The 72089-nt window shown below is 36.7% G+C and overlaps 1 protein-coding gene and 1 non-coding gene across 2 annotated transcripts; both read right to left on the minus strand.

The window, feature by feature from the left end:
* Positions 1–27216: 27216 nt before the first annotated feature.
* On the minus strand, positions 27217–27885 carry LOC143583043 (uncharacterized). The gene is made up of 2 exons (XM_077065470.1): positions 27663–27885; positions 27217–27392 (listed from the first exon to the last, which is right to left on the minus strand). Exons 1-2 carry the CDS (start codon positions 27883–27885, stop codon positions 27217–27219), a joined length of 399 nt encoding a protein of 132 aa, XP_076921585.1.
* Positions 27886–44369: 16484 nt separating this feature from the next.
* TRNAY-GUA (transfer RNA tyrosine (anticodon GUA)) lies at positions 44370–44453 on the minus strand. The gene has a single exon. It is a non-coding gene; the product is annotated as a tRNA-Tyr (tRNA).
* Positions 44454–72089: the final 27636 nt, after the last annotated feature.

Raw genomic sequence — 72089 nt, forward strand, 5'->3', positions numbered from 1 at the left:
TCACAATAGAAGCTGTATGCGCATTTTATCACATTTCTTTGATGTTTTGTTTAGTTAAACAATTGATATTTCATGTTTGATATATGGTTACGCTACCCCATAAAACCCACCCCATCCTTATGATATTTAATCGTATTTCACGCAATCATATCCTAAAGTGCTTATAACATCAAGTTTGTTTCACATATGAGACTCATCGTACGATGTTATTGTCAATTGTATCATTATTTATCGCGACCTCAAGTTTTCACTTATTGGATTTCTCATGTTCACTTGCCGGAGTTTTCATTATCAAAATTTCACTTATCGATTTTTATAGCAATTTAGAGTCTCGACTTACCACCATTGATTGTTATTTTTATTTTAACTTGACGACTTTCGACTTCAAGTCCCATTCCATATTGCTTACCCTATAACTTTATATATTCCACCATCTATATTTTTTTTACCGAATTGTTATTTTAACCCCGGGTCATATCATGCGACTGATTAAATTTTTAGTTGTTTAAATTATTTAACTCATGTTTTTTCTTCTTCTTTTTTTCCTACTTATTTAAAAGTCAACCTCAAAATTTTCAACCGCTAGTATTGGTTTGTCAATATTGGTAAAATTCAACAGATTTTAGTTACGTTTCTAACATTTAAGATCTCAAAATAAATATGTCTTTCAACCACACAATGGAACGAACCATGTGGACCATACGCCGATCTAAATAGTTATGGGTGCACACTTAATTATCGAAATTCTTGAATGGAAACCATAGTAAGTGCGGTTGTGTGCGATAACTCGGACCCGAGAATGATAGAAAAAAACGGTAGAAATGCAAGATGATAAGGCCATGGTGGGTACGTCGCTGCTACATCATATATATAAGTGCCCTTATTATGTTTCTCATTTGTGGCGTTTTTGGAGTCATGCAATGATTTGACGTTATTCTTCTTACTTAAAATTTTTCTTCTTACTATTTATTTACTAAAAAAGACATCCGTTAGTAATTGTCTATTTTTTTAAAGTTTATTTAATTTCGGGAAGAAATTTCCCAAAGTAGGGAAGACTGTGACATTCGTCATTTTCGATATAAAGTCATATTTGTTTTTGTATGGTAAACCCAACCCGTTTTATCTTTAGGATTCTTTGATATTAATAAAAATAGTGGTTTTTATGTTACAAATTTGTTTCACACTTGTTGGATCGCGAAACATCCTTTTCGGTGTTTATCTCTTTTATGGCTATAAACGACCTAAAACGAACATCAGGGTCCTAACTCGCTAAATAACTAAAGTTGAAGACCAACCCACCCTTCCCGAGCGCCACACCACACGACCATGAAGGGCAAGGTTGTCGCGGGTGGCAGCCACCCACCTGCAGATGCATCAGCTCGTTTTTGTTTGTATTACACCTTCTTTGACCCCCTAAATCAATCAAAATGCATGCAAATCCCTTGATAGTGACATTATGGATAACCTTACTTTTTTCCCTTTAAAATCAACGCCAATACACCCATTTTAAGTTGCTCTTTTACATCAAACACTCCCCATCTATGTTCTAAGATTCATCTTTCAGACTCTTGATAGTTTGACTTCTTAAGGTCAAACTAAAGCTAATCTTTGATTCTAACTAATTCTTGGTAAATAAAGCTTATTATAATTTGTTTAAAACATATTCCCCTTGTATCCCTGGCTTTCCCTTCTCCGACCATGGTCGGTTTAGGTGTTATTGCTATTATAAGGCAAAGCTACATGGAGGGCTATTATAGTCCTTGTTAACACTTTAATTTGTTTAAGCTTATTAATATTGTTTAGTTTCTAATTATTTTAGTTTCCAAATAATTTTAATAGTTCAATGGTATTTGGGTATGTGGTAACCATCCTCGGTTCCATTCCGAGTCAAGGACCGAATCAAAACCGAACTTTTGTTTAAATGCTTTATTATTAACATGTTGTATTTAAGACTTGGGTATTATCATTTATAAGTTTATTTTAATAGGTAAATGGTATTGGGTATGTGGTAATCATCCTCGGTCTCATACCGAGTTAAGGACCGAACCGAAACCGAACTCTCGTTTAACTCTTTATTTAATTGTTTTAAAACAAGTTGTATGTAAGATTTAAGTGTTTAAGTTCTTTTATTTACATTTTTGTATTTGTTATTATAATATGGATTTGTTGGACCCAAACTTGGTCACATACCAAGTCTTGAACCAACCAAATCAAACAAACCGAACTAAAGAAAGTTCACTCGCTTAAAACACACTAGTTGTGTTTCGGGCCACCGAATCTCACATTTTCTTTTTAAGATCTTTTACAAACTAATTATAAATGTTTTCTTAAAGTACTTGGTATGTCAGATCTAACTTGATCTTATAACAAGATTGGACCGATAAAACCGAACACTTGCTTAACAATTGTGTTTGGAGTTTCTCCTTAATAGAACTTCTCACATTAGCTAATTTTTTGTTTTAAATAATTTATCTCATGATATTTATCACTTTGGAATGTCGGATTCGGACTTGAAAATTTATCGAGACCCGAACCGACTAAACTGAACACTCGTTAAAATCATGTTTTGGTATTTATCTAATAAGGGGCCGCGCACTATTGCATTAAACCATTCCTCACATATTTACTTAACAAAGGTTAAGTAAAACTTATGATTAAAAACACCAAGACTCGTTTTCGGGATAACTTCTTTTCAAATTTAATTACTTAAGTTTTACACTTTAAACCCCGAAACTTTGTTTATATACTTTTACTTGTGTTTACTTTGCTTTAAGTTTTCTCAATACATCCTACTAACGATATATTAACCTAGGACTCGTACGTTAACTCTTTAAGCCCGTTTTCCCGAAGCCTTCTCTTGAACAAATTCGTCACCAAAGTCTCATATCCCAAGTGAGTAATCACACTCCACCTTTTTACGCTTTTATACTTTTGGTGGGTGGCATGCGTACCATATTAAAACTTACATGTTCTATGACCTCATTACTAAACCCACAATTCAACATTTCGTATTCATATGAATATTTTCTCGATCTTTGTTTATGCCTGAAATTGATTACGTGCACGAGTGTTTATTTTTATGTTGTTGTTGAGCCTAAATAAGTATGATCATATGCACTCCTAACTACTTTAGCCTTGGGCTAGTAGAATAGGGCCTCATTCTCCGAGTTTTTTGGTTGTTACCAAATAGAAAGGAGCCACATCTATTCACTTTACATTTACAATGGTTGTTGCATTATTCTATTTACACATGTGAATTGTGATTTTTGCCTCATTATATACGTATATAAAAAACTAGTGTATTGCTCACCAACATTCGTATTGATCAATCTATTTTTATGCATGCTACAGGTTTACTTTTAGGTTGTTTGTGAAGACTGAAGACTCATCACTTAGATTATACCTTTAGGATACTTTAATAAATTTATTGTTGATGAAATTGTTTGTATTTTATCTTGAACAAGTTGTATTTGTGATTATTGAATGTAATAAACGAGTTGAGTAAATATTGTCACTTTAATAGTGTCATTGTGTTCTTGAGAAATCCGTTGCACCCGACATGTTCCGTCGCCTTTGGTTGGGGTGTGACACTTTCGTTTTGTCGATTCACGTGACTTGTTGAAATTCGGTGAGAAGGATATCAAAACTCTTAGCCATTTTAGATCATGGCTGAGTTGTTGTACGAGCCAGCTGCTAAGGAGTATACAGGCATGGTTGGATCGATTATTCGTGCAGGTTTGTGGCTGGTGCATACCAGGAAGCAGATGCAAATATACTTGAGCATGATTGATGTTGAAGATACAAACCAAGGGGGAGATTGTTGGGCTACTATTAATATGGTTTGCAATTTGTTTTGGGCTTACATTGTAAACCGAGATCACATGGATCTCGGTGGGATTTTGGGTAATGTTGGGCTTGTATGTTGTCTCTATATAAACCTTGTAACTAAGTTAACTTTGGGGTAGACGAGAGAGAGAGAGAGAGAGAGAGAGAGAGAGAGAGGTGTATTGGCTGTTTTGTAACTTATTGTGCTTAAGCACCAAACGTGAATACACGTGTGTTTTGAAGCAGTTTCATCGTGTTCTTATTGTGCTTACTTGTTTTATATTGAATCTACTCGTGTTAGATTCCGCTTGATCACGAGTTTAGGTGATATCACATCGAAAGATCCGTTCTCGGGACTTACAGGACTACATCGGATTAACGCCGCCCATGGGATGATTTGGATACATGTTTGTAACATCCTACTTTTGATATTAATAAATAAAAAGTATTGTGTTTATTTAAAAGTGTGTTAATATTTAATTAAGTTAAATAAAATAAAAGAGTGCGGACTTGGTTAATAAAAGATGGAATAAGGGATGATGATGGGCCATAGGTCCATGGGCTTCATAAGAGAGTATAGGTACTCCTTAAACCTCCCTAAAACCCTAAAATCTCTCATTCTTATCCACAAACCTCCTTACACACTCAAAACACACACAAACACACTCAAACTTACGGCCGAGATCCAAGAGCCAAACCAAGCTTAGATTTATTTAGATCTTTAGCTAAGAAAGCAAGAACATGTCCATAGCTATACAAGAAGCTAACCCGTAGCTTAACAAACGCCTAGAGGTATGTTTTATGTATAAATATTGTGTTTTAAAGGACGGTTTACCCTAAGACTTGGTACTAAGGAAAATCGGGTATTTTCATACCATAAAAATTTAAACTTGATGTTAAAAGAAGACTTAATGAACTCGTTAGTATGTACGGTTCATGTAAAAACCCTAGATCTAGTTTAAACGAGTTTGAAATCAATAAAGGTTTAAACTTTATTAATGAGTAATCTAAGATAGAAATGAAAGCCTTTAACAGATGATATAATACTGAAAAATGAGAATGAGTGTTAGAATACGTGGTAATAATGATAATAATATGCTACAATAACATTCGAACAGAAAGGTATTCGAATGAAAGGTTTTAGATTGAAAAGTATTTGAGTAAGAAGTATTTGAATAGAAAGTGGGAAGGATGGAAAGCATACGAATCAAGTTCTTAAGGAAACCTCTGATTTAGAAAGTAATCGAATTGAATGTGGAAGAGTGTTCGAATCGAATGACCATTCGATTAGAAAGGAACCATTCGAATAGAAGTCCATTCGAATAGAATCTACCCTTCTAATAGAAGTCCATTTGAATAGAATCTGACCATTCGAATAGACTGAGGATTCGATTAGGATTCATTCGATTAGAATTTTCTGATGAACTTTTTATTAGAGGATAGTTAATAGAAATACAATTTTTCTAAGCTGACCTGGCAACTCAACCCCAGCCATGGGCTCTGCCCCTTGGACCCTGCTAGGGGTTGTTGCCCCTAGACCCCATTGCCAGGGGCGCCCATAGCTAGGGGTTACAATAACTTAGATGTATTATGTAGTTAGAAATGGTTAATTGATACTTGTAATTATTATACAGTTAGCCGTGCACTGCTAATGAAGGGTATTACTATAATATCATAAAGAAACAGGATCTGTGTGAGCTTCTAGCCCCATTTCTTTGTTATGTTTTCGGGGCTGTGTGCATACTGGATATAATTAGTTAATACACTTACGTTAAGTGGTAAGTGTATGCTATGTGAATGTTTATGTATGATGTATGTATGACATACGAATGTATACGAATGATGTATGTATGATGTAGAAAAGATTAAGAGTATGTATGAAAGTATATAATAATGTAAAAGAAAAGGAAGATATGTACGAATTGACGGTAAAAGGGTGGCATACCCTACTAATATCTGTGAAGGAGGGTGACAGACCTTAATAATATATGTGAAGGAGGGTGACAACCCCTAATAATATCTGTGAAGGAGGATAGTAGACCCTAATAATATCCTGTGAAGGAGGATGGTAGACCCTAATAATATCTGCGTGGTTATAGGGCGAAAGACTCTTAAAACGTATAAGTATGTATGTAAAGTAAGTTTAAAATACGAAAGAAAGAAAGAAAGAAGGTATATACTTATGTATGTACGAAAGAAAGACGAACAGGTTAAGTAATTAATATGTGTCTTCGGATACGTATAAATAAGTATGTGAATGTATTGTATGTTGCCTGATTAACTTGAACTCACTCAGCGTAGCTGAGTTTTAGTATGCACGCATGTGAGTAAGATGAAACAGCTGGCTTGAGGAGGGTCACATGGTAGAAGAATAAAGAAGCTAGCATCTGAAGACTTTATTTATGATGGTTAAACTAAAAGACATGTTTGGTATTGTTTTAAATTTTAAGACTTATGTAATGAATGTTAACATATATCTATTACGCGTAAAGTTTTTAATTAACTCTGATATTTAAAACTGTGTTAATGAGTAAATCCAACGTCCAATGTATGACACCGGATCAGGGCCTTATAATATTTATAACTCTCTCTCTCTCTCTACAATTTTATTTTACTTTTCCGTAACAAAATAATAAATACATATGAATACTTATAATTTTCTCTATCAACCATTTTACTTTACAAATTTTATTTGGGTTTTAAATTTAGCTATGGATTTTGTTTAAAAAAATTGTATGTAAATATAAAAGATATAAAAATAATCTTAATATAAACAAAGAAATGAAGTAATTCACATGAATATACATGTTAAACAATAATACTTACGGGAAATTAAATATAAAAGTGAGAGCTGGGTTTTAAACTAATAAAAAAATAAATAAGAAATTTAATGCAGTTAAAAATAAAGAAAAGTGTAGAGCTGGGTTTCAAACTAATAAAAAAATAAGGAAGAAAAAATAAAAAAAAAAGAAAATTTTAATGCAATTAAAATTAAAGAAAAGTGTGTATAGCTAGGTTCGAACCTATTTCATTTAGGTTGAAGAAAGTGAAGCCTACCAACTGAACTTCATGGAATTTTTAACTTTTTTCCGTTTGTTTATTACTTATGTGAGAACATTTTGAATTATTTTTTATGGGCCACTACAGTTTTTGGGCCCTATGCAGTGGCCTAGCCTGCACATACCATGGTCTGACCCTGTCTGTTGAGCAAGACAGATAATCAAAGCACATATTTTCCTTAAGCTTACAAAAGACATCGTGTTAGAAATCATCCTGCTACGTCACTCAAGATAAAGACTTGGATATGTTTCTCTCTAATTGCAATTCTTGCAACTTTGACTTTTAAAAGTCAATTATCCAAGATCAAATCTCTTTCTTTCGATCATTACCCCAGGTATGTGCAAGTAGTTTCCATGCGATATGGCCGTTTAGAACATGATGATGTGTTAAAAACTATTTGACCATGCTGTTAGTTCGTCAAAAACAAACCCGGTTCGCTTATGTGACTAACAAAATTGACATTTTGTCAACTTTGTGTCCAATTAAAACCGAACAACTCGCTTACATTATTTTAGGTCTGTTTCACTTTTCTTAGGACGAGTCAAACCAAAATAATGTGACTAACAAACTGTCGTAACTAAACATTTTAACGAAAACTAAAAACAAATGACTTATCAATATTTCAACCAAAACTAAAACTAGTTAAAAAGAAATATATATTTTCGATAACCTTCTTTAAAACTCCAAATGATAAACCATTTGTTTATTTTTCTTTCTCATTTCATATTTCCTTTGCGCATAGTTTTGAACCTAGAAATTTTTTACATTTTTAGAATCGCTCGTTGAACCGAACTTGTCTGGTTCACTCTCTTAATCACTCATTTTTTGCTTTTACTCGCTTAGCTTAACATTTGAGTTTTCAAAACCCCTGTTGCCATTAGACCTCCAATGTTATACATAACTGATTGTTAGGAAATCAAGAAAACACATGCACGTAAGTTGGAAGTAGCATAGATGAGGATGGTGAGATGGATGTGTGGGCACACTAGGTTAGATCGGATTAGAAACAAGATCTTTAGGGAAATATTAGGGGCAACTAGTATTTCAAATAAAACTAGGGAATGGATGTTGAGGTGGTTTAGGCATGTGAATAGGAGGTAGGAGTCTGCGCTGGTTAGGGTGGTAGAAACCCTTGCTGTAGAGGGGAAGAGGAGTAGAGGTAGACCCAAACTGACTTAGAATGAGCGTATTATGCATGATTTTATAGAATTAAACCTCTCTGAGGACATGGTCTAGGATAGGAGTTCGTGGTGACGTAGAATTAAAGTTAAGGACTTTTAGGAGGGTATTTTGTAGTCTTAGCTTTGTCAAGGGCCCTAGATCTTACTATAGCGTAGGTTACTAAATGCGTTATTGATCATCTCGTTTCATGTATATATGTTACATATGTTTTACTTTACCCTTTCTATTTTTCTTCGATTATTGGTAGCTTCATATATATATATATATATATATATATATATATATAGTTTTGTTTTTTTTTTGCATTGTTTGGAGTTGAATCGGGGGTCTCTCTGAAAGCAGACCGTCTATTATCAAGGATTTAGGTAAGGTTTGCCTACATCCCACCCTCCCAGGCCTACTTGTAGTTTTGCTATGAGTAAGATTTACTGGGTATGTTGTTGTATTTTGGGGTGTAGCACGTTACAATGTGTCAAGTTACTTCATGATTGCAATTCCGAAAACAAAATCACACTATGTCATGCATGTTATTGTTTTCTTTAATATTGTTTGTAAATTACGTGGAATATGTGCAATGTGTTTATTGTTTTATAGTGATTGGTACGCAAATGCAAACTCGAAGTTGGAAGATCCGACAAGATGTACCTATGCCTCCTAGTAAGTCGATTTTTTGTCGAACCAACGACAATATCATTATCATCTCTTACTCTTAGTAGGTTGACCTCGTTCCAATGCTAGGGGTATTCAGAAAAATCCGAAACCGAACCCGAAATATCCGAAAATTCGAATCCAAAATATCCAAAAATTCACATATGTGAAACCTGGATATTCGACAATTCGGATTCGGATAACAATTGTGAAATATTCAAACTACCCGAAATATTAAATTTAATATTTTTAAAATTTAATTTATATACATCTTCATAACCTATTTTCCTATACCCCGCCTCCTAGCCTCCAATTCATTCCATAATCTCATTGTCTTTTTTTTTCTACCACAGCTTCTTCAAGATCTCAAACACCCAACCTTAATTTCTCACCTTCACCATGCAGTCACTCACCACAACAGCTCGTAGCCAGCAGCCTCGCCGGTTATCAGTTCATCAACACAACCCTCATCTGTCATCACTGACTCATCGGTCACCACATCCCTCGTCACTCCTCAGTGTTGGAAGTTTATTTTTAAAATAGGTTTTTTTCTAGAATCTAGCATATCCGATTCACTATCCTATTGGATATCCAAAATTTCGGATTCGGATAGTGAAAACCACTATCTGAAAGGTCTGGATATACGAAGTTCAGATATCCAAAACTTCAGATATCCGATTTTGAACACCCCTAGTCAATGTGAACGAGGTTCCTTGGTAGATTTGATATATGTCAAGCGAACGAGAATATAATGTTCTATTTTTATTTACTTTATGATTGAGACGCTATGCATAAAGTCCCCAAAAGCATTTGAAAATAACAAAATAGGGGAGTGATTACTCACCTTCACGATTAAGCGAGTAAACCGAGAGATATAATAAATGAGCAAGGTTATCGCGACAAGTATTCTGATCCAAACAGACCTGAGACTTATACAAAATAAAATAGAGTAAAAATGAGAACATAGCCGGTGAAATCAATCCAAACGGATGTATAAAAATACGATTGTGACATTTTTAATAAATAAGCTAGCTGGTACTGACAATAATCCGAGCAACGAGCCAGGAGTCGGGTTTTGGTCAGTACACTCAAAATTTCAAAATAGACATAAAAGTCTTCTGGTCGGAGTCCAATTGACATGGTAAATCAAATAATCAACTTTGTTGACTATTTTACCTTTAAACGGGTCAGAGTCCAATTGACATGGTAAATCCCCTCAATCTCGAAAATTGATTTAGGGCTTTTGTAAAGGAGATAAAACCTACAATATTGAAGAAGACAACTTACCCAAACAAAGATTGAAACTAAGAAAAATTCGTGGTCAACGAGGTCTTGAACACCAAAGTCAACTAGTCTTGAATGAAATCGATTAAATTTTGAAGAATCTGATGACGGGGAATGAAAATTTCATGGGTTATGGGAAGGATGGCTGGAAGTACGTATTCGTTTTATGAAGAAATCAACTTATTTAAAACATAAAATTTGTTATTATAAAACAAGGAATGAATATGGACATGTTATAATATGATATGACTTATTTTGAGGCTTAAGTTTCGTTAATTAAGTCTGTTTAGGCAAAATTAGTCCATGTACTTTCAAAAATACATTTTTTTGTTTGAATAAGAAAAAGAATTCAATTTTGAAACGTTAGACACAATTAAAAAATGGTCATCTGACAGCAACTAAGATCGGGTCCGAGGATAAAGTGTAGGATTTTTCCTTATTTTAATAATTATTTATCTTGAATAAGAAAGGGATAAGATAAAAGTATTTTTTGTTGCTGTGATTATCGGATAATATTTTGTCCATAAACGAGAATCGAGGGACGAAGTAGACATTTGAAGTATCCGCCATACACCTGATGATGATGATGAACTTGAAACCCTAAACACAAATTATCAGGAAGCCATATTTAGTTATTAATTTCCCCTGAGTGAAATGGAAAGTCTATCAATTTCCTCTTCACCTCCGGCCGACGACTATTGCCCTATCTGCTTCGACTCATTCTCCGCTCCTTTCCAAGCCCCTTGCGGCCACTGGTACTGCGGTCGGTAATTCATTCTTTTATTCATTTATTCACTGGTATTACGGATTTGATCAATGGCATCGGTTGCTTCTTGGACCATTTCGGATCCCGTGATTTGAGCTTCACCGATTTCGTTCCAACAAATCGGGGAACGACATTTACGACCGTAAAGAGCTTGAAAAGGAGCCACATCAATGCTAGAGTGGTAGCTATTGTTGTAGGAGAACTCGATGAACGGAAGATGATAATCCCAATTCCCACCGAAATCAAGAACACATGCTCGTAGCATATCCTCGAGTGTTTGTATTGTACGTTCGGATTGACCGTCCGTTTGAGGATGATAAGCGGTGCTAAGATCGAGACGTGTTCCCAAAGCTTCTTGAAGAGATCGCCAAAAATGAGAGGTAAAACGGGCATCGCGATTGGAAATGATAGACAATGGCAAATCGTGTCGGCACATGATTTCCCGAACATAGATTTGAGCAAGCTGCTCGACAGAATACTTCTCGCGGATTGGAATGAAATGAGCAGATTTGGTCAAACGATCGATGATCACCCAAATGCTATCGTTGCCTTTTTGAGTGTTGGGTAATTTGGTGATAAAGTCCATAGCAATGTCTTCCCATTTCCAAACGGGAATCGGTGGTTGCTCGATTAGACCAAAAGGTCTTTGATGTTCGGCTTTGAATTTTGAGCAAGTAAGACATTTAGATACAAACAACGCTACGTCCTTTTTCATACCCGGCCACCAAAAGGTAGCACGAAGATCGAAATACATCTTATCCGCACCGGGATGACCGGAATATCGCGAATTATGAGCTTCGTCGAGTATACAAGTACGAAGGTCATCGCTATTAGGAACCCACAAACGATTGAGAAAGTACAAAAGAACATCGGGTTTGGTTTCGAGTTGAAGTTCAGCTCCACATGACATTTCGTCGTACATGTTACCCTCTTCAACGGAGGTACGTTGAGCTTGGAAGATACGAATTTGAAGATCGGTTTGAACGACGACGCTTAAGAGTAGAACGGATTTGACATTAACCTTTCGACTTAGGGCGTCGGCTACAACATTCGCTTTACCGGGATGATAGCGAATCTTGCAATCGTAATCACAAAGTAATTCGGCCCATCGTCATTGTCTCATGTTGAGATCTTTTTGGTCAAAAATATGTTGAAGGCTTTTATGATCGGTAAAAACCACACATTTCGTACCATAAAGGTAATGTCTCCAGATTTTGAGAGCGAAAACGACGGCACCAAGTTCGAGATCGTGAGTCGTGTAGTTCTTCTCGTTGACCTTAAGTTGCCTTGATGCGTATGGATGACTTGACCTCGTTGCATGAGAAAACAACCAAGGCCTTGATGGGAGGCATCAAAAAATACAACAAAATCGTCGTTTCCATCGGGAAGGATTAGAACGGGAGCATTGCAAAGCATGTCCTTGAGAGTACAAAAGGCTTCTTCTTGCTTCGAACCCCAATCAAAAGGTGTTCCTTTATGGGTGAGAGAGGTAAGTGGCAAAGAGATATTAGAAAAGTTTTGAATGAAACGCCGATAATATCCGGCCAAACCGAGGAAGGATCAAATTTCCGTGGGAGTCGTTGGAGTTTTCCAATCCTTAACGGCCTCAATTTTAGCGTGATCAACATGAATTCCTTTGTCGTTTACGATATGTCCAAAAATTGAACTTCTTCGAGCCAAAATTCACATTTGGAGAATTTGGCATAGAGTTGTTCGTTTCTAAGGAGCTCGAGAATGGAACGCAAATGATGTTCATGTTCGGCTTTGGATTTAGAAAAGATAAGGATGTCATCAATAAAGACGATAACGAATTTGTCAAGGAATGGTTTGCAAACGCGGTTCATGAGGTCCATAAATATCGTGGGTGCATTTGTCAACCCGAAGGGCATAACCAAAAAATCGAAATGTCCATATCGAGTACAAAAAGCGGTTTTAGGAATGTCTTCTTCGCAAACACGCAATTGATGATAACCCAATTGAAGATCGATTTTGGAGAAACAAGTTGCGCCTTGAAGTTGGTCGAACATGTCGTCGATACGTGGCAAAGGATAACGATTTTTAATGGTAAGTTTGTTAAGTTCTCGCTAATCGATGCACATACGAAACGAACCATCCTTCTTTTTCACGAATAAGACGGGAGCGCCCCAAGGAGAAGAGCTTGGATGAATGAAGCCTTTATTACAAAGTTCTTCGAGTTGGTTTGATAGTTCTTGCATTTCCGACGGGGCTAGACGATAAGGAGCCTTGGCCACGGGCATCGCGCCGGGCACAAGATCGATTTGGAATTCAATCGGACGAACGTGAGGAAGACCGGTAACATCGTCAGGAAAGACATCGGGAAATCACGAACAATGGAAATATCTTAGATTTTCCTTTCCTTATTGTCTTTTGTCACCGAGAGAGCTAAAAACGGAACATACTTTTAACGTAAGTACTTTTGCGATTGGGAGCATGACATAAGATTTAGCCTTCGAGAAGTTTTGTTTCCAAAGACCTTAAGAATTTTACCATTGACGAGCGGGATGCGAATGAATTTATCAAAACAAACGACTTCGGCACGGTGCAAAGATTACCAATCCATGCCTACTATGACATCGAAGCTACCCATTTGCATCGGGATGAGATCGATGGAGAATTTATGCTCAGAAAGAATAAGAGAACAATCGCGGACAACGAACGATGGTAATAGAATTGCCATTGGCGACTTCAACAGAGAACGGTCGGGAAAGCTTAGTTCGAGGCATCGCAAGTTTCGACTCAAATTTCAAAGAAATAAAACTTCTATCGGCACCGATATCAAATAAAATAGAAGCTAAATGACAGTTCACCAAAAACATACCGTTCACAACATCGTTTGCCACTTGAGCTTGATTTGCATTCATCATAAACGCTCGCCCTTGATTACCATGGTTGACTTGAGGTGCTTGTTGTGGAGGTGGAGGTGGTGCTTGGATTGTTTGGATGGGTTGGATGAGTGGTGCATTGAGTTGGGGAATTTGGGGTTGGTAAGTTTGAACTTGGTAGGCTTGGGTTTGATAATAAGGTATGCTTACGGTTTGAGCTTGGTTGGCAAAAGCTAAACGTGGGAAATTGTAGCGGAAATGGTTGGGATCACCACAATTAAAGCAAGCTCGGGGTTGTTGGGGTTGGTTTGATGGGTACGGTGCATAGCGGTTTTTGGGCATTTTGGGGAAAGTTTCTTGGTTGGTTTGGTTGGTTAGGTTAGTTGGGTTGGGTTCGTTGGGCGGATCGGCAAGTGGTGTTAAGATGACCAAGTCGGTTACAAAGGGTACAATGGCGACATGGCATGTTTGGTGGGTGGTGATATTGGCAAGTGTTGCATAGCGGGAAAGGACCGGTATAGGGTCTTCGGTTTTGGGGAGCTTGGGTTGGTTGTTGAGGTTGGGGTTGGGTGACGGCAAAGTTTCGGTAATTAGTCTTGGGTTTTTTCTTCTTGTTGTTGTTGTGTCGGGAAGAGTTGGAGTAGTTTATGGCTTGTGGTGCGGGTTCAACCTTGGCTTGAGATGGGGGCTCGGCTTTGGCTTTCTCGGTCGTTTCGAACCATTGCAACAAGGTAGTCGCACAATTGGTTCCAAGGAATTTGGACGGGTTGGCACTAGTAAATTGCTTAAGTAGGTAACATGCGGGTTTGGGTTCAACGGGTGCAACAACGGGTGCGGGTAAAGTGGCTTGAATTTGGGTTATAAGTTCGGGAATCACAGCAGCCATTTGTTTGGCGACGAGAGCAGCCATGCGTCGGATGGAGTTCTTGCGTGGTTGGCGTCTTAGCGGAGGCATGCTAAAATTTATAAAGAAAATGGGATAAGTTTTGGGTAAAAGAAATGAATATGAAGGTGAAATAAAAATAAAATAGGATGAAGTTTGATTTATTGATTGTGAATCCTAGAGTTAGTATGGAGAAGATGTTAGTGTTATATAAAATATAAAACTTTGTTTATAAATAAAAAACCGAAAACAAACGTAAAAAAGATTTTTGAGATGGTTAAAGCTTAAAAATTTGAGAATTTGAGATTTATAGAGTCGGGAAAATCGTGCATATCCACCATGACTTGATATCCCAACACTAAAAAGTTTATAAAACATCACGTTGGAGTCTAAACATGTGTACGTACCACCAAAAATTTTTCATGTTTTCGACTTAAATAACGATAATAACCTAATAAATCGAGATACAACGTCATGTCAAAACACTAGTCCACGAAATCACCGTAGTTCTATTGTTTTAACACCGAAAATTTGGATGGCGACCGGAACGCTCGCATTCGACTACTTAAAGAATTAACATATATAACATGATTTGTGGCCTAGAAAATGAGCACAATAACTCAACCATCCCAGGTAAGTAAATCACCTTCGATTCTTGGAATATTTTTGTCAAATGGTCGTTTTATAATGTCTCGTTTCCTATGATGGCTACAAACCCGAAATAAATGCAACCTTTAAGGGATTTGAAACAACGGGATCCAAGTTAATCTTGTAATCCATAAAACACAATGAAAAACTACTTTTTGCGTTTTAAGGTAAGGATACCTTGGAAATACTATGAAGGTTTGCGTATGTGAACATTTAGGATATTGGTGAATTTTAAACAAGTTTTTAAATAATATGCAATATGAACAATCAATTATAGAGTAAACACGTATGAGCACACGTATAGGACCCTAAGCATAACAATTCTAGGTCGTTACGTATAACCACCTATCTTATTAACCTGGCTCTGATACCAATTTGTCACACCCCGACCAAAGGCGGCGGAACATGCCGAGGTGTAACGATTGCCCATAGCACATGACACTATTAAAGCGACAATATTTAATAAACTCATTTCATTTCACAACATCAAAAATGTCACATAACAATATCCATAACAAGTCATAACAAAATATAACAAAATGTAGCAAATCAAATATTGTTCATTTTTGCTAATATCCTAAAGGTATTTGTGACGTTTTCTTCAAGCGTCCAAATCAACCAAGATGTAAACCTGTAACATTTCATAAAATAAAGTTTGTCAACCCAATAGTTGGTGAGCAATTCATAAGTTTGAACATATAGATATATAGTAAGAAAGATCCATAAAACTAGTATACAAAACAATAAATAAAAGCCAAAATTTGGATAAAATCGCTAATAGAATTACGTTAGCGACACCTAACTATAAGGGGATACCAAATAGTCTAGGATTTATTAGAATATTGTTAATTGCATTACGTTAACGACACCTTGCTACAAGGGGATACCAAGTAGTCTAGGATTTATAGACTTCCACCAACCAAAAGCGATAAACACATAGGCATATAAGCATATAACACCAAATCGAGCAATTATTCAAGTAAAGTATACAATAACCTTTGTGGTTTAAGACCCAAGTATAAAACATTTAGTTTAGATAAGATGAAATGTCACCCCAAAATAAAAGATAGGAAACGGGGTATGAAAGTACTCTCGTTCAAGTAATAAACTTGAAAGATTGATTATTTGGAGAATTGCCGGAATGACGAGTTTAAAGTATGAAGCCTAAATAAAAAAAAGTCTTGGATTTAGAAAGGTTGTCTTGAAGATCTTTAAATAAAATAATTGTTGCAAAAACTAAACAATTAAAGTTCAAGGTTTAAAATGTAACTATTTAAGAATTTATAATAATAACCCTTTTAAAAATGTAAGTTTTCTCGAAACCGGGTTAAAATATCTAACCTTAATATTTACTTAACCAATGTTAAGTAATAAGGTGGTGAAAATGCTAAAATGCAAGTTCCATTGGGCTAAAGATACTATAACGGTTCTTTAACGAGTGTTCGGGTTGTTGGTTCGGGTCTTGACAAATGGTCAAACCCAAAGTCAACTTTTCAAAATATTAATTGTTATGAGATAACTAACAAAAACTTTATAAGACTTAACCAAGTATGTAGATCTATTGTTTAGAACTAACAACGTACGTTAAGCGAGTGTTCGGTTTTGTCGGTCCAAACTTAGTTATGAGATCAAGTTGGATCCAACATTTCCAAGTACTTAAGAAAATAATAAAAATCAGTTTGTAAACTATTTTTAAAGAAATATACAAGTCTTGATAGCTAAAAACACACTTGTGTGTCTTAAGCGAGTAAAAATGGGATCGGTTCGGTTTCCATCTCACAACAAGTTCATAGATGGATTCCACATACCCATATATCATAGATCTTGTATAATAATGCACAAATGAAAATATATAAGTTCTACAACTAAAAAAGTCAACAACAAGTCTTGTTAACAAAAGTTCGGTTTGGTTCGGTTTCCATCTTACAATGAGTTCATAGATGGTCTCCACATACCCAAGACTTGTAAATGTGACTAACAAACTAAAATGAGCAGAAGTTAGGAATAAATAATATGTATAAATAAGTTATGTGTGTGTATATATATATCAAGAACTCGAAGTACTCCATGAAGCCTTGCCTTATGACGTTCGAAACTTAACCAACCGGAGTCGGTGAAGTAACTAACAAAGGTAACAAGGGGTGTGTATTATATATATGTTGTACCACCATATTCAAGAGTTAGTAATGTTAGATGAACAAGTTAGAATTAAAGATACAACTCAGTTTGACTTTTAGAAGTCAAACCTTCAAGAACATAATGAAAATAACCTTAAGGTCATTGAATTTCAGAGAGAAATTTGGAGTTGTAGCAGAGATTAATGGATGGAAAGGGTAGTGTATATATAGGGTAAGTTGAAATGGTCAAGCATAAATGGTCTTGCATGAAAATGGGGTGTTTTGTTCACATGTTTACATAAAAATAAGCCAAAAATGTGCAGTTGTGCAGGTGTGCCTTCGCGCTACGCGACCGGATAGGGTGTCCCCTGTCGCGGGGCGCGACGGGGTATATTTCCTGATTTTCCAACTTTTCAAAAATGGCAGTTTTGGCCCCCAAAGTTCGTTTTAAGTGTTTTAAAGACCGAATTGAATGTTTTCAAGACCCAACAAGTGTAAAATAATATTGCAACATAAAATCCATCATTTTGATTATATCCAAGGTTTCGGTTTACAAAACTGGTCGGTTTACATCAATAAGTTTACAAAACGAATACGAATCGAGACCCGAAATTAACGAATGTCACAGTATAGCTAGCCAATACTGTTAGTTGTGAAAAGGAATAGTAACTAATAATATAATAGTGAGACTCACTAATTAAGCTGTAACTTCCAATAATGATTAGTGTGTAGGGTAAAATCCACATTTGTGTTAGGATTAAACGCTCACACGAACCGAGCACAAACACGAAAGCAATAAACGAACACGAGTATTTATCGTGGTTCGGTCTAAACTGATCTATGTCCACGGGTGGCAATTAGATATTCTTTATTGAGTGACCAAAGATTACAAGTACATAGCATTGTTTAAGTAGAGACTAGTCTAGGGTTTGTAAATTATTGAACAAGAAATCCAAACCGGGCTGGGCTTCGGTCTGGCCACCCTACACCCGTCTTCCCTTTGGACTTCAACTAATGGATACAGGTTAGTTAAAGGGTTTGGTGAAATGGATTTGGGTTATTATATTATTATACGTTAATATATCACATATGCATATTAGTCCCTGTAGTTATTGAGTGGAAACAATAAGGGGTTAAAGTATAGTGTAGGGTGAAAATTGCATATAAATGAAAGTTATTTGTATATTACAGATAATTATGGTAAACAATAAATAATAAAATATTATTAATTTCATAAATGTGAAGTTTCGTTGATTATGATACCCGAAAACGAAAACGAGCCGGGTATTGGATATAAAATATATTAGTTTGAAAATCCGAGTTGTTACAGTCTCCCCTACTTTAGGGAATTTCGTCCCGAAATTAAAGGATACTATAAAAAATCATTAAATTTTGAGGAAAAGAAAATTTTAAATATAAAATTTAAAATTTATCATAACAAGGAATTTTGAATAGTCAAAAGAACGCTCCAAATGAAAATCCGATAAGGACACTTATATATAGGATGTCCAGCAGCATATCCACCATGTCCTTATCTTCTCTACATTTGTACCGTTATCCCAACTACTTCTGATTCTATATTATGACACACAATTGCACGCATTATGATTTCCATGTGAGGATTTGGATAATTATGTAGGCCTCCAAAATTACTTAGGTCGTCAGATTGTCCACATAACTCGTCCCATCATGCGGGTTACAAAAGATTTGAAAATACATGATTTTTAGAGAAAACAAGAATCTTAATACCTTTCGTTTATAAGTAGAAAATAGTCGTTGGGAAAAATATCGGTGAAAATGAACTAAATTTTTGAGTTGTTTTAATATTAATATTAAAATTAAACATATTTTTAAAGGATAGTAATGCTGATGTTGTGGTATGTGTGCTAGTAAAATTGATAACTGATTGGAGGTTTAGCTTTGCACAAGATCGTGTTTTAAATTTATAAAAGTGATTTCTACTAAAACTAAAGACACACAAAATAGGCAAGTGTACCTATCGTATATATAGGATAGTATTGTAAGAACCAAGTATCGATCCTTGGATACAAAATTTTCTAATAATGAATCTTTGTTTTAATGTAATCGGAGAGTTTTAATCATTTCGGGTTGATTTTTAAACTTTTTCTAAAATATAAATACTTATATATAATATATAGGTGACAAGAAGAGAAATTCTAAATGAGTAGTTCAATTATATGAAGGCTACCATCTAAGATCAAGAATCCACTCCATTTTTCCTTGATGATTATTAAATAAACATGTGAAAAACTTGTTCTTATAATATATGAAAAAATAGTCTCTCATTTCTAAGTGAACATATTCTATGACATAAAAGAAAGTAGCATGCGTATTTTCAAGTCCATCCTATGATTAATATCATGCTACCACGAGAATGTCAATATAAGTAGACAAGCAGTTGGTAAAGTAGAACGATTAGGATTGACTTCGATTTCTCAAATACCAATCCTAACAACTTCAAGTGGTTGTAGTTAACTCACACAACCTCGCCTTGGTTGATTAGATTAGATTATAATTGCACATTCCATTAACATATGATTTCTTTAACTAGCATGATAACCTAAGCAATCGTGTTAACAATGTTGTTTCAGAATTATCAAAACTAGAGAAATAGATCATAACTTATATCTCATCATTTCTAAGTACAACATAAGAATCCATGTTTTATCAAAGTATTCTTTTTACCATTTCTAGTTTCCAAGAACATGAATTACCATGAATGATTATAAATCATCAACCTTGATGTATTAGATTAAAGTGATAAAACATTTCTTCATCAATGGATAATTGCAAAATAACCATGTACTTTACAAAACTAAATCACATGTTTCACATAATCATCAAGTAAAACAAAGCTTCTTCAAAGATTTTAAATGGTTAATGGAGTTTAGCTCATAATGAGCATTGTTTTAAATATTAAAAGAGATGATAATAACAAACACATGATTAAACTAAAACAATCTAACCAAATGTGGATGAAAATCCCTTCTTAATGATGATGATGGATTGTGATGATGTTGATGATGAAGGATGATGATGACAACCTCCAAGCTTTAAAACTCCTCACAAAATCTTCAATATGAATGTAATGTGGGTGTTTTTATAAGAGAAACCGGGTTAAAAACCTTCATCAAGCACACCAAATGAGTGCAACATGCTCCACTATTTATAGGCTGTCTGGAGGAAGGAGCACGGCCCCGTGCTTTATGAGGCACGGCCCCGTGTCCACGTATCCCAGTTGCATGTTGTCAGATCGTACATGGTGACTCACCACGGGGGTGTGCTTCTGAGGCACGCCCCCGTGCTTTTTATTGACATGCACCTAAATCCTTTTTTTCTTATCTGAGGGTGACCACGGCCCCGTGTTCAAGGGGGAACGGCCACGTGCTTTTGTTTTCAATGTTTGTCTTTTCTTGTGTATTTTTGTCTTTTCTTGTGTTCAGAAGCACGGGGGCGTGTTTCTTGTTTTTCTTGTTTTTTCTTCCATTTTCTCTGTCGTTTTGCTTGTTTCTTCGTTTGAGGCTTGGGTTTACCTGAATTTTCATTTTATTACGATAAGTAGCCTTCTGAGCTATGCTAATTGATAGAAATTGCAGTTTTTAGAGATTATTTGATGCTAAAAAGATGTATAATTTTATGTATATCAAACATCCCCACACTTGAACATTGCTTGTCATCAAGAAATCTACTTATAAATATTCTCTAAAAATAGCAAGTTAGGACCATAGCTGAAAAGATCCCCAAAAGAGTTCCAATAAAATGGAAACGGATTAACCAACGTTAAATCATTGGTTTATATGTAGTGAAAAATAAAAGAAAGTTTTGTTTTTATGAGCTTCTGTTTATGCATAACGTCACATTCTCACAATGTTCACTCATGCTCGGTTTATATATCTGGTCGTACTTGTGATGTACGTATGTGAACACTCTAGTCAAGATGTAACCTGTGATAAATAAGCTTGTAGCACGTTCAAATCTCCACCCTTGTGAAGGGTTGCATAAATCAGAAGGTAATTGGGGTTGTTTTTTTTGAACCGGGATTGGGTATTTCGTGGTGGTTCAAGGGGTTTAGGTTAATGAGGATGGTAAATACAATTTCTACTGATTGTCGGGAAAATTAAGATGTCTTCAATAGTCAGCTTCTTTTCTCCCGTTTGAATATATATATATATATATATATATATATTAACACAAATTAAGCGACTCTTTTAATGTCAGATCGTCAAGACCAGTTTTTTCGAGGATGTGACTTCTTCCTCAATCCTGTTCTGAACATAACTCTCAATTCTAATGGATCGTTCGGCTTTGAGCCTAATAGCCCTCACCATCATTAGTTAGGTATATTCATGTTGAGACTGAGTTTAACTTTTTCTATATCGTCCGTCGTGTGACTAGTTCCCGCATCCTAAGCAACGTTCGTATCTTTTTTCTCTTCTTTTCATTGCGCTTTTGGAAACTTGATGTGCGTAAAGTGGTATATAAAAATTTAACAAATAATGACCAAGCACAACGAGTAATAAAAACCTAGAATATCCTAAACCAAACCACTAGCAACAGGCAAGTGAACCTATCGGGTGTAGAATAGCTATGGGAAGACCGGGAATATCGAACCCTAGAGATACTAATTTAAATAACGAAACTAGTTCTAAAATCTAATTTAAAATCATAATTAAGAAAATATATAGTTTTGGATTTTTATTTATTTTATTTTAAAAACTAATAATTAATTAAAGTAATTACTTAATTAAATTAAAATAAACTAGAAAATTAAATTACCGAATAAAAACTTTAGCAAATTCAAATGAGAGCAAGAGTTACCTAGGCAAGGAATCTGAATTGTGACGACTCGGGCTTTATCGGTTACGGGAAAATGTTATGGGAACCGGGAATCTAAAGATATGAAAATCTAGGAAACTTAATGGATCCTTAATCACTCTCAAGGTGTCACCAAAAAAAGAAATCTTAGAGATCATGTAAAAACACCGGCCTATTAGTTCACCTGTCAGTTCACCAATTATGATTAATTACCCTATAAAACAGCTAACCCGTCGGTTTCACTATCTCAATGCACCAAAGTACACGGGGTGGTTTTGAACAGTTTAAAGGACACGGGTAAACAGTGAAATTAAGGAAAAATAGGCAAACCTCCTGTGAGATAATTTAACCTAAAACCCTAACAACGCAGACAAACCCGACAACTTATCACCCATCGGATATTTAAGCTAGTAAGAATACAAACTTCTAACAATATGCCAAAAATCAGTTTCTATGGTAAATGAACTCAATAAACCATAAACAAGTTGCAAACACACAGTAAACAACCCTAACATGCGACCTATAATCAAAAGACATTCAATAAAGTAACATGTGAAACATTCATTTAGACAAAAATTAAAAATAAATACGCATGAGACACATCCAATAAATTTGATCAAAACTTTTAATTAATCAAAATCCCATAAACAAAACCCGAAAACCGACTAGTCCAAAACAGTCAACAAAACATCATCATAAGCCTAGATAACTAAAAGGGTTTAGCCAATAACCATGTTCAAAACAATAAAATAGATAAGCTCAATAATGGAGTTCATAATAAAGATAACAAAATCACACCAATCTTGAAGTAGATGTGAACCCGAACACAAAACCACTTCCTTTTTCTCTTTTAAGTTTCGTCTGCTCCTCCTGTCTACCCTTTTTTATTGCGACTGACCAGAGGATTACAAAACTTGTTTTTCGAACCAATCAACTGTCAAAAGTACTTCATGCCCTCATTCTGTCGGCTAACATCAATATTTATAATTTGCCCTTTTCTTAACTTCCATGTTTCTTTCTTTTTTTTAATTGATAAGAATCCAGCCCAAACGAAAATACATGTCCAGCCCAAACGAATAAAACAAGTTCTCCACTCCTATTTGACTCAATGAATTATGTAAGTTGGCTTCATAAGTCACGTGGATGTGCTGCTACAAATTTGAAATGCATTAATAGATCATATACTATTTTATTTTAACCATCAAATTTGAATTAATTAGTCATTATATTTAAATAATATGATTAACTTTCTGATGAGGTTACTATCACAATTTGTAGAAATTAACAATTAATAACAATTAATTTCAATTATAGAATATGTGACAATTTAAACAATCTTGTTGAAGTGTTTTACTATTTTCAGCTCATTGTCTCAAGAAACTTCTAAAACTCAAATATGAGCCAAACAGAAATATGTTCAATAAAAACATGGCTCAAAAGTACTATAAAGTGTAGGAAATATGTATAATAATATGTATATTTTAGACCACATCAAATATCCCCACACTTAAAACTTTTTTCGTCCTCGAAAAATATATAATTCAATGGAATCATAATTCAAGATCGATCTTTAAAAGATATAGCTTATCTTTTAAGCATAGATAAACGTAAAAACTACGATTGCCGATATTGTTGTCCTCTAAAACCCAGCCACCAGCCTCTCAAGCCCCCAATTGCATTAAACGTTTTAAAGTTCAAAAGCTATGGCTACACCTACCCCATCTCAGACAAAGAGAGCTATAAGAAATAGAGTCGAAGCAAACTGGCTCGACAAATCACCATAAGCGAAGGACTCGTTAATGGTACTAAGTAGATGCACTAAGTGGAATTTGATGGATGAATGGTCATGTGAAGGCCTTACGAGCTATTCCTAAATATTATTAGACTTTGTCCTATAAATTCCTAATTTGATATTTATTGACTAAGAACCTTCGAGTCCCAATAGTGTATCCTCAGAGTCACTATCCCCTTGGTAACACGTAAACTCTAAGTTCCGTCTAGTATGTGCATTGGCCTCTTTTACTAACTTTATAGAATGCTTCTTCAGCATTTTACAATACATAACTTTCTTCACAAGCATTTTGCTTTTCTTGAACCTACTCTTGGAATACACTTTCAAAACATACTTTTTTTTTTGCTTTTTTTTATATCACCCTAAATATATAACTATTTTCTAAGCTCGTAAAAAAATGAACATGTGGTGGTGTGCTGGTTTGAGTGCATCTAAGTCTTACCATCTCAAAGTTTTTAGATTATGGTAATCCTCCCTAAGCATCGAAATTCGGTTTCACCGTTTTTCAAATTATTAGATATATAAAATATGTTAAAGCGGACTATCAAAGCTAGTTGGGCCTACCGACACATCCCAAATTAAGTGCGCTATCTGTTATTTAATCTCATATATAATAATAGTTTTAAAAGATCAACCTTAAACAATAATATCATTTTCCATTATACGCAAAATAAATTTTCGGGACATTTTTTTCTTTTTAAAGTTTTTCAATTTTTTTTATATAACTTTTTTTTTTCATTTTTTAACTATATTTTTTTTCATTTTTTTTATTTTTTATTTTTATAAAAATCTAAAAACGTAAGTTTCCCATCCCCACACTTAAATTTCACATTGTCCTCAATGGGAGACAAGGAAAAGTCAAAAATAAAGCAGAAATAAAACAAAATGAAATGAAACAAAGCATAAAGAAAATGGAACAGACTCCCCTGGTAATTTGGCAATGATCTGCGTATGTCATGTTCCAATAAAGAGACCGTATAGCATTTCATTCGCGGCCGCAACTTTTGGGTACCCTCTAAAATCAAATCAGCTAGAACGCCCCCGTCCAAATGGAGATTGAGTACGAACGAAAGTATCCAAACCTGCAAAACAAAGCTCAAAGCACCCAAAGCAGACATCAAACACTCTAAAAACTTAAAACTGACTCCAAATACAAAAATAATAGAAAACACATAAAAATTATACAAACTCTACACTCGTGTATTTCCTGATGCCTATCCCTGTCAAGCAGTCAAAGTAGGGATATCGAGGAGAAATACATCTTCCTCGACCGAATCAGCCGGCCCACCGATATAATGTTTTAACCTTTGGCCGTTCACCTTCCACGCTCTCCCCTCATGATCAACTAACTCAAATGCACCGTGTGGAAATGCCGCCTTCACCGTATACGGACCAACCCATCTCGATCTAAGCTTACCTGGAAATAACTTCAGACGAGAATTATAAACCAATACCCAATCCCCACACTTGAACTCTTTCACTTTCCTCAACTTTCGATCATGTAACGCCTTCGTACGCTCCTTATAACTCCATGATCTCGCATACGCCTCATCTCTCAGCTCCTCTACCTCATGAATTTGGAGATACCGGTTTTTCGCAGCTTGGGTCAGGTCAAGATTAACGGATCTCAACGCCTAATATGCTCTATGCTCTAACTCAACCGGTAAATGACACGCTTTCTAGTAAACCATCCTAAAGGGTGTGGTCCCAATAGGTGTTTTAAATGTTGTACGAAAAGCCTAAAGTGCGTCATCCAACTTGTCAGACCAGTCCTTTCGGTTCTTATCGACAGTTTTCTTTAAAATTCGCTTCACTCCTCGGTTTGCGTTCTCCACTTGACAGCTCGTTTGTGGATGATAGGCGGTGGACAACCGGTGGGTGACCCCATACCGTGTCAATGCCTTCTCCATCTGGGCATTGTAGAAATGCGTGCCCCTATCGCTGATCAAGTCCTTGGGAGTACCAAACCTACTAAACAACCTCTTCAAGAATCCCACTACAACTTGGGCGTCGTTAGTGGGAAAGGCTTGAGCCTTAACCCACTTGGAAATGTAGTCGATAGCCACGAGAATGTATCGGTTCCCTCGAGAAGAAGGGAACGGACCCATGAAATCAATGCCCCAAACGTCAAAAACCTCACACACCTGAATAGGGTTTTGGGGCATCTCATTACGGGATGAGATGTTACCAGTGCGCTGACATGCGTCACACTGTCTGACAAACTCGTGTGAGTCTTTGAAAATCGATGGCCAATAAAAGCCGGAATCTAGAATTTTCCTAGCGGTGGAAGACGAACCATGGTGGCCTCCAGTTAAACCCTCATGACAATGCCTATGAATCTCATGACCCTCTTCCCTACTCACACACTTCCTCAACACTCGATCGGCGCCTACACGAAACAAATACGGAGAATCCCATATGTAGTGGCTGGCGTCTGCGAAAAACTTCCTCCTCTGCTGATAACTCATGCCCTTGACCACTACTCCTTTGGCCAGATAATTCGCAATGTCGGAGAACCATGGCAGACCCTCCTCTTCAGCACTCACATACAAAACTGGCTCTCTCTCAAATCTCACTCTCACCATCATCAACTACTCGTGGGGATACTTATCCACGATGGCATCCTCTCTAATCTCCTCTCTCTTCGGATCCTCCAGACATGATAAGTGATCCGCATCTACATTCTCCGCTCCCTTTTTATCTCTAATCTCAATATCGAACTCGGAAAGCAAGAGAATCCATCGTATCAGGCGAGGCTTGGCATTATTCTTGGCGAACAGGTATCGCAATGCTGCATGATCAGTATACACGATGGTTTTGGACAACACGAGATAAGAACGAAATTTGTCGAACGCAAAGACCACTGCTTGAAGCTCCTTCTCAGTAGTCGTGTAGTTCTCCTGAGCATCAATGAGGGTCTTACTCGCGTAATAGATAGGATGGAAGTGCTTGTCCATACGCTGACCTAAAACAGCACCGACTGCAAAATCACTAGCGTCGCACATGAGCTCGAAGGGTAAGCTCCAGTCGGGTGCTACTAAGATAGGGGCGTTAACTAGCTGCCCCTTGAGAAACTCAAACGCCTTTTGACAATCAGCATCGAAGTCGAATGCGACGTCCTTCTCTAGAAGACGAGTCATGGGTCGGGTGATCTTAGAAAAATCTCTAATGAATCTACGATAAAAATCCGCATGCCCGAGAAAACTATGAACGGATTTCACACTAGTCGGTAGAGGAAGTCTACTGATTGTGTCAATTTTAGCTCTGTCTACCTCAATACCATCTCGCGAAATCTTGTGCCCGAGCATAATACCTCTCAATTTTAGCTCTGTCTACCTCAATTTCACCACGAAGTAGCACTTCTCCCAGTTCAACATCAACTTAGTCTCTATGCACCTCTTCATCATCATCTCAAGATTAGAAAGACATTGATCGAAGGAGTCCCCATATACCGAAAAATCGTCCATGAAAACTTCCATGGAACTCTCGATCATGTCCTGGAATATCGCTACCATGCAACGCTAGAAAGTGGCCGGAGCATTACATAACCCGAAAGGCATACGTTTGTACGCGAAGGTACCGTATGGGCATGTAAAAGTGGTCTTTTCCTGATCCTCATGTGCGACCGGGATCTGGAAATAACCTGAAAATCCATCAAGAAAACAGTAAAATTGTCGCCCAGACAGACGCTCCAACATCTGATCGATGAACGGAAGAGGAAAGTGGTCTTTCCTAGTAGCATCGTTAAGCCTCCTGTAGTCGATGCACACCCGCTAACCTGTGACTATCCTAGTTGGAATAAGCTCGTTACGTTCGTTAGTGACAACTGTCATCCCTCCCTTTTTAGGGATGACCTGAACGGGACTCACCCATGAAGAATCGGAGATGGGATAGATCAAGCCTGCATCGAGGAGTTTGATAACCTCCTTCTTGACTACCTCCGACATGTTAGGGTTGAGCCTCCTTTGAGGTTGGATTACAGACTTGTACTCATCCTCCATGAGTATCCTGTGCGTGCAAAAGTTCGGGCTGATGCCCTGAATGTCCATGAGTTTCCACGCAATAGCCTGTTTGTGTGCCTTGAGCACATCGACCAACCTCGATTTCTCATCATCCGTCAACTGAGAAGAAATGATGACGGGTAAATCAGCGTCACCATCCAAGAAAGCGTACTCCAAATGAGGAGGTAGCTCTTTAACTCGAGGGACGGTGGCGCCTCAATCGATGGTCTCTCCTTCGGTCCCTCGGTGCTATCGCCAACCGTGAACACCTCGGGGTATTCAGGAGGTGAGCTAACAAGAATGCTCAGGTCGTGTTTCGGGGGAACATTAACCTCGTCCTCCTGATTGAGCAAATATGCTCCAGAGATGTAGTCAAGACAACGCTCGAACTGAGATATGAACGTGTCAAGAAAGTAGACCGAATCGTCCTGACTACTGGAGTTTCTCATCGATTTGACGACATTGAAGGTGACGTTCTCCTCCCCTACACGAAGTGTAATTTTACCGTCGAAGACGTCAATAAGCGCTTTAGCAGTACACAGGAAGGGTCGTCCCAAAATGAGTGGGACCTGATCGTCATCCTCCATGTCGAGAATAACAAAATCCACGGGAAAAACGAATTTATCCACTTTAACGAGTACGTTTTCTACAATTCCCCGCGGATATTTGACCGAACGGCCGGCCAAGGATAAACTCATGCGCGTCGGGACTGGCTCGCCAAGGTCTAGCTTTATGGCATCAGATTTATGCTAGCACCAAAATTGGCCAACGCGTAGCTCTTAGCCAAGCTGCCAAACAAACACGAGATCGTGAAGTATCCTGGGTCTGTTAATTTCTCTGGCAGCTTGTTCTGGACTACCGCATAGCATCCTTCATTTAGACAAGCTGTCGAAAGCCCCTCCAGCTTCTTCTTATTCGAAAGAAGATCTTTTAAGAATTTGGCATATTTAGGCATATGCTGGAGTGCCTCGACAAACGGAAGATTGATTTTTAGTTGTTTAAACATATCCAAGAAATGTCCATATTCCTGTGCATACTTCTGCCGCAGAAGACGAGCTGGATACGGAACTCAAGTAAGATCGACTTCGTGACTCTTCTTATCTTCAATCTTCTCTTCAATAGCTTTCTCTGTGGGAAACTCACCATTTGACGCGGTACTTGCTGGGACTCGCCTCTCGTGCGCCCTCACAGGAGTCTCCATCTCTATCTCCTCGTCCACCGGCTCCTCCTCATCTGCCGGCGGTTGCTCTATATCGCCTCCTCTGACACTACGGGTGGTCACCGCCTTCAACTGTGCCTTCGCGTTAAGCTCAGTGCTTCCCTGAAACGCTCCGACCTGTTTATTAGGTAGCATCTGCTTCATCTTCTCATCCACCTTTCGAGACATCTCCAAAATGACGACTGTTGGTTCTTCAATAGGGTGTCGTGCTCAGCCAGTCTCTGCTGTGTATTATTATCTCTATCAAAAAGGTGAGAAAGCATGGTAGATTGCTTAGTTAGAAGTTCCTTAAGATCCGGATCCATACCATTATTCTTTCCGGCACTCGAACTTCCTGCTGCCTCTGGGTCACTAACCTGCTCCTGTCTTTGCTGAAAACCCTGAGCATTACCTCCCGACCTCCAACCATAGTTGGAGTTATTTCTCCATCCTGAGTTACCGTAGGCATTCGCTCCCCGACTCTGATTACCCAAGTAGTCCACCTTCTCCTGTTGATCGACCGGACAATCAACTGTATCATGCCCTCCATGACATATTTCACATTTCTGAGCAATCTTCTTCAACTCTCGGATATCCTTCTGCATATTCTCTAAGGCAGCCGCGATGGTAGTATCATTCGAGACCTGATAAATGCCTCGAGCGGAAGAGGTGTTGGTTTTAGAAGTACCTCGAGCGGACGGCTCCTGCTGCTCGGCTAGGGAGAAACTCTCAAACAACGACTCACACTCATCTATATCCAACTTCTCTAACATGTTTCTTCCAGCTGACGTATTGAATCTATTCTGCAACTCAAAGGTCAGCCCTTTATAGAATTTCTCGACTACGGCCCATTCAAGTAGACCATGTTGGGGGCATCTACTATGCAGATTATGGAACCTTTCCCAAGCCAAAGAGTATGGCTCGTCAGGCTCCATGCGGAAGGAACAGATCTGATCACGAAGTCGCGAGGCTTTAGATGGCGGAAAATATTTCTTAAGGAATTCGGCTTGAAGATTCTCCCACGTAGTGATGGACCCAGGGGGAAGGTTTTCCAACCATGATGAAGCACGACCCTCTAGAGAAAATGGAAAAAGATGAAGTTAGATAGAAGCACGAGTGACGTTGGCAATATTAAAAGTGTCTTAAATACGAGTGAATTTGTTCAGATGGCCAGGCGCGTCTTCGTCTTCAAGTCCGTGAAATGGGGCAGAATTAGTGATGGAATTCATGACGTTGGTCGGAATCTACCAGTTATTAGCATCGGGCATCGCCGGGCGTGTGATAGCAGGCCGTCTCCCCATAACTCCCTCATTCGCTCTCGAGTGAACCGTACGCCTAGGGGGGTTAACGTCACCCATATCTAATATAGAATCAGAAACGTGTACCTTGTTTTCGCGTAGAGCACGTGCAATCTCTCGAAACTCCTTACGACGATCACGAAAATCTCTCTCGGGTTCGTCAGAAGCAGTGAACTCTGTTGGTCCTAGTGAACGAGTACGTCGCATACGCTGAAAAACAAGAAAAATAACGAGGACCCAAGCTTATCCCTAAAGCACACACGTTAAAATCAAGGCACAAATAGCAATCAAGAGCAATTAAATAATAAAATAAAATAAACTAATTAATTAACTTAAAACTAAAACTAAAACTAAAAACAAATAAAAGCAAATAGAAACTAGTTCGCTATTACCAAGTGTCCCCGGCAGCGGCGCCAAAAACTTGATGTGCGTAAAGTGGTATATAAAAATTTAACAAATAATGACCAAGCACAACGAGTAATAAAAACCTAGAATACCCTAAACTAAACCACTAACAACAGGCAAGTGAACCTATCGGGTGTAGAATAGCTATGAGAAGACCGGGAATATCGAACCCTAGAGACACTAATTTAAATAACGAGACTAGTTCTAAAAGCTAATTTAAAATAATAATTAAAAAATATATAGTTTTGGATTTTTATTTATTTTATTTTAAAAACTAATAATTAATTAAAGTAATTACTTAATTAAATTAAAATAAACTAGAAAATTAAATTACCGAATAAAAACTTTAGCAAATTCAAATGAGAGCAAGAGTTACCTAGGCAAGGAATCTGAATTGTGACGACTCCGGCTTTATCGGTTACGGGAAAATGTTATGGGAACCGGGAATCTAAAGATATGAAAATCTAGGAAACTTAATGGATCCTTAATCACTCTCAAGGTGTCACCAAAAAAAGAAATCTTAGAGATCATGTAAAAACACCGGCCTATTAGTTCACCTGTCAGTTCACCAATTATGATTAGTTACCCTATAAAACAGCTAACCCGTCGGTTTCACTATCTCAATGCACCAAAGTACACGGGGTGGTTTTGAACAGTTTAAAGGACACGGGTAAACAGTGAAATTAAGGCAAAATAGGCAAACCTCCTGTCAGATAAGTTAACCTAAAACCCTAACAACGCAGACAAACCCGACAACTTATCACCCGTCAGATATTTAAGCTAGTAAGAATACAAACTTCTAACAATATGCCAAAAATCAGTTTCTATGGTAAATGAGCTCAATAAACCATAAAGAAGTTGCAAACACACAGTAAACAACCCTAACATGCAACCTATAATCAAAAGACATTCAATAAAGTAACATGTGGAACATTCATTTAGACAAAAATTAAAAATAAATACGCATGAGACACATCCAATAAATTTGATCAAAACTTTTAATTAATCAAAATCCCATAAACAAAACCCGAAAACCGACTAGTCCAAAACAGTCAACAAAACATCATCACAAGCCTAGATAACTAAAAGGGTTTAGCCAATAACAATGTTTAAAATAATAAAATAGATAAGCTCAATAATGGAGTTCATAATAAAGATAACAAAATTAAACCAATCTTGAAGTAGATGTGAACCCGAACACAAAACCGCTTCCTTTTTCTCTTTTAAGTTTCGTCTGCTCCTCCTGTCTACCCTTTTTTATTGCGACTGACCAGAGGATTACAAAACTTGTTTTTAGAACCAATCAACTGTCAAAAGTACTTCATGCCCTCATTCTGTCGGCTAACATCAATATTTATAATTTGCCCTTTTCTTAACTTCCAAGTTTCTTTCTTTTTTTTAATTGATAAGATTCCAGCCCAAACGAAAATACATGTCCAGCCCAAACGAATAAAACAAGTTCTCCACTCCTATTTGACTCAACGAATTATGTAAGTTGGCTTCATAAGTCACGTGGATGTGCTGCTACAAATTTGAAATGCATTAATAGATCATATACTATGTTATTTTAACCATCAAATTTGAATTAATTAGTCATTATATTTAAATAATATGATTAACTTTCTGACGAGGTTACTATCACAATTTGTAGAAATTAACAATTAATAACAATTAATTTGAATTATAGAATATGTGACAATTTAAACAATCTTTTTAAAGTGTTTTACTATTTTCAGCTCATTGTCTCAAGAAACTTCTAAAACTCAAATATGAGCCAAACAGAAATATGTTCAATAAAAACATGGCTCAAAAGTACTAAAAAGTGTAGGAATTATGTATAATAATATGTATATTTTAGACCACATCAAAACTCCAAAAAATGGTGGCCTTTGTTCGTTTTGGCGCCACTTTTTTCTCACCTCATTGCTTAAGAGAAAGATTCTCTCCCTAAATTTTAGAGGCAACCTAGGTTTTTGCAAAATGTTTGCAACAAAGGAAATTGAAATCGAAAGAACGCATTTCCAGTTCTTTAGGGTCTGCCGGTAAAAGACCAGTGTTGTATTTTTCTGGTTTGTGAGGGGTAGAGTGGTAAGGTTTTGGTTTATGGTTTTGTAATTTGGAAAATGGTTTAAGAGGGTTGTAGTGATATTACCTTCTTCCTTATACAACGCTTCGTGCGATCGTGAAATGAATAGATGCGAAAAGTTCTAAATCATACGAAACATTTGACTCACTCAAATCTTCCAAAAAAGTATTTATATGACATGAGTTTTATCTTACAGTAACGGAGGGATTGGGTATAAACGTCAAATTTTGCATAAATTTATTCCCAATATTACAAAACTTCTTTTTTGCTTTTTCACTTTTTGGTTAGAATAGATTTGTATTTGGTTATTTGCAAAAAAAAATTTATTGGATTTTTCTTTTGGTTTTGTTAAAGAAATAGTCTTTATTTACAATAATGTTATTTAGAGAATTTTATAATTAGTTGAGCAGCATGGTCAAGTAATTCCCCTCTACACACTTGAATCTCACAAAAGATTCATACAAAGATAACAATTCTAATTAAGTACGGTGGCTTAAGATGGAGAGGTACTTCCCTACGGGTTAACGAAACTTTGACAGTCCGTCCCCTGTTTTTGTCCGTTTTCCTGTTTTGTACATGTTTAATATAAAACTGCAAACAACCACAAACAACCAACATAATTCTACTAAAAATTGGGTATGGAATCATCCATACCCAGCCCACACGGGCTAAATAAGTACCTGCTACGATGTCTTGGCACCCATTGTCATAAAAAGTATCCAGCCAAACAAACAAACAAACGAATAAACGACTGAACATAAAATGTTCAAACAAGCATAATAATAATGTCATTAAAATACCACCACATGAGCCCATACCCATGTCAGAACTACCATCACCGTTGCTCATCAATTACCTGTGTCTGGGTCGAACGGTCCCCACTGTCTATCCATGCGATATCCCAAATGGTCAATCTCTTTCTTTTTTTCTGCATACTTAGCTGCTAGTTGTGCGTCCATTCTGTCCTTTGTTCGTCATCCATTGACGTCTCCAATTGGCTCTCAGAATCCCAAAACTAGCCCCGGCTGTCAACGAACCTCCATATCTCTGGCCTTATGTTTTCCCATAGGACTATTTGCATCCCGATTCAATAACTGGGGTTAAGAGAAATCGGGTCAGGGCTTTGTGTTCCTTTTCTGTCCGCATGATAGGTTTCGTAAAGCTTATAGATCCATGCACTGCCAAAAATTGGGGTATTCGGGCTTTTTGCGTTTGAATTTGTTCTGAAAAGCTGGCAGAACAGATAAGTAATGTTGCAAGTAGTTTTATTTTTTAAGCAATAAAGTGCCCACAAATCCCTCAGATTCACCACTCCTTTACTCCTACCGCGTGCTATTGCTGTATAGCTTAGTAGTCGGTGAATATATCTTATGAGTGGGTCTCGTAAGGCGGTGCTCTTTGAGCTGCTGGCCATAATTTATTTCATCCTAAAATCCCAGTAGTTCCCATATTTGTAGCGTGCATTCCCAGCCTCTGCGTCTTCATCAACATCTTTGTCTGGAAATGTGGCTGCGGCTGTGTACCAGATAGGGCTGTCTGTTTCGTCACTTGTGTAAATTCCCAAATCAATACCCAACTGGGTCATTGATGTCGTGTACCATATTACCCCCACACCTGAACTCAACTGCTTCATCAACCCACATGTCCAAGATTTTCTTCTTAAAGGAGAAAGAGGCTAAGAATTCCTTTGTTAATTCTGTGATAGCTTTCCCTTTTTGACTAAAAACTCGTCGCCATGGCCCTTTCATCAATGTATCGTTGCAAGCATAAAAGTTCGGTTCTGGAAGCCGTCGGTTAAGTTAGGACATTCTAGCTTGGGCTTTTCGATCCCTTTCAGTGCATTCTGAGAAGACTAGGAATGCGTGTACATCGTCCCCGTACTAAGCCATCTGAAATTTTTGCCCAAATTAGTTGAATTTTAACAAAAATTTTGAAAATGCTGGAACAGAATTAAACCACGATGTCGTGCTTAAAAAGCACGGCCCCATGCTGCGGGTCCTTGGCAGTTTTAACCTAATTCCAGATTTTGACATTTTGTTGACCAAAAGGTGACCACGGGTCGTGTTTTGTAAGGCATAGCCCGTGTTTTTAATCCTAATTCCACCATAATCAAGACTCGAACTTACGATTCCAACCGGTCTTTGACTAATTATTCGGGTTCAAGTTTGAAGGAAATCAACTAAGATCCGAACCCGACTCGTTTTTCTTAACAAAACACAAATGTAAGTCTATTTAACAACTCATTGTCCTAAATCTAAAAAAATTAAATCATCTATTTTACAGGTTTGAACACGATTTTATCAATTTGTTAGAATTAGGCTTGGATTAGACCTAGAATGTTGAATTTGAAGATTAGATTTGTTAGATTAACATACCTTTTGTTGAAAATCGAAGATTTAAGGCAAGGATTGGTGAAATTGGTGGATGGTCGGCGGTTTTTGGTTCTGGACGATGTTGTTTTTAGGTTTAGGTAAATGGTGATGTTATTTTATTGATATAAAACTCGTAACCGTTCTGTAAAGCACGGCCCGGTGCTGCATGAGGCATACAGAATCTTTTTGTTTTTGCTGTTTATTTGTCGGGCAGGTTCGTTTTTTTTACTGATTTTCTTTTGAGGATTAAAATTAAGAGTTTTAATTTTCATTAAAACATAAAACATAGTTAAACATAGCGGAAATAAAAGTACAAAAACAATCCCGAACCACGAAACATAATACTGGCAAAAGTAACTTCTTAACAAGACAAAGTTGGAACTTCAACGACCACCATTCCCGAACAAGTCTTGAATGTGTGGTAGGGCTTTTTTAGCTTGCAAGAGATCGGAGGGCTTCTTGTCGAGTTTTGCGACCTCCCGGTTGAGAAATCTGAGCTTAAAGCTCATATCTTTGTTGTGGCTATCCACAACATGGAAGTTCTTAAACTGAAGTAGTTCGACTTTGTTGATCAGCTCGATTAGGCGAGCCTCAGTTTGGATGTTACTCTCGACTTGGTCTCTCTTAATGAATTGGAGCCTTATGATTTCTTCCTCAAGGTTTGAGGAAGAATCACCATGCTTGCCCTTCCTCACTAGTCTCCATTCAACTTTCTTACTTTCCATTTCAGTAAACTTATGTTTGGTGTGAATGGAATAGTGAGTTTGTGCATGCGTTATATAGAGACTTGAAAGTCGAGCACGTCCCAGTGCTTTTAGAAGCACGACCCCGTGTTGCTAGGGGAATAAATGTTTCTGATTCAGAAAATTATACGGAGTCAGCATGTGTCAAGCTTAAGATTCTAAGGTGACCACAGCCCCGTGCTTCAAGAAGCACGACCCCATGCTTTTTGTCACTTAAAGTTTCTTTGATTTTTAAGCCAAACAAGAGAGCCGGAATTTTTAGAATGATCTTTAGTATGTTATTTCAAGAGTTTGATCATCCTTAAAATACTTTTCATTAAAATTAAAAGTCTTAAAACAATTATGAGATAAGGCCGGTTTTCCTAGAAACATAAAAATACTCGGGTTAAGCCCGAGAGTCCTAACACGATGTGCCTAGCACTTGTTTTACACATGAAAACAGAAAACTTAAAGTTCCTAAATTTCACCAAATGGTTCTCCCCCGCCGAATGGTCCTAGTGGCGGAAAATACGTAAATCAGAGAACCTGAAACTGGATTCGTTAAAGTATTGAAGCTCCATTTTCATATTCTCTACTGATTCGGTGAGTTAAACGAGACGCATTTATGCGAGGAGATTCATCTCGGTGAGTTCTTTGACGAGTTCTTGAAGTTTCAAAAAAAGCTTGGTATTAGATACGTGTCGGGTTTCGTTTCTCGGTTGTCGAGGAACGGGAATTGCTTCACTCATCTCAGTAGGCATGTTTTTATCTTAGAGGAGAGTGTTTTTGGTTTGGGTTGGTTCAAGGAATGCATTGGCAAATGATGCCTTTTATAGCTAACCAGTAGCCTGGCACGGCTCCGTGCTTTTGGAAGCACGCCCTCGTGTTTTTGGTCTGACAATTCTGTTACAAACCAGTCTGACTGAGATATTTGCAGTGTAGATTCTGGCCCAAATTTAGTGGCACGGGACCGTGCTTCTAAGAGCACGCCCCCGTGTTTTCTTTATATTTATTTTCTATTTTTGAAAAAAAAATATTTACAAGACCTAGTTTATGAAGGTCTTGGCCAGACCCTATTTCTTGCATGTTTATTGGGTTGGTTGGAGGGTTACCACCTCCGAAACATCTTTAAATGGCCCATCGATGTATGGTTTTAATCGATGTCAATTAACTTTGAACTTGTGGCCATAAGAATTTGAAATCTCGACTATACCATAGTCAAAAACTGGTTCAACTGTGTATGGACCTGTCCAACGAGATTTTAATTTTTCTGGGAAACAACGAAAACGTGTGTTGTATAACAGTACTCGATCGCCGATTTTAAACTTTTTGTTTCCTTTTAAATGGACGTCATGTAAACTTTTAGTCTTTTCTTTGTAAGACTAGGTGTTTTCGTAGGCTAATGTTCTTAGTTCTTTAAGTTCGTGAATTTGATCTTTCCGGTTTTTACCGGCGGAAACTAGATCAAAAGTCACAGCTCTGAGAGCCAAATAGGCTTTGTGTTTAAGTTCTACGGGTAGATGACATGCTTTTTCATAAACGAGTTTGAAAGATGTTGTTCCTATAGGAGTTTTGTAGGCTGTCCTAAGGGCCCACAAAGTATCATCTAACTTTTTCGCCCAATTTTTGCGATTCATTCCTTTAGTTCTTTCTAAAATCCTCTTGATTGCTCGATTCGAGACTTCTACTTGCCCACAGGTCTGAGGGTGATATGGTGTTGCTAGTTGGTGGTGAACTCCATATCTTGCTAATTAAGGCTATTGGGGTATCAAATCGTGAAAATAACTTTTTTAGAAATCTAACAACTACTAGAGCATCATTAGTGCCATTCTATGAGTCTCTTCCCTTTTGCGTATGGCATCGCCACTCCCTTTGGCAGCATCCACTAATTCGGAACTTAATTTCAAAGCCATATTCCGACTCAGAAGTTTTCGGGATGCCGCTAATAACCAACGAATGGCAAGTGCTCTTCCTTGTGTGGATCCTATTTCAATGGGAACTTGATGAGTCGATCCACCTACACGTCTTGCTTTTACTGCTATACCCGGAGTTACTCCATGTATTGCTTGACGTAAAGTAGATAGTGGATTTGTTTCTGTTTTTTGTTGAATCTTTTTCACGGCTCGATAGATAATTTGATAAGCCAACGATTTTTTTCCGTGTTTCAGAATACGGTTAACCAACATGTTAACTAATTGATTACGATAAATTGGATCGGATTTTGCAGTTTTTTCTTCTGCAGTACCTCGACGTGACATGAGCGTGAAAGGGGTTCAAGAATCAGTTTTCTTTTTATAAGGGCTAAAATCACTTATTTTGGCTTTTTTACCCCATTTTGTAGGGTGGATATCGAAAGATATGAAACTCTCCCTCCAAGCCGTACATTCGAGTATGGAATTTCCACAGAATTCTATATGTATCTATGAGATCGAGTATGGAATTCTGTTTACTCACTTTCAATTGAGTATCCGTTTCCCTCCTTTTCCTGCTAGGATTGGAAATCCAGTATTTTACATATCCATCTATATGATATGTCCATTGTGAGTGGATCTTAAAAAATACCTCATTACTGCTCAAATGAGAGTAATTGGTAGGATGACAGGATTTGAACCCGTGACATTTTGTACCCAAAACAAACGCGCTACCAAGCTGCGCTACATCCCTTCCATTGGTCTACAGTGTCATTGTAGAGAATTCCTGTCTTGTTTTCCACATCATTATCTCCTCTATTAAAATCTAGAATTTTTCTTTTCATTTCGTCTTTTTGGTCTCATTTAACATATAATAATATAAAAATACTTCTATCTATATGAAATATGGAACGGAACCCCAAGGAAAAATAACTGAGTCTTTTTGGGGAATATTGGAGAAGAAAAGGACGTTTTTTCTGTATTTAACAAAAAGTAAATCTGTTTTACTAGATCATTGTACATTTAAATATGTATTATCTTATTGATTTCAATAAAATGAAAAAATGAAGGAGGTTTTTCAATGCGAGATCTGAAAACATATCTTTCCGTGGCACCGGTACTAAGTACTCTATGGTTCGGTTCTTTGGCAGGTTTATTGATAGAGATTAATCGTTTTTTCCTGGATGCGTTGACGTTCCCATTCTAGTTATTGGCGCGGGACGGAATAAAGAATATTAGAGATACAATTAAATATCAGCCCCCTCTTTTCTCTCTTTTCCCTTTTTGAGAAGAATGGAGGAAAGAGAAAGAATAAAAGTGCATTCAACAGCTGTGAGACTCGGGTTCAGTTTGGAATTGAATTAATATTCAATTTCTGTGGAAGTTGAATACAAACAGTGGTTCTAGGGAAAGAGTATTATACAAGATACTTATTTTTAAAATATCAAATTCTGTACTGTGATTTGAAAGTTTAGAAATCTTTCTATCTTATTTTCGATATTGAGTGTAGTAAAATCTTGCATAAGAGGATAGCAAGTTACAAATTCTATTTTTTTCCCTTCCTTTCTCTTTGATTTTTAAGTAGAGCGATAGAGACTTCATTTCACTTAAGTTAATCTAGTAAGTTAATCTAGGCCAAAGGAAAACCTACTCAAGATAACCCCCCCTGAAAAACTTTGGTAGTGTTCCTGAATCTGAATCAACATAATGAATCAGAGCACATGGAGCCATCTTCTTATTTTTCTATCAAAAAATAAAAATGGCGGACTAGCTGATATTTCGATCACTTAATGAAAGAGCACAATGCACAAAAAAATGCATGTTGGGTCTTCGAAACAGTTCATATCATTTTAATAATAATCAGTTTGATCTGTTTTACCGAGAAGGTCTACGGTTCGAGTCCGTATAGCCCTAGATACCTATACATACAATTCAAACAATTCGTGAATAAAAATTCGAATACAAAAAATTGTATCTTTTTTATTTGATTTTTCTCGTTATTGTTTTAACTGACTGATTGCTTTATCAAAAGACAATCATTCCTAGACAATCATTTCTATAAGCCCATTCATTGGGAAAGAAAAAACACATTTCATTTCAATGGACCTAATTGATCTTTTTCTAGTTGTGGATAAACAAACCAACTTTTCCTCATTACTCTTCGTATGGAATTTTCCTCTTTTCCTGTCAAAATCAACGAGTTAATTATACTACCCTTCTTTGGTATATCCAATTCTAGTGAATTTTGTATCATAATACGAGTCTGGTTAAAAACCCCAACCTAACCCAACCCCAATTTTGTGCACAAGATCAAGTTTGAAAAAACTAATATCTTTGCTAATGCTAAGTTTCATTGTAAACATTGTCAACAACGTAAAATAGGCTTAGTATACCTTACTTAGACCTAGTCTACTCTTTCGATAGAAAATCCTCTATTGGGATTGGATTCTAATAAAAGTAATATACCAAGACCCTTGACCCTTCTATTCTAAAAAAAATTCCTCTACATTCTCTTACATCTGACTACTTGTGACTACTTGTTCTATTCTAAACCACTAATAAAAAAGAGACAAAAGTACATATTCATAAAAAAAGGGAAATTTAATCTATTTTATAAAGATAATCAAATAGAAAGGATAAAAAAAGTCAATTTCAATTTCGACCAATTTATAATAACTAATAAATAGAATTCAAAATTCGAAAAAAAATGAGAATTCTATTTAGAATCCCTTTTCTTTAGAGAGAATTCTCGGTAAGATTGAGATGAAAACAAGAGAATTTGGATAAGAGCAATAGTTAGTTTTAACTATAACTAAAAAAAGAAAAAGAAAAAGTGATATACTAAAAATAGGATTCTAATCGATGAATCTTGAAAGGAACCATGCCCCGCAAAAGGAAATTAGATGGTTGGACCAAAAGCAATTCTTACTTTAACTAAACAGTTATGAACGACTTAAAAAGTTTAAGTTGAATTTACTAATCCGGTATATTTTCCACGTTTATAGGAGTGCATCTATGTTTCTGATTTACGAATATGATATTTTTTGGGCATTTCTGATAATATCAAGTCATATTCCTATTTTGGTATTTTTCATTTCGGGATTTTTAGCTCCGAGTAGCAAAGGACCGGAAAAACTTTCTAGTTATGAATCAGGTATAGAACCAATAGGCGACGCTTGGTTACAATTTAGAATCCGCTATTATATGTTTGCTCTAGTTTTTGTTGTTTTTGCTCTAGTTTTTGCTCTAGTTTTTGCTTTTTTTGATGTTGAAACGGTTTTTCGATGTATTAGGTTTATTCGTATTTGTAGAAGCTTTAATTTTTGTGCTTATCTTAATTGTTGGTTTAGTTTATGCATGGCGAAAGGGAGCATTGGAATGGTCTTAGCTCCCGAATATTCAGACAATAAAAAGAAAAATGGAAAAAATTGAGATAGTTATGAATTCCATCGAGTTTCCCTTATTTCATCGAACAACCCAAAATTCAGTTATTTCAACTACATTAAATGATCTTTCAAATTGGTCAAGACTCTCTAGTTTATGGCTGCTTCTCTATGGTACCAGTTGTTGCTTCATTGAATTTGCTTCACTAATAGGCTCACGATTCGATTTTGATCGTTATAGACTAGTCCCAAGATCGAGCCCTAACAAAAGATTTCCCTTTTATATGAAAAAGGCCCATATCAATAATGATGATTTTACGTATGGACAATTCCTCAATATCTGTTCATTCGCAACAAAATATTTTCTTTGTGCGTCGGTAAAAAAACATGCTTTTTGGGGGAGAGATACTATTTCAGCAATCGAGTCACAGGTATCTAACACATTCATACCTAAGGCTTTTCCACAAAGTGGTGATGAAACGTATAACTTGTACAAATCTTTCCATTTTCCAACTCGATCCAATCCATTTGTTCATAGAGCTATTTACTCGATCGCAGACATTTCTGGAACACCTCTAACAGAGGGACAAATAGTCAATTTTGAAAGAACTTATTGTCAACCTCTTTTAGATATGAATCTATCTGATTCAGAAGGGAAGAACTTGTATCAGTATCTCAATTTCAATTCAAAAATGGGTTTGATTCACACTCCATGTTCTGAGAAATCTTTATCATCCGAAAAGAGGTAAAAACGGAGTCTTTGTCTAAAGAAATGCGTTGAGAAAGGGCAGATGTATAGAACTCTTCAACGAGATAGTGCTTATTTAACTCTCTCAAAATGGAATCTATTCCAAACATATATGCCATGGTTTCTTACTTCGACAGGGTACAGATATCTAAAGTTTTTATTTTTAGATACTTTTTCAGACCTATTGACGATACTAAGACTAAGTAGCAGCCAAAAATTTGTATCATTTTTCATGATATTATGCATGGATCAGATATATCATGGCGAATTCGTCAGAAAAAATTATGTCTTCCACAATGGAATCTGATAAGTGAGATTTCGAGTAAGTGTTTCCATAATCTTCTTCTGTCCGAAAAAATGATTCCTCGAAATAATGAGTCACCATTGATATCGACACATCTGACAAATGTTTCGGAGTTCCTCTATGCAATCCTTTTCCTTCTTCTTGTTGCTGCATATATCGTTTGTACACATCTTCTCTTTTTTTTCGGGGCCTCTAGTGAGTTACAGACAGAGTTTGAAAAGGTCAAATCTTTGATGATTCCATCATCTATGATTGAGTTGCGAAAACTTCTGTATAGGTATCCTACATCTGAACCGAATTCTTCCTGGTGAAAGAATCTAGGCTAGGAAAGTTATATCTAAGAAAGAAGAGTGCATGATCTCGCGAATTACTTTTGAATCAATTCAGAAATCATATGTAAGAACTATAACATTTCGTAATTTATTGGAAAATCCACTTTGATTCTCTATCAACCAATAATGTGGGACCATTAACATGGTTAAAGCTAAATTGTTTGAAGCCTAGACGAACATGGTATTCTTTCTACCACTACGTTAATTTAGAGATGGTTTCAAAATAAATATTTTATCAATACAAAACACCCATACCGATAAAATGATTTGAACTACTTATTGGGGGTTTTTTAGCCAATGCTGAATCGATGACCTATATATTGTGTATAAAGTAAGAAAAACTTCTAGGATTAAAAAAAGTAAACAACTTTGCTGACAATTACATATTTTTTGTTTGGTCAGAAGAGTCCTCCGAATATTTTGATCTTGGATTAGTGATTCCTTTTGATATTTTGATTTCATTTTGGAATATGACAAAAGAATAGAGGATAGGCCAGTACATGAACAATCAAAATATGGGAATTTATATTGAGCGTGAGAGCCAAATGAATCGATAGATTCATGTTTGGTTCGGGAAGGGATCATGGAATTTTTGAAATGAATGGGAAGATAATCTACTTTCATTAAGTGATTTATTAGATAATCGAAAAAAGAGAATCTTGAATACTATTAGAAATTCAGAAGAATTGCGCGAAGCGGCCATAGAATTGTGGATTGGATTAGTCTTTCTGGTGGGTATCCTTAATTCTCTCAACTCTTGAACCAATTGTCCTAGATCCAAAACCGAAATGACCCTCTGAATTATTCTTGGTTGTGAGACACATTCACATTCAATAGAAGTCCCCAATATAAGTCCCCAAAATCAAAATAAATATAGGAAAAAAATGAAAAAATTAGATTATTAGATTAGAAGGGGGGCCCCACTTCTTGTTCTTGAAAAAAATGAATATTTCATTCAAGTTAATAAAAAATTTGGGCTCAATCTGAAGAGAGTCTCCGGCCCAGCACTGCACAAATATGCTCCAGACATATATATCATATATGTGTGGACATATTGTGTATTATAGACATATTGTGTATCAAGAACGAAACAAAAAGCGGATATAGTCGAATGGTAAAATTTCTCTTTGCCAAGGAGAAGAATCGGGTTCGATTCCCGCTATCTGCCCAAAATGAAGTCATTTATTTAATATTCATATCTAAAATTTGAAATGAAAATGATAAAAGATTTGGTATAGTTAGTCGTCATAGTGTATTGATTCTATCCTTCCCCTATTTGCCTTCTACCCCAAAAGAAAAAGTGTTAAAGTTACCAGAGTAAAAAATACCATTTTTTTTTGACAAAAAGTATTACGGAGACATGATTTGAACCCATGACCTCAAGGTTATGAGCCTTGCAAGCTACCAAACTGCTCTACCCCGCGCCAAAGAGAAGAACTGAAAAAAATATACTAGCAAGGATTGAATGCGCCCCTCTACCATATCTGTACAAATAGAATAGCCTATTTATACAGAATGGTAAAGAGGCCGTCTATGATCAACGATCATAGAAATGAAATACAGATAGATTTTAATCCTTACCAACTCGATCTTGTCTCCCCTGGCAACAAACATGCATAATAAGAAGAGATCTAGCAGAAATTTTGGATTCTTTTTTATTCTCTCGTATCAGGTATTTTTTAAGAACAAGAGGGTTCTACCATCTGATAGTAGATTGAAAAATTGTTGGGCCGAGCTGGATTTGAACCAGCGTAGACATATTGTCAACGAATTTACAGTCCGTCCCCATTAACCACTCGGGCATCGACCCAACGCCTAATTCATTTTAGACGTTCCATAATCAAATTCCTTTCACCTCCCAGGCAAATTTGACAAATACATATCACTTGATATAAAATACAAAGTCCCACTGAGTAGACTATTAGAAGGACTTGACAAAGATGGATCACTTGATAGAAAATCCCACTCCTTATAGTCTTGAGTATAGGTATACCCCTAGAGGGAATCTACCCACTAGGACACGTAATTGACTGCTACAAGGACGTACTTGTTTCCGAATGAGTTAGGAAATGGGCCCATGAAATCTAGTCCCCATACATCAAAGACTTCATAAATTTGAATGCTTTTTTGAGACATCTCATTTTTGGCTGAGATGTTTTTGGCTCTTTGACAAGCATCACATGCTTGGATCAAAGCATGTGTGTCTTTATATATGGTGGGCCAGAAAAATCCTGCATCAAACACTTTTCTGACCGTAGTGGCGGTACTGTGGTGTCCGCCAGTTGGTCTTCATGAAAGTGTTTTAGGATATCCAAGGCATCCATTCCTGATACACACCTATGGATAACCTGATCAGCACTAACCTAAACAAGTATGGATCTTCCCAGAAATAGAATTTAAGGTCCGAAAAGAATTTCTTCCGCTGCTGATGAGTTAGTCCTTTTCTTATGTTTCTACAAGCTAAATAGTTTGCAATATCGGCAAACCAAGGACTTTCATCTTCCTCTTGCATGAGGGCTTGGATATGAATGAGAACTTCATGTGGAAAATTATCATTGATATTTTCCTCGTGATGTTCTTCTGAAGCAATGCATTCTAAGCTAGAGAGATGGTATGCGGCTATATTTTCTGCTCCCTTCTTAACCTTGACTTCTATGTCGAATTCCTGGAGTAGAAGAATCCATCGGATGAGTCTTAGTTTTGCATCTTGCTTTTTGAATAGGTATCGTATGGCGACATGATCGGTGTAAACTATGGTTTTGGAAAGAAAGAGGTAAGATCTAAATTTTTTGAAGGCGAAAACTACTGCTAATAACTCTTTTCTATTGTGGTGTAGTTTTCCTGTGCATCATTAAGAGTCTTACTAGCATAGTAAATTGGGTGAAAATGTTTCTCTTTGCGTTGTCCGAGTACGGATTCAACTGCAAAGTCACTTGCATCGCACATTATCTCGAATGTAAGGGTCCAATCTGGTGTAGTCATGATTGGCGCGTTGACAAGTTCGTCATTCAACATGTTGAATGATTCAACACATTCTTCGGAGAAGACAAATGGTGCGTCATTTTCTAGAAGTTTGGTCATATGTCTAGCAATTTTGGAGAAATCTTTTATGAAACGACAATAGAATATTGCATAACCTAGAAAACTTCTAATGGCTGTGACTGAAGTAGGTGGTGGAAGTTTAGAAATGGTTTCTATTTTTGCCCTATCAACTTCCAATCCTTTTTGAGATATCTTCTGACCGAGAACAATGCCTTCTTTGACCATAAAGTGGCATTTTTCCTAGTTGGGTACTAGATTTACTTCCTCACACCTAGCCAAAATTTTGTCTAGGTTTTTCAGACAAAGATCGAAGGAGTCTCCAATGACTGAGAAGTCGTCCATGAAAACTTCCATTGAGTGTTCGATCATTTCATGAAAGATAGCCTCCATGCAACGTTGGAAAGTGACCGGAGCATTACATAATCCAAATGGCAGTCTTCGGTAGGTGAAGGTTCCATACGAACATGTAAAGTTGGTCTTCTCCTGATCTTCATGAGCAATGGGAATAAGAAAGTATCCGGAGAATCCATCAAGAAAATAGTAGAACATTTTTCCAGATAATCGTTCAAGCATTTGATCGATAAAAGGAAGTAGAAAATGATCTTTTGTTGTGGAGTTATTAAGCTTCCGGTAGTCAATGCAAACTCCCCAGCCTGTGATGGTGCTCATCGGGATTAGCTCGTCCTTTTCGTTCATTACGACTGTCATTCCTCCCTTCTTTGGTACTACTTGAACTGGACTAACCCAACTTGAATCCGAGATTGGGTAGATTAATCCGGCATCAAGGAGTTTAATTACTTCTTTCTTCACCACATCTTGCATGTTGGGGTTGAGACGTCTTTGATGTTAGACCACCGTTTTTTATTCTTCCTCCATGAGAATTTTGTGAGTACAAAAGGCAGGACTGATGCCCTTGATATCCATGATCTTCCATGAGATAGCCTTCTTATGATTTTTGAGAACCTTAAGAAGTTCGTCTTTCTCTTCTTTAGAAAGGTGAAATGAAATAATTACTTGGAGTTGAGAATCTTTTTCAAGAAAGGCATATTCAAGATAGTTTGGGAGTTCTTTTAGTTCTAAGGCTAGTGGTTCTTCGATTGATGTTTTTGATTTTTCATTATGTTCGGTGATCTCACATTCTATTTCTGATGTTTCTTGATAGTTAATTATAGTATCGAGGTTATCATGTACAACATGGGTTTAGTGTTTATGTCGGTTAAGATTTGTGTTTCTAATGGGGTGTTAATAGATGTTTTCCGCACATAGCAACTCACGATGGAATAGATGATGTCGACAAAATACAATGTATCGTAGTGATGTTGCGGATGTTGCATAGATTTCCCTATGTCAAAAGTGATGGCCTCTCTATTAACCCTAAGAGTGAGTTTACCGGTGCAAACATCAATGATAGCCTTTGCATTGGCTAGAAAGGATCTTCCTAAAATCAGAGGTACACTTTTGTCTTCTTCCATATCTAGAATTACAAAATCTACTGGGAAACAAATTTTTCAATTTTGACAAGCATGTTTTCAACAATGCCCCGAGGATATTTAACGGATCGGTCAGCTAACTGAATGCTCATGCGGTTGGGTTTTGGTTCTCCTATCCCTAGTTTTGCAAAAACCGCATAAGGCATTAAATAAATACTAGCTCCTAGGTCAGCCAGGGTATTGCTAACAGACAAATTTCCTATGAGACAAGGGATAGTAAAGCTCCCTGGATTGGTCATTTTTGGCGGCAGCTTGTTTTGGAGGACAACTGAACATTCTTCACTTAAGGTGGCATGTGACAGCTCCTCCAGTTTCCTCTTGTTTGTCAGCACTTCTTAGAAACTTTGCATATTTTGGCATTTGAGCAATGACTTTGATGTAAGGGATGTTTATGTGGAGTTGTTTGAAGAGTTCTAGACACTTCCCATACTGAGCTTCCAATCTCTCCTGCTTTAGCCATCCAGGGTATGGAAGAGGTGGAACATAAGTTCGGGCCGGTTCCTTAGGTTGTGCTGTGCCTGTTGGAATCAGTATTTCTAGCGTTTTGTACAGTGGTTGTACCGCTTCTGAGTGTAACAGCGTTAGCTTTTGCATTCGGTTTGGTGATTGTGTTGCTTGGGAGAGTGCCCAGTGGTCTTTCGGGTAATTGTCAGGCAATCTGTTCGATTTGGGTTTCTAGATTCCGTAGTGTTGCTTGTTGACTTTTCAAGTCAGCTTCATGTTTTAGCAATACTACTTTGATATCAATAGCCCTTGAGTCGGCTATCTTTTCTTCTTCATTTATTTTGGTCATGATTTGGATTAGCATTTCTTCGATTTTTTAGTAGCTCGGATTTTGATGGCTACTGGAATTTTGATCTTGAAATTGTGGTTTACGATGGAAGGATTGATTCATCGGTCTTTTTTTGAATCCAGGTAGGGGTTGAGTGTTACCTCCGTCCTTCCAACTAAAATTCGGGTGGTTTCTCCAACCTGGATTGTAGTTGTTACTGAAAGCGTTGTTTTGACGGGCGATGAAGTCAAGTTCTTCCATGGCCATAATAAATTGTTTGCAGTCATGTGTATTATGATTTCTTCCACAGCTGTCACATGTGATCTTGGTTTTTGATAGCTCAGCTTGAAGCTGTTCGAATTTTTTAGAAAGGGCTTCAAGCTGTGCGGTGACAAGAGTGTTAGAATCGACGTGGTGCAATCCTTTGTGTGTTGGTGTAGATCTTGGTGGGTTATAAGAGAAACTCTTCTTTGCTGCTTTCGCCATGATTTCAAATGCTTCATTAGGTGATTCGGATCCCAGGTCACCCCAGCGAATTGGTCGATGGCCTATTTGTTTTGACTGGATTGTGCGTCAAAGAAAGTCTGTACTTGTAACCATACGCTCAGTCCATGATATAGGCATCTTCTCAGAAGACTTTTGTATCTCTGCCATGCTGCGTGTAGCAATTCATCATCATCGGTTCGAAATCCGGTAACGCTGGCTCGGTATTTAGCAGTTTTATCCGGCGGAAAGTATTTGAGGAGAAACTGTTCAAACATCTTGTCCCAGTTGGTGATTGAACCAGAAGGAAGGGATTCCATCCATTCTAAGGCTTGACCCCATAGAGAGAAAGGAAAGAGTTTGAGTTTGATCTGATCTTCTGAACAGTTTTGGATTTTAAAGGTTCCGCAGATTCGTAAGAATCGAGATATATGAGAAAGAGGGTTTTCGTCGAGGAGACCATGAAATTGAACTGAATTTTCCACCATATGAATGGTGCTGGATTTGATTTCGAAATTTTCGGTGATATCGGGTGGAGCCACTCCAGTGTCGTATCCTTCAAGAGTTGGCTTGGCATACTGGCTCATGTTTGGTTCGTTGTTTTGTACTTCCATCATTTCTTCGGTTTGATATCCTCCTGGTGTCGTGGTGTCTACTGACTCGTCTTTGATTTTTTCGGCGGTTTCTGCGGTCCGTTTACGTGTTCGTCGATGAAGAGTCGTCTCGAATGTAGAGGACATCCATGGGATTAAATCAAAATTTAAACAATTTAGATTAAACAAAGGGTTAGGCTAAAGTTAAGATAAAAGTTAAGCTAAGCTATTCTAAAACTAAACTAAGGTATAAATTAATTAAACTAAAGTAAAGGGTAGGTTAGCATTAAAATAATTAATTCTAATATAGTAATAAGTGAGAGAAAATAAAATAAAAGTTAAAATTTTGTACAATTATAAACAATGATTAAATTAAAACTTGGATCATTCTTAGAAACGTACTGTGTCCCCGGCAACGACGCCATATACTTGATGTTGTGGTGCGTGTGCAAGTAAAATTGATAACTGATTGGAGCTTTAGCTTTGCACAAGATTGTGTTTTAAATTTATAAAAGTGATTTATACTAAAACTAAACACTCACAAAATAGGCAAGTGTACCTATCGTATATGTAGGATAGTACTGGTAAGAACCAAGTATCGATCCGTGGATACAAATGTTTCTAATATTGAATCTTCGTTTTAATGTAATCGAAGAGTTTTAATCATTTTGGGTTGATTTTTGAACTTTTATAAAATATAAATACTTATATATAATATATAGGTGACAAGAAGAGAAATTCTAAAAGAGTGGTTCAACTATATGAAGGTTACCATCTAATATCAAAAATCCACTCCATTACTTCTTGATGATTATTAGTTAAACATGTGATAAACTTGCCCTAATAATATATGATAGACTATGCTCCTCATTTTTGAGTGAACATATTCTATGACATAATGGTAAATAACATGCATATTTTCAAGTCCATCCTATGCTTAATAGCATACTACCCCGAAAATGTCAATTTAAATAGACAAGCGGTTGGTAAAGTAGAATGATTAGGATTGACTTCGATTTCTCAAATACAAATCTTAACAACTTCGAGTGGTTGTAGTTAACTCACACAACCTCTCCTTGGTTAATTAGATTAGATTATAATTGCCATTCCATCAACATATGATTTATTTTACTAGCATGATAACCCGAGCAATAGTGTTAACAATGTTATTTCAGAATTATCAAACCTAGAGAAATAGATCATAACTTATATCTCATCATTTCTAAGTACAACATAAGGATCCATGTTTTATCATAAATAAAGTATCAAAGTATTCTTTTTACTATTTCTAGTTTCCAAGAACACGAATTACCATGAGTGATTATAAATCAACAACCTTGATGTATTGGATTAAAGTGATAAAACATGTCTTCATCAATGGATAATTGCAAAATAACCATGTTCCTTACCAAACTAAACCACATGTTTCACATAATCATCAAGTAAAACAAAGCTTCTTCATAGATTTTAGATGGTGAATGAAGTTTAGCTCATAATTAGCATTGTTGTAAACATTAAAAGAGATGATTACAACAAACACATGATTAAACTAAAACAATCTATCCAAATGTGGATGAATCTCCCTTCTTAATGATGATGATGGATTATAATGATGTTGACGATGATGGATGATGATGACAACCTCCAAGCCTTCAAACTCCTCACAAGATCTTCAATATAAGTGTAATGTGGGTGTTTTATAAGAGAAACCCGGTTAGAAACATTCTTCAAGCACACCAAATGAGTGCAACATGCTCCACTATTTATGCGCTGCCTGGAGGAAGGAGCACGGCCCCGTGTCCACGTGTCCCAGTTGCATGTTGTTAGATCGTACATGATGACTCACCACGGGGGTATGCTTCTGGGCACGCCCCCATGCTTTTTATTGACATGCACCTAAATCCTTTTTGTCTTATCTGAGGGTGACCACGTCCCCGTGGTCGAGGGGGCACAGCCCTGTGCTTTTGTCTTAAGTGTTTGTCTTTTCTTGTGGATTTTTGTCTTTTCTTGTGTTCAGAAGAATGGGGGCGTGTTTCTTGTTTTTCTTGTGTTTTCTCTGTCTTTTCGCTTGTTTCTTCGTTTGAGGTTTGGGTTTACCTGAATTTGCATTTTATTACGATATGTAGCCTTCTAAGCTATGTTACTTGATAGAAAATGCAGTCTTTGGAGATTATTTGATGCTAAAAAGATGTATAATTTTATGTATATCAATTGCAAACAATTGTCTTTGAAAAGATAGATTTTATTGTATGTGCATAACCATTTAAGATTAATAAATTATTAGGATTGTTTAAATCCAATAAAATCAAATAAATATGGTTTCAATGTACGATTGAGAAAGATAAGATTTGTTTAGATAAAAAATAACAAACATTTTCTTTAATAAACTTAGTTATGATCGATTTGATTTATCTTATTTAAAGTAACTTGATTAATTAGATCTTAAAAATCTGAATAATGGAAGTTGATTGAATCGAAATACTTTGGTTAGATTGCAAAGTAAGGTTTAATAGAATAAGTTTGGAAAATTTTGAGCTTATTGAACATGATTGAATCGAGAACACACATGGCGTAGGTGATTAGGATTTCCACCATTGAAGCAAGTATGATAGTATCTGTGTAGGGTTGAGCATACAATAAATCATGGATTGTACTTTTAGAAGGCAAAGTTCATGATGAGATGGCTTGGGCACTAAGCGGTGTATGGCAAGTGTCAACTAGGGTGATCGAAGCGATTACATCGGATGCAGAAGCAATAAGAGCATTGAATTGAATGATGATAGTTGTAGGCGAAGCATAACGAGTGGATTTTGACGTAAAGTTTCTTGTTAGAGACGCTAAGATATTGCTGAGATTGGTTGTTAATTTAATGGACAATGTATGGTTGATGTTTAGACTTGCGTTTGTTATTGTTATTGTTTTGAAAATGAGTAGGGGTAAATGAATCGAAATTACCAACAATTAGTTTAATGAGCAAGATTGAGTGGATTAATTTTAACGTTTTGAATTGGAGTTACTATACGAGTGACCACACAACGGTTATAAAAAACAATTGATTAATTTTGATTACAAGGATTTCATACTATGACTAATAATGATTGATGAGTTGTATAAACTTCATATGAATTATTAAGAAAAATTAATTTTAAGTACGTTAAGCTTGTGTTTATTCATAACTTAAGGATAAGTTAGAATCTAAATTGATAATCAATGAGTTAATTCGATAAATGAGTGAGTTTTATCAAGGTTTGATATGTTTTAACACGTTAAAATTTGAGGTTGAGTACTTGAAATATATTTAATAGTTGAGGTATATGATACCTTGAGTATAAGAAAGCCATTTGATTATTAAATTGTGCAATAATATTATTTAAATTACTGGATATTTTGATAATATAACAACGTGATAAGATGAATAGGTTAAAACCGATAGAGTGTAAATTTTTTTGATTGACTTGTGATAACCGGGTCTTAATAAATGAAGAATTTGTATCCGATCAGGAGAATAAAAATGTTTTGAGTGTTTGAATAGATCAGATCAATAGATCTTGATTCAAAAGTGATTTTAGTAAGTAATTGATTAATTAAATAATTGAGTACTAGAAAAATTGAATAATTAATTCATAATTTTTTTCGTATAAAATCAAATAAACAAACAATTAAACAAATAACGAATGTTCTTCGATGTGTTGAGTTTCCTATGAGCTTTCCATGACATTTTGTTTCCCTAACTTATTAGCATACCAAAACCAAAACAAATGTGTGAGTTGACCTCCCATGAGCATTACATGGCAATTTGAATGACCCAACTAAATTAGCGAATCATCGAATCAATTGAGTTTGTCGGCCCATGAGCGTTACATGGCGATTTGACCGACCAAACTAAATAACAAATAAACGAACTCAAGCATAAGTAGTTGAAACATCTCGTATATCACCACGGATGATAATGTTCCAACAAAATATCGTAAATATAACAAACTGTGCAAATGTACAGTTGGCATGTCCATGGCGTCCCATTGGTTTTACACCCGACTAGACATTTTAAGAACAGTAAAACACAATAAATGGTGTAAACGTTTAGCCGATTACGTTAAACGTTTAAAGTGTCGGTCGCATGACAATTTCCACTATGGCGGGGAATCTTGTCACACTCCCTAGTTCTAAGTGAAAAAGAGCAAAAAACAAAGCTAGGAAATTTTCAAGGAACTTCCCGACAATAAAAAGAAATCTAATAAAATTAAATAAAAATATTTTAAGGTTGAGGGATAGCCTTAGAGTTATAAAAATATTTTGAGAATGAGACTTAGTCTCGAAATAATAAAATATTTTGAGAGTGAAGCATAGCTTCGGAGTTGTGTGTGCATTACAATAAAATAAAAAATTATCTAAGCAGTTAAATAAGTATATAACTTAGCAAGTAATTACGCAAGCTGTAAACAATCATATAGAACACATCAGGTACACGAATAAGCACGTATGGGGCTCCTAAACATGTTACTAAGGCATCACTAACGACCTATCTTAAACCTTCGGCTCTGATACCAATCTATCACACCCCAACCTACGACGGAAATGTCGGGGCGTGAGCTGATTGTCACAGCTCTCAAGGTTACTATTATGCAAAATTATAAGTTTCAATATCTATTAAGTAAATTCCAAATAAAACAAAAGTCACATAATATCCAAACAAACCAATAGTGTATCAAACAATCTAAATTATAAATAATATTGTCTCATTAAATTTTCTTCTAGCATAAATCCTTAAGTGATCTTCTAACTTCAATTACTTCACATCACACGGTAACCTACATATGCGTTGAAAATAAAATAGTTTTGTCAACACAAGGTTGAGTGAGCAACACACCAGTTTAAATGTACATATAGTATATATAAAAATAAGTAATTGCAACAAGTCATATGAGGATAACAAATCAACCAATGAGCAAGTATAACTGAGATGTCGAGAAGCCCAAAACGTAAAGCATATATATTATGAGATTATGTTGGACCTCTCCGAATACAGTTCACGTAAAGCATATAAACACATAAACAAGTAAGGTATAAATTGTTAACACATAAGACAGTAGTTGCAGTTTTGTGTATGAGTATATATGAAAAATATAATTTACACATATGTCCCAAAATGTGAGAAAACGAGTAAAAAAGAGGGGAATGTGGTACTCACCTAATCAGATGAACAAATACAAATGAGGATGATGAGAAAAGTACACCATTCGGGATATACCGTCAAGCCTTCTTAGTTAAATAATATTAATAAGACTTAATTATAAATGATATAACATACTTTAATGAATTAAGATTTTGATACGAATTAAATTATGTTTTGCGTTTAGGATGTTATTGATAGAACTAAAAATTTCTATTCTTATTCTTATTGCGAAAATTTATATTAAGGTTCTTATTTTATTATTAACAAAAATCACTTTTTATACTAAATAAAATAAACATATAATCAAATTTATAGATTATTAGTTTAGATGAATAAGTATAAGTTGGAATATAACCAATGTTTATAAGTTAATTACAACATATAATAACAAGATAAATATTTACGTAGATAACCAGAGCATGTATTATATATATACTAATATTAAATAATTATTATACAAGCGTCTAAATAAATAATTTTCATAAAATATATATTTTAGAATCTTTAAAAAAAAATCGGTGTATTGCAAGTGGTAAATATATAAAATGGTCAATAATATTATTTATTACACTTTTTATTTAATAGCAAATACATAAATATATCATATATATATATACACACACACATATATAAAGTTTTCAAAGTTGTTAAATGAAAAGAAACAACGATAGTGAAGTGTTGTGTTTAGTAAAATAATGTTTATTTATTAAATATTGAATAGTACTGATTAAATATAAAATAACATATGATTTTAACAAAAATAAAACCCAAAATGGGTGTAATGGGACTCGAACACAGGTGGCCGGCTGACAAGGATTAACACACCCACCACCAACCACTTGAGCCAACTGATCTTGTCAGGTCCCCGATTGTTGGTAGATCGTTAACAAATTAAGTCATAACTCACACAATAATGTGTTGGCAAGAGAGTTAATGACGGGTTGCTATTTTTAGAAAGAAAAACATTTGATAAAGGCGGAATCAGTAACAAACGATTTAGTTGATGAACAATTAATCAAAGGTAACTAACACACAAGATTCACTCAAAAGATTTATATTTATGTGATATTAATCATACAAACGATAATCTATCTAGGGTTTCTTGATGGGAAAGTTATATCCGTACGATTCTTTGAACAGCTGACACTCACAAATATTCTCTCTTATTTCGTTTTCAGCCGCTGTTAGGAGGCGTGCCCTAAATATTCCTTTTATAGGCCTGGCACCTCCTTTACAGCTGTCATTCCTTCTAGAAACCCTAAATATAACGTACATAATCAAATTACATATTCAAAGCTATGCTAAGTGTAAAATAAGTCTTCCGGGTAGGCAATGTATTCTCCAAGTAGACTTTGTACTCTGCCTTCCTTGGTAGACTTGGTAACCTTGAGTATGTTCGGGAACAGTTTCAGGTAGACTTTTAACTTTCACTGGGTAGACTTCAATCTTCTTGATCTTATCAGACTTTGCCCAGTAATATCTTACGAGCAACCTTGTTCTTCCATGGTCCCTTAACTACCTGCTATGAAATAGCTTATTAGCAAAGTGTGCCCGGTAGCACTGTATTCTGCTAGAGTTTAACCCTGCCCGATGTTACTAGGAATGTATCATTACTTACATCTGTCAGGTCCCCGATTTCAGATGGATCTTACTTAAATCATGCCATAACTCACATAAATAAATGTGTCGACAAGAGAGTTAATGATGGGTTGCTATATTTAAAAAGATTACCGTTTGTTAAAGGCGGAATCAATAACAAACATACGATTGCTAAATCAGTATTCAAAGGTAATCAACACAAGCAAGATTACCGCAAAAGATTTCCATTCATATAATATCAATCATACAAAGTGGATAATCAATTTAGGGTTTCTTGAAGGACAACCGTCACACACACAATATTCTTTCTTAATCAATGTGTCTGTCTGCCTTGTTGTGTGTACCGTTGCTTGTGTTAGGAGGTGTGCCCTAAATTATTCTATTTATAGCCCTGACACCTCCTTTACAGCTGTCATTCCTTCTAGAAACCCTATCCGATAATACATATTCAAATTACATATTCAGAAATAATCTAAGTGTAAAACAAGTCTTCCGGGTAGGCTTTGCATCAATCTTGTCTTTCCGAGTATGCTCTGCCATCCTTTATGACTTGGTATATATAGAAGTGTATTCGGGATCAGTTTCCGAGTAGACCTTACTTGAATAGTATTTTACCAAGTAAAATACTCACGGGGTAGACTTCAATCTTCTTGGCTTTATCAGACTTTGCCCGATAAACCCTTACGAGCAACCTTGTTCTTCAATGTTCCTATCAACTCCTTGCCTGGAATAAGCTTATTAGCAAAGTGTGCTTGGAGGCACTTTACCTTGCTAGAGTTGAATCCTGCCCGATGATACTTGTGATATTTCATTAACACCAGGCATACGCGGACCATCTTTATTAATGAATACCTTGCCCGATCTCCAAATACTTGGTTTCTTGAGCTTGGTTAGCCTAAAGCTTACTCGGAAGTGAGCTTTACTTGGCTATGATGAACAAACCTGCTTGATAAAGTGATCCTTGCCTGGACTTGCATATACTAGTGAACCATACCCGGTAATGCACTAATTAGCAAACCCTGCTCGGATATTTACTAAAGAAGACTTAGAGAAGATAACCCTGTCCGATAGACAAAATATCGTGCCCGGCCAAGCAAAACCTTGCTCGGAGGTATAAGGTGTGCCCGGATCCATACTTAGCGAATTCTGAGGAGGTCGAGAAGATTCCAATCTTCCATCTGATCAGTTTTGTGTCAAATCTTGACTCAACAATCTCCCCTAGATTGGAACACCTCAGCTGACCCAAAACATTTCTAAGGTTACTTACACTTAGTCAAAAATACACATCAAATTAAAAGTCAAATTACATAATAAATTAGCATAAACAAATTACATAATCAAAAAGCTGTCATAAGACATTACAAAGTAAAAGCCTAGTCTAGGAATTTTGTCTTTTCCATGCACTGTATGCGGCTTGCCTTCTGTTTGTTATCACTGACGCGGCTCTCATTCTGAAAATAACAAGGGCTCGGTAATGAGTGTGACCTTCTGGTATGACCCAGTCCCTTATATCCATTAAGTCTTCATCATGTAAGCAATTCAAGTCTTCATCCTTCTTGATTATTCCCAGTATTTTTCCTCAGAATTTCTCAGCAAGTAATGGTCATCTTTTTCTTGGTATTCAACTTCAGTAATGATGCCATTCCTTTGGACTGTGTAGTTGGGGCGTATCATTCTTCTCTCGAGACTTATGCATGTGTTCATGTTTGACAGTGGATGCTTGTTTCTGACATTCATCTTGTAGTTTGTTTCAGCTATGTCCATCCTTCAACTTTGCAGTTCTCTTTGATCTGTGAAGTTGGGCAGTCTTCCAGTTTCTCTTTTCTTTTAGGAATCTGAGTCCTCTGTCTGCTTCATCTTTTAAGAATTTAGAAAGATTATTCATCTGTTTTCTTGCCACTCTGTTTCTGTTTCTAAAATCATACAAAGTGAGTGTTTTCATTCTTTCTAATTGTTCTTGAGTATATTCATAGAAATCACTTCTCACAACTATATCTCTTAGTTGTCTACTTTCCATAATCACTCTTATGCATTCACACACAGAATTATAGTAGATTTCTCTAGGAAGATCCATATCTGACTGTGGTCTTGATGTTCTTTGTTGTGCAGATCTACTTGATTCTCCTCTTCCACCTTCACATCTTCCACTTTGACCTCTTCCACCTTGTGGATATCTTCTTGAAATTGGTGGTCTAAAAAGAACAAACTTCTTGGGTTTTCTAGGCCCCAAATTGAAGAATTTGATGTAGACTACTTCTACCATTTGAGTTGGAAGGTTGGCAAGCTTAACAACATTTGCTCGTGCATCTCTAAGAGCTAGCAACATTTTCTCCATTCCAGGAGTTCTTGACAAACTAGCAGGTACAAAAATCCCATCTGCATAGTATCTAGGGTTCTCACCTTCTTTTAGAGCTTTCTTCCATTCAGCCTTTTGGATATGGAAGAGATATTTCAAATCCTCCTTTTCCAAAGCTTTGAAAGAGGCTTCATCCATTCCTCTTTGAGTAATCATTATATTCCTTAGAATGTTGATCATCTCTTCATTTTTCCAAGGTATACAAGGTTCATCTTCAGATTCAGGGTCCACTTCTTGTGGAGTAGGAGTTTCAACAACAGGATCTTCCTTGGATATTTTCTTTTCACTTTGCATCTTCTGTTTCTCCCTCAGAGTCATTATCTTTCTTCTCTTTATTGGAGGCTCAATAGAAGTTTCAGTATGTTTAGTAGAGCTCTCAGTTTGGACCCTCTTCAATTTTTCTTTTCTTTTCAGTTTATTGTACTGATCCAACACTGATTCTCTAGTTAGGTTCTTAACCATTTCAGGCTTCAAACCTTTTTCCAGCAAATATCCACACATTCCTCCATACTTTTTCTTCAAATCTTTTCAAGTTTCTCATTTTCTCTTACACACTTTTCAATCACTTTTTCTCTTTCACTGTTATACAGATTTTGTAGTTGATCAAAGTTGAAGTGAGACAAATCTTTCTCTGAATAATTGCGCCTTCTGAGATGTTCTCTGAATTTTTGGCAGTCTCTGTTCTTTTGTTCCATCCTTTTCTTGAAACCATCCCTCTCTTTGTCAAGTCTCTTTTGCAACTGATCATTATCAAGATCAGCCAAAGTTTCAAAACTTATGCCATACCTTCTCAGCTTTACAACAAAAGGATTTTTCCTTTTGGCTTCCCTCATACTCAACTCAATGTTAGCTCTCTGCTCATTGGTTGGTTCAACTTCTGGAGATTCAACATTGGTAGCTTTAACACCTTTTCTTTGATTATCATCAGGATTATCATCCTTATCAGACTCATCAGACTCATCCTCCTCTTTAGTTAGATTATTCATAGCATCAATCTTGGGTTCATCAGAGGGTGGATTCTCTAGGTTTGATTCAGTTTGAGCAGGCACATCAGGGACACCTGGAATCTGTTGATCTGGTTGCAGTGTCTACAGTGGAATTGCCCTGATTGGACTATTATCATTATCACCTTCATCATCAGGAGTCTCAACATAGCATTTGTTCTTTTCATCCCATCTCCTGTCCCTTCATCACTCTCTTCACTCCATTCAACATGCATTATTTCATCATTAAAGTCATAATTTTGTTCTTCCACATCTGATTTGTCACCTTAATATTTATCATCTTCAATTCTTCTCTTTTCACTATCCTCCTCACAATCATCATAAGCATTTAAGATCAGTTTCAAACTGTCTACGGTCTCTACACCTGTCTCAGTCACAATCTCAAAATTCACACAAAAGTCAGTTGGCATTATTTCATTCTCCCCCTGTTTTGGGGCAGCTGAGGTCTTCTCAACCTCCTGCTCCACGGTTTGAATTCTCATTTTAGCCCTTGTCAACTGCTCTAATAACATGACATTTTCCATAGTGACCTCTTCATTTCTTCTCTTCAATTCAACATTCTCTTTTAACAGGGTCAACAGGTCAATGTCAGTGGGTGGTGTTGTAGGTGGTGATGTAGAAAATGGTTCGTAATCAATTTGTTCATGGGTTGTGGTGTGAGTTTGGAAAATGTATTGTGGAGGTGATTGTGTATGGGGTGGGCTTGGAATAAATGGATCTGAGTGAATTGGGCTAGATGTTGGTGGTGTTTGTGATGTTGGTGATATATGTATTGATGTTTCAGGTTGGCTTATAGTTAGGGTTTGTGGTGGGTATTGAGTAGTTTGATGTGGTGGAGTTTGTGGTGGTGATGGTACAATGTGTTGGTCAATGTGTAATGGTGATTGTGGTGGTGTTGGAATAGGTTGCTCTTGTTCTTCAAGTTGCTCCCCCTGATCAGGTGCATCATTATTCATAGCTACTCCAGATCCTCATTCATCTCTATCAAAATTATCATCTTCATCATCAGAGCCATCATCATCACTCTCTACATCATCTCCTCCTTCCTCCTCTGAGCTTAACTCAGGCACTGGCATCACATTCAAGTCATGGTTCAACAACGAAGGCAAGATCTCAAATGGAACTTCAGAATTGAATCTATTTGCAACTCCAGGATTCTTAATTCTGTTGTATGTATCAGGATTCTGCAGTAGGTGTGTAATTCCCTTAGTGGGTAAATCTCTTAATTCTCTGTTAAAGATTATCTACAGGAACCTTGGGTATTGCAAGAATCTGTCCTTCTCTGCCTTCTTCAAGTTTGCTACCAGTCCATCAAATATCATCTTTGAAAAGTTGAAGGGTAGGTCATACATAATCCCAACAATGGCATCTTCTAAGTCATGACTCATCAAAGTCCGTGACCCTTTTCTTGGAGCAAACCCCTGTATCACATGATGAATGAGGAATCTATACATCATTGGAAACATCCCCTTTTGAAACTGTCCATCATGTACAATTCCCTGATAACCCATTGTCTCTTCAAATATTCTCATCAGGTGTGCTGTATTGAAGTTTATATGATAATGGTTATCATCATTCAACCGTAGGCATCTTGTTATCATCCTCTCATTTATATGTATTTCTTGTCTTGCCACAGTTGCCTCTATTCTTTTTCCATTGACATCTTCAACCAATTCAGCAGATCTCCAGAAATCCAGTGAATAATTTCTGTAGATGACAGGGCATTCAGTAAAAGCAAAACTGACATTTGATCGAGCCATCCATGTAATCATTGGTGCCACCGGCTCGTTGTCAGGTGTGAATTGCAATAGAGCACACATGTTATGCTTCTTTTCAAAAGCATACTTGGGTTGATCATGTTCTGCCATATCTGAACATCACAAACAAACATATTCAAAGTGAAATTAGCACAAAAGTTAATAACTTTACCCAATTTCAAATTATAAAAATGAAGAAGAGAGAAAAAATCTTCAAGAACCTATTCTTCGACAAGTTTATAACCTAAACACATAAACAAAATATTAGTAATCAAATACATAATCAAAGCCCATTATAGTCTAATCGTAGTCGAAAAACACATTATTAATGCTTACCGAGTCGTAATTAGAGGGCTGATTCAAGTTAGGGTTTGGATTAATAATGAATGCGATAGGTCGGTTTGGGTTTCTTTGCGAGAAAGTAGTTGCAGTGGAAAGAGAGAGAGAGAGGGAAATATAATATTGAGAATTTTGCCTAACTCCCTCTTATATACCTTTTGAAAGTGGGTTTTAAATGCTTTTTGTCGTTTTGTGAATTATTAGCTGTCAAACAGTAACATTATCCACTTAACATTTTAAAACAATTTTAAAACATATAACTCTTTGTCATTTTAGGCTTAGCAAACCTTACTCGGAAAAGTAATCATTTGTAAAGTCTACTCGGTACATTTCCACTTACACAAAGCTTACCCGAACAATATTAAATCTTTCTTGATAATCTTTCTTGTCAGTTTTATAAGGTTTACCCAATCCCTTTTAATCACAAACCTTGTTTGATTAAGCTATGTAATTTAAAGTCAAGATACTATGAAGAAAGCTTACCCGAAGTACCAGATTTCTTGAGAACTTAATCACAAGACAATTAATCAAGTATGAAATATCAAATAAACATTCTTGCCAGGAATCAATTAAGATGCCCATATAAATTTCTCAAATTTAAATTAAAATCTTAATCTAGCATAAACCCTATCAAAAATAAGAATCATATTCAGTCAATCATAATAAAAACATATTCAATCAAGCATACTTGAAAAACATAGTGTGTCCGAGCAACCTTCACAATGTCAATATACCTGAACAACCTTTTTATACAATGTATACCCGAATAATCTTCCTAGAGTACAAAGTGTGTCCGGAAAGGACTTCTAGCAGATAGTGTACTCGGAAAATCAACTTTTGAAAATTACCAAGTATATTAGGGGAACAAAAGTGTACCCGAAATATAAAGTGTGTTCGGAAAACAAAGTTTGCTCAAAACACTTGTAATTCCGAAGAAAACATATTCACACACACAAAGCTTACTTGGTGTACTCAATGAGTTCACAAAGTTTGCTTGGAATATCAATCAGCATATAAAATGCAAAGCTTGCCCGAAATAATCATCTCTTGTTAAAAGCTAGCTAAAACATATAATCATCTCAAGACTTCAAGCTTGCTCGGGAAACTTGTACAATGGTGTACCTTACCCGAAAAGTGTAAACACTTCAAAGCATGACCGAAAAACATAAACTTAGTCAAAAATGACAAAGCTTGCCCGGAAATGTTATGAATCATCAAACCTTACCCGAAAATGCATATACACACATATTCAACTGTTTTGTACCCGGAAAGGTTTGAGAATATCATACCTTACCCGAAAATACATATACACACATATTCAACTGTTTTGTACCCGGAAATGTTTGAGAATATCATACCTTACATGAAATACATATACAAATAGTTTGTGCTTGGGAAGGTTTAATAACATCAAACCTTACCTGAACTTACATATTCAACCTATTTTAGGCAAAATGCAACACTTTTTGACTTAAACCAGTTGTCAAATTTTTCAGAACAATTTTATCTTTAGAGATCATAGTTTAAGAACAAATGGTGCATTTAGAGATCAAATTTCAGTTATTTTTCTTTTCAAAACAAATTCCTTTTGTAAACTGAAAAGATCTCAGGAATGGGATCATATTGACTAAGTAGCTTTCTCAATACTTCATTCTCAGCATTATTATGACTACAAAGACAGGTCAACAGCAGGTCTAGACTTAACATGATTTTCATCTCATTGGTGATATGATTTTCAATTAAGTTGCAGAAAATTTAATGGATAACACATATTGTGTTCTGATGCTCCTTATCTATCCTCAAGGCTTATTTGGCTTTCTCCAGATCACCCCAATTTGACTTTGACCCCCTGGTTTTGGTTAAAACTTTTAATGACAGAACATATTATAACAAATTTAAAAGATATTTCTTTTCAAATCTACAAACATATGTGAGGTTGAACGTTGGACTTACATGCCACGCAAGTCGGACTTACAGGCCTTTCATTCAGGATGTTTAAAGGACTTATATGATTGCCTCCACCCTTGTAGTTATGTTATTAACCCTCATGTTTGTGTTTTCCAATAAAAAAAATTTGTGAACATATATCAACTTTTGGTTGACTAAATATTTGAAATTAAAGTAGTTCACATCAGTTCTTTGTCATTTCTTTTAAAGATGTTTCATTTTGGGTAACCAAAGACCAACAGGCTTGTGTATGACTGGATAATCACTTTTTTGCCTATCATTTGAAAAGATTTATCTAGGAACATGCATAGACAACAATGTAACTCCACATAAATCTAAGCATTTTCTTTATGTTTATATCACCTTAGATTTTACATATCATGAGAAAGCAACCATACATGTCAATGACTGTACTAAGAGTCCTTTTAGCCTAATCAATCCATATGATTGGCTAAGTAGTCAATGTACTATCATTTCCCAATTATATTCAGTGTAATATTCAAACACCCCAATGTCTCTTAATTGTCAGGTAAATGGCTATTCTGTTTGACCACTAGTGGTCAACAGGACCAAACATACATTTTGAATACATGTCCTTTCAAAGTCAGAGCTATTGACATAGTTTTAAGTGAAAGAATAGAAAACAAGTTATAATTGCCCCAAATGCTTTCAGTTTTCTAGTTAATGGCTATCCTATTAATCTTTGCAGATTGCATGACCAAACATACATAAGTGTATGTCCTTCCAACTGGGCAAATGACATAATTTTCAGCAGAGATAACTACCTGAGACTTTTCGTTAAAAAAATCCTTCTTTTAAGCTTCTTTAAAGCTTGAACTGAATAATCTTATCATATCTCAACACCATTAACAACATGTTCATGTTTTGATTCAAGAATAGAGTATTTATGCAAAATTCACTGGAAAATTTCACTTTATCTCTTAATTTTGACATAAGACTCATTTTGACACAAACAATTGTAACACATAATCAAATCTTAATCAAACGTAATATTATCAGGACAAGTAGACAGTTATAACATTCAAAGTCTATCCTATCTTAATAACATTAGAAGATCAGATAAAACACATATTCAAACAATTAAGCAGTGATGTCAGATAAGCATTTAACTAGTAATTCATAACATGACTACTCATCTTAACTTCACAAATACACATTAACTGATAAACATGTAAACACTTGTCATTCTTTGCACACACAGTCAGTCATAGCACATAACAGTCAGCATATTCAGTAACATATTCAGTATCACACTTAAACATATTCACACAACATTCAATTTGTAAAACCTCTAAACAAAGTAATCAGTTAGCACACAGATGTATACAACCAAGCACATATCCTTAATCAGATTTCATCAGAGTTGATCATTCCCAGGGCTTTCAAAAGAAAGTTAAACCTGGTTCTATCAAGTGGTTTGTTGAAAAGGTCAGCCAAATTGTCACTTGTATCAACTCTTTGCATTTCAATCAAACCTTTTTCACTACAATCACTAATGAAGTGATGTCTGATTTCAATGTGCTTAGTCTTAGAATGTTGAACTGGATTCTTAATAGTAAAATATGCAGCAGTATTGTCAATAAGAATAGGCGTGTTCAGAAAATTCAAACCATAGTCCAGCAACTGGTTCTGAATCCATAGAATTTGTGCATAGTAGGCAGATGCAGCTACATATTCTGCTTCTGCAGTTGATATTGAAACAGTTGTTTGCTTCTTGCATTTCCATGAAACTAGCCTTTCTCCCAAGAATTGACATCCTCCTAATGTTGACTTTCTGCTCATGTTGCAGCCATCATAATCACTGTCTGTGTAGGCAATCAGATCAAAATATTGATTCTTTGGATACCAAATTCCCAAATCTGGTCTTCCCTTCAAATATCTGAATATTCTTTTAACAGCATTCATGTAGAGACTCTTGGACTTGACTGGAATCTTGAACACACATATACAACAAACATGATATCTGGTCTTGTAGCAGTCAGATACATCAGAGATCCAATTTTTGCTCTGTATTCATGTTCATCTACAGGCTCCCCCTTTTCATCTGCAATAATCTTTTCCTTGGTATCCATTGGAGTTGAGGCAGTTTTGTACTCATGACAGTTGAATTTGTTCAAGATGTCCTGCACATATTTATTTTGATGAATGAAGATCCCTTCAGCCTTTTGTTGAACTTGTAATCCAAGAAAGAGGTTCATTTCCCCCATTGAACTCATGTTGTATTTGGACTTCATTACCCCTTCAAAGTCTATACACATTTGTTCATTTGTGGAACCAAAGATGATATCATCAACATACACTTGTAATAGAAGCAAGTCTGATCCCTTTCTTTTGTAGAAGAGTGTCTTGTCAATAGCACCTCTTTGAAACCATTTTCAAGAAGATGATTTGACAGCTCATCATACCATGCTCTAGGAGCCTGATGCAATCCATAAAGGGCTTTGTTTAGCTTATACACCCTGTTTGGATACAAAGGATCCTCAAAACCTGGAGGTTGAGCTACATACACCCCTTCATCAAACTTTCCATTTAGGAATGCAGACTTAACATCAAGCTGGAACACCTTAATGTTCTTTGAGGCAGCATATGCAAGAAAGATCCTGATAGCTTCAAGTCTTGCTACAGGAGCAAAGACTTCCTCAAAGTCTATTCCTTCCTCTTGAAGACATCCCAGTGCCACAAGTCTAGCTTTATTCTTAATCACCAAACCCCTCTTATCCCTTTTGTTTCTAAAAACCCATTTGGTTCCTATTGCATATCTGTCAAATGGCTTATCAACAAGATCCCACACATGTAGATCTCTTAACTGTGCCAATTTTTCCTGCATGGCTTCCACCCAACTATTGTCTTTCAGTGCTTGAGCAATATTCTTAGGCTCTCTTTGGGATAGAAAACAGGAGTAATGACAGATGTTTGCAATTTCTGAGTGACTTCTTGTAACTCTTTCATGCAAATCTCCAATGATGTTTTCAGAAGGATGATTCTTTTCCACATAAGGAGTTTGAACAATCATATCTGTAGACACAGTTGTGTCAAGATTTGACTCATTGAGTTCTGGTTCTTCAATGATCAAATCAGTCTCTGCATCATGAAATTCTGGTGCTTCATCATTATGTTGTCCTGAAGTAGATGCACCATTGTTTCCAATGTTCAAGCTTTCAAATAAATGCTGAAATCTTGCAGTAGATGCAACTCTTTCTTCACTTGCTTGGTTGCTTGAGTCTTCCTCACTCTGAACTTGATCATTAAGTACATCTTGATTATCTTCTTGAGCTTGTTCAGCAATATCACTTGAGGAATTCTTCACAAAAGTATATTCCTTTTCTTTTACAGCAACCTTTTTCCACAATTCTTCTAAGTCCAATTGTTTCTTCATTTTCTCTTCAATTACACTGGTCTTGTAGAATGAGTCATCAAAGTCTTTAGGATAAATCTTGAAATACCTTATTAACTTTTCATGATCAAACAGCCATGCTGCACCATCAACTGTATTCAATTGATTCTCATTAAAAATAATGTCAGATGATTCTATAACACTCAAATGATCTTTCACATATACTCTGTAAGCTTTTGAGTTTGTAGAATATCCAACAAAGAAACAATCTAGAGATTTTGTTTGAAACTTGTTCAAATAATGTGACAATCGTCAATTTCAGGTTAACTCCGTTAACTCAACTCCGTCAATTCAAACTTTAAGATCGTTAAATCTATAACTCACACTTCATTACATTTAAACTAGGGTTTAAATGACGCTTAACACTTACTACATGTGTAGTCTTTCGGGATTTGCACCGAAACGCAAACGAGTTGACGCAAACGATTGATAAATGAACGAAAAACGTCAAAACAATAATTATGTGATAATTATGTGTTAGATATATGTGTGTTACTTGATTATGTTATGTGGAATGTTAAACAAGAAACAAGAACAAATTAGTTAGGCTAGAGATGTAACACTTGGAAGTAGAGGGACTAGAGTGTAACTTGTATAATTATAAATATAACCTTAACTACAAACCCTAACTTATTTTCTTTTCTTTTCCCCCACACCACAAACCCCGATCGGCCCTCCCTTTGTTCTCCACGGCTGCCGTCCACAAGAATACACACATATACACATCAAATCAAGTGATTAATCCAAGAACTAGGTGCTAGGAAGGTATAATTGATCATCCTTTACCTTCTTGTTGTTTAATTTTGATGTTTAATGGGTTAAGTACAAACCCTAGGCAGCCGATTTTGTTCATGTATATGGTTAATATGATTGTTGTTATTTGGATAATGAATTGATAACTAGATTGATGTTGTTGCATGATTCATTGTTGTCTTTGATTTGAGTTAAAACACAAACCCTAATCTTGTATGTATGGTGTAATTGAGATGCATGGATAGTAGTATTAGTGTCTAGCATGTTATATGATTTATTTGTGATCCATGGCTAGTGAAATTGTTAAGTTTTGATGTGAACAGAATCTGGGCAGAATGTGTATACGATGTTTAAATGACTGTAACGAAGTGTAAACGTGAAAATTGATTGAGATTGTGGGTACTGCAGTAAACTAGGTTGAGTCTAGTTTCCATGAAGTATAAGTTTGTAATTTTTGAACAAGTAGAAGTGTACTTTTATTATTTTACAAAAACGTGGTGCAAAGCTGAGCTGTTAGACCTGCTGTTAGGTTAAGTTGTAAATGTTATATCTCATGAACCACGAAGCCAATTGGGTTGGTTCCACTTCTGGAAGTTGACTCATTGAGTTAGGAACCAAACCCAAGTGGTCTTGCATTTATTGGATTTTTCGTTTAACGGGAATTGCAAATAAAATTCTGTTGCGCATGAATCTGACTGATATGAGTTTGCTGTAATGTTTTGGTCATTATAAGAAAAATATGTGGAATAAAAATAAGATAAAATATGTTCTGGAAACCTAAGATATGTATGCTTCTGTGGTGATTTTTGGTGAATTAATTGAGACGTTATGATCGGTGAATTAATTGAGACGTTATGATCGGTGTCATAATGAAACTAACTGCTGAGTTGTGTAAAAATGCATGAAATATGATTGTTTTTATATATTTGTTATGTTATGACCAAAATACCCTTGCGGGGAATAGTTGCTAATTGATTGCCATGAATTGACCAAATTGCCCTTATGGGGAATAATGGTTAGTTAATTTTGTTTGTTGACCAAAATACCCTTACGGGGATAATTGCTAGTAAAGTATGTTATTAATACATGACACAAAAGTAATTGTTCACTCACGTATCGTATCACAATTGTACTTGTTTAAGTCACACACGATTCACAAACGAAACACGAAACATGTTACGTGCATAGGTATTATGTGCCGAGTCTAGAGACTCGTTAAACATACCGATACTTAGAAAATCTCTTTGTTATTTAGAACGCTAGAGAGTTTCTACGACGCGCATCACTTGGTGATCTAATTCGGGATATTCTTCGCAAACAGTGAGTTTCACTTACCCCGCTCTTTGAACTGTTTTCAAACATTTTTCACTTGGGGGAGATAACATACTCCGATAAACGCATTTTCTGAGATAAACGCATATTTAAGATTTTGTTATAAATTATATATCACTTGTAAAGGCTAAGCGGTAAACGTAACATTTGAAGTCCCACACACATCGAACCGGTTAATATTTGGAATAGCGAGTCACTGTTGAGTAGTACTACTGGGTTTGACAAACCCCACCCGACGCTAAGCTCAACTGGAGGTTGAGTGGGTGTAATTTTGGCTAACACTTACCATGGTCTGGGTTGACCTGGTGACGGGCACTTGATAAACAGTCAGCTTCGGTCTCGAACCACTTAGCGATACTTGTTGTATAGATTAGCTACCTATCGATATATAATTTGACGTAACACTATCTGGTAATGCAAAACACTTAAACGCCGTAACGTGGTTACGCAACACTTAAACGCCGTAACGTGGTTACGCAACACTTAAACGCCGTAACGTGGTTACGCAACACTTAAACGCCGTAACGTGGTTACGCAACACTGAAACGCCGTAACGAGGTTACGCAAAACGCTAAACGATTTATCTTATATAACTTGTGAACTCACCAACCTTGTGTTGACACTTTTAGTATGTTATTCTCAGGTTGCCGAGGCGGGCGCGCGGTTTAGGAGCATGCATTAAATGAAAACACTTTTATTCTGCAAACTTATTTTTAACAGTTATCTTTGGTTTTAAGTCGTCCTGCGTGACGCAACTTTTGAATTAAGGTTTTTACGCTTCCGCACTTATTTGCATTTAAACGTTTTTATGGTTTGATTATAACTGATGATTCCGATTCTGCCAGTTCACACCCTCTGACGGTAAAACTCCGTGAGTGGATTTTGAGGGTGTGTCTTGAAATCTTATCTCTTTACCTATTTTCACTCATACGCGCGCGCATACACGGCTTACCTGTAGGAATGTCGACGCCACCCTCATCATCATCTGATTCGATGACGCATGCTCACGGGAAGTAACCTCAGTTACCTACCGCCTCGCCACCCAACGTAGTCCCGGAACTCGAAGCTCCCGCACCGAAGAAGTACCGCCTATCCGGAGGCCTTTACGAAAACGACGTTAGCTGGGATTGGTACCCTAACATGATCAGACGTATGGTCTATCGCGAACAAGTTCCTCCGTTGCCTCACCCGAACCATCCTGCTTATCCCAACACCCTACCACCCATAACCGAACCTGTAGAGCGAGTTCTCGCAGCTGTCGTTTCTTGTTTGGAGCGTGATGTGGGTTACATGCGCTACACGAGAGAGAACGTTTCCAGACTGTTTAAAGACGGAACCGAGACTAAGGAGGAGATTGCCCGCATGGCAGCGGCAATGAAAGATATGCAAGAGACTAGTGAGCAACAAATGAAGGTTATGATGAAGATGCAAGCTGAGATGATAGACTTGCAAGAGCAACTCCAAGAAGCAAGGACCCGAACTGAGATAGCTCTAGAGCGTTGCGATGTCTTACAAATGCAACTTGCTCAGAACGCAGCCGAACCTGAGGCCGAGCCTGAGGCCGAGCCTAGAGAGGAACCTGAAGAAGATCCCGAAGAGGAGCCCGAGGAAGATCCCGAGGAAGACCTGAAGAAGAACCGGAGGAAGAACCGAGTGAGGAAGAGGCACACTCAGAGGTGTCCTCAGACGATGTGCAAATGTGCAAGTTCTTGGATTGGAACTAGCTAACGCTATGAACTGAGAGGAGTTCAAGAATATGATGCGAGAAGAGTACTGTCCGAGAGAAGAAATTTCGAAGTTAGAGTCGGAATTTTGGTCGTTGAAGATGGTGGGCTCGGAAATCGAAGCCTACACTACTCGTTCGCACGAGTTGGCTGTGATGTGTCCGCGGATGGTGGATCCGCCGAGCAAGAGGATAGAAATGTACATTGATGGTTTAGCACCGCAAATTCAGGGCATGGTGACGTCTTCCAGACCAGCCACGATCCAACAAGCGATCCGTTTAGCTCACAAACTGACGGATCAGGCTGTGACCCAAGGTGCGTTACCACCTAGGGGTTCGACCACTAAAGCCCGTGACAACCCATTACTGACAACAGCAATAGCAACCCGAACAGCGGGAAGATAAAGTTTGACAACACCAGATCTTCATCCTCGAACCTCCCACCGCAACAACACTACCGTAAGCCCGAGTTCACTCGGAGCTTTAACACTCAGAATCACAACAACAACGGTAGCGGGCAGGTTTCGAGCGGATATGATGGGAAATATCCAAAGTGCAACAGGTGCAACTATCATCATGTTGGCCAGTGTGACCGTGTCAAGTGTCAAAGATGCGGAAAGATAGGTCACCCAGCGAAAGAGTGTAGAGGAGACCTTGCGGCAAAGGGTGCTCCTAAGCCACCGATGACAACTAAGGGATGTTTTGAATGTGGGCAGGAAGGTCATTTCCGGAAGGATTGCCCCAAGCTGAAACAGAATGACAACAATGGGGGTAATGGAAGTGGCAGTAATGGTGGAGGAAATGGCAAAGGAAGAGCGTTTGTGATTGGATCGGGTCAAGCCCGCAATGACCCGCATGTGGTGTCTGGTAAGTTCCTTGTAAACGATTGTTTTGCTTCTGTTTTATTTGACACTGGAGCTGATAGGAGTTTTGTGTCGAAAGCCTTTAGCCAACTTTTAGACCTTACTCCAACCCCGTTAGACGCTAAGTTTCCTGTCGAATTAGCTAACGGTAAAACTGTAGTAACAACTCATATACTTGCGGGATGTAAGTTGAAACTGTCAGGTCATGTCTTTGATATCGACCTTATTCCTTTTACGCTTAGTAGTTTCGATGTCGTTGTCGGCATGGACTGGTATCCGAGAACCGAGCGGAGATTATATGCCATGATAAGATAGTCCATATTACCACCCCTTCCGGCGAGATCATTTCGGTCCGAGGCGAGAGAAGCGGCATGACCACCAGCGTCATTACCCTTATGAAGGCACAGAAGTACCTACGAAAGGGTCATCCGGCAATTTTGGCGCAGATTGTTGAGAAACCCGCGGAGGAGAAACGAATTGAAGATATACCTGTTGTGCGAGACTTCCCGGGAGTTTTCCCAGAGGATTTGCCCGGACTCCCTCCTATTCGTCAAGTCGAATTCCAAATCGAGTTGACACCCGGTGCAGCACCCATAGCACGAGCCCCGTATCGGCTCGCACCGGCGGAACTTCAGGAGTTGTCCACTCAGTTGCAAGATTTGTTGGATAAGGGTTTTATCCGACCTAGCTCATCGCCATGGGGAGCCCCTGTCTTGTTTGTCCGAAAGAAAGACGGGACTTTCCGAATGTGCATCGACTACCGGGAGTTGAACAAGGTGACGGTCCAGAACCGTTATCCTTTACC

The sequence above is a fragment of the Bidens hawaiensis genome, unplaced genomic scaffold (genome assembly GCF_021521415.1).
Source record: "Bidens hawaiensis isolate Kalapana, Puna unplaced genomic scaffold, B.hawaiensis_p1.1 tig00032106_1, whole genome shotgun sequence".
Classification (NCBI taxonomy): Eukaryota; Viridiplantae; Streptophyta; class Magnoliopsida; order Asterales; family Asteraceae; genus Bidens; species Bidens hawaiensis.

Excerpts from the sequence above, each read along its gene's own strand:
- LOC143583043 (XM_077065470.1), bottom strand. The coding sequence starts at position 27,885 with ATGGAGGATGAGTACAAGTCTGTAATCCAACCTCAAAGGAGGCTCAAC. Across the intron at positions 27,393-27,662 it reads TCCAACTAGGATAGTCACAG|CGATATTCCAGGACATGATC; the intron begins GTTAGCGGGTGT and ends GTTGCATGGTAG.